We start from the raw sequence: 72,089 nt of genomic DNA, 5'->3' as shown, positions 1-72,089 counted from the left end.
TAGTGATACTGCTTTCCTGGCTTCTAATAATTTTACGAAGTCTTTTGCATCTTGTATATTACAACTTCAGGCTACATGTAACTGTATAATACAAGCTTACATGATATACTGGTTCACCTTAATTGTTGACTTACCTTTAGTGAGGAAGCATGTGCTCTTGATTGATGCAGTGCCAAAGCCTGAAAACTCATGGATATTAATGAACTAATCATGACTATCTAGTGCAGCTTGTTTGCTTTCACCTAAGCCATTTCTAATATTTCTTATACATAGATTTTGTACGACTGCATGAAGCAACACCAGGGGAGGTTCAGGCTGGATGTCACAGGGGAGCTCTTCACTGAGGGAGTGCCTGGGACCTGGAGTGGGCTTCCTGGGGCAGTGGTCACAGTGCCAAGCCTGCTGGAGTTCAAGAACCACTTGGACAGGGCTTTTAGATATTGGGTCTGATTTGGGGCTGAGACAGGAGTTGGACTCGATGATCCTTGTGTGTCTCTTCCAGCTCAGGATATTCTTTGGTTCTATGACTCAATGTTGTGAGTGATGTCTTTGAATCCATCACAGGTTACATGAGATGAACTGCTTGAATTTACACTGGGTACAATATCACCTACTAAAGGAAACTATTTTCAGTTACACAACGAACTGTTAACAGTAATGTTTGGAATAAATACGTTTTTACCAGCATTTACCCAGGCACCCTATTAGGTAGCAAACAGAAGAGTACATTTACTGTGCAGTCCGATTTCATTGTCCTAACAATAGTTTCTTTCTTCCTCTTTCAAATCCAAGATTATTTTTTTTTTTTTTTTTAATATTGTTAGGGACAATATTGTATTTACTTTGACTCTCAGCAGAATTGTAAGACTTTAATGGGATGACATTTTGCAAACAACATGGATCCACCTTTCTTAGAGAAAAAAAAAAAAATATATATATATATAAAACAATACCTTTTGAAAAGGTATTTTTGACATTATGAAAACACCTGTCCTCCTGAATGACCATTGTGTCCCCAGACATAGCCAAACCTCACTTGCTGATGGCAAGTAAATAATTTTTTTCTCACTTCTTGCTTCCACTTGGCCCTTACTCTTTTTTTTTTTTTTTTTTTTTTTTTTCTCTTTCTTTTTCCTATAATTGAATTGCCCTTATCTCAGCCTGTGTGCATTTTCATTCTACCATATTTCCTACTCCTCCTCCTCCTTTGAGGAGAAGTGAGAAAGTGTTGTGGTGGAATTTAGTTGGCTATTGGTGTGAAATAACCATAAGGTATTAGTTGATTTTTTCCACTTCTACTAGGAAAATATGCTATAATCTGGAGTGAATATGTGGTTTGAAGTTACTGTGGAATGGTTCTTAACTATAAGGAAGAGTTACCTGAAAGCTGGGGTGTCAAAACTATCCTAGATTACAAATCCATCCCTTGGATAGTTCAACTGCAGTACAGCCTGCCAGACATTTCATTTTCCAGTGGGTTACTTCCCATAGACATTCCAGTGGTATGGATTCAGGGGATCCTTGATATTAAAAAGAAAGATATATCATTCTGAAAGGCGTAGTTACTAGGCATATATGTGTGCCAATATAGTGACTTTTACTAATTGAAAAGGTAGCATTAATTTAGTTGGGAAATTCTAATCATAGCATTTCTGCATTAATACATATCTAGCAGGAGAAAGCAGGTGCTAATGAACACTGAATAGGAAATGTTTCTCTGGAATATTTGCATTGATATGTACAGAGAAAAAAGGTAAGTATGGGAAAGGATTAGGAGTAGTGAATAAGGGAACAAGTTTGGAATAAATACAGCCTATTCCAGGGATACATGCTTTATCTAAATCAAAATAAATCTATGCTGTTGACACCTAAAATAGACAAACCCCCCAACCTGATCCTATAAGACTTAAACTAAAGACAAGAGAAAACCTAACAAATACAAGATCTATGCAAGAATACAAAGATCTAGATCATTATCTATATAATAGTGTACACAAGTGGTCAGCAACCTGATTCCAAAGAAAATGTATTAAAGGTGAATAAAACTCTGAGAAGGAACAACAGAAAATAGTGCAAGTTCTATGTAAGCATGACATATAAGTATAGATAATTAGACCAAGACCAACTATAAAAAGATATTAATACAGTAACAAAATACAATTGCAAAAATAAGTAAGTAAATAAGTAAATAAATGTTCACTTTTTCAATTGGACTTGAGAAAGAACCTGCAGTGGATAAGCAGTAATATCAATGAGCCCACAGCCTGAGTGGGATGGCAGCAAGGTGTGGTAGCAGTTCCTCTCTCAGTTTTTGCTTTATTCCCATCCTTGTGCATTTGGCTGTCTGTTGTAACTTCTTACTCTCTGCTCTGTTTTCTTTATGCATGTTTGTTTATTTTTAAGCTGAATCCATATACCATTTTTTCCTTTTCAGATGCCTTGAAACAAGTTCCCCCTTAAGGCTGAAATCTGTTAGCAACCAGTTATTGATCATTTGTGATTTATGTTTCTAGCCTTGAGGTATGTTATGTGTCAGTACTTTCAAGACCTCTGATATCAAGTTACATTTATACTCTTGGAGTCCCCTGATTCAGTATTTAGCAGATAAAAATTATGAAGAAATACTGACTGAACATGGTGCTGTATGTGAAAATTTAGATTCAAATAGAGAAATACTAGATAGACTACCTAGACAAAATAATGACCCAGTCTGTGACATATTAAGAGAAATCATAAAGACTGTGAGACCATGAAGCCCTCTTAGACAACTTCTCTTACTCTCATTTTGACTGTTGTGGTTTAACCCGGCTGGCATCTAAACACCACACAGCTGTTTGCTCACCCTTCCCCCTCCCTCTCTGGGATGGGGGAGAGAAATGGGAAAGTGAAGCCTGTGAATTGAGATAAAGACAGTTTATTAGGACGGAAAATAAAATAATAATAATAATAATAATAATAATAATAATAATAATAATAATAATAATAATAATAATAATAATAATAATAATATGTGCAAAACAAGTGATGCACAATACAATTGCTCACCACCTGATGACCAATGCCCGGCCTATCCCTGAGCAGCCAACCCCCCCACCCCAACCAGCCACCCCTTGTTGTCATTGTTTAGCATGACATCAGGTGGTATGGAATACCCCTTTGGCCAGTTTGAGTCAGCTGTCCTGGGTCTGTCCCCTCCCAGCTCCTGCTGCAGCCCCAGCCTGCCCTCTGGCAGGACAAAGCGAGAAGCTGAAAAGTCCTTGGCTTGGTGTAAGCAGTGCTCTGCAACAATTAAAATATCAGCATGTTATCAGCACATCCTAAGCCAAAACATATCACCCCACCAGCTACTATGAGGAAAATTAACTCTATTCTAACTGAAACCAGGACACGACTCATGTCAGAATAGACATAATGCATGACAAACTTTTTTCAGAAATTTCTTCTTAAGGGATCTCATCTTAAAACAAGTAATTGGAAAATATAGAGATTCTAGTCTCAATCATTTTACCTGGAACAAGACATAATTAATAAAAAGCCAACCTGTAAAGGTGCCATCATACATTGAGTATAAATGTAGGAGTAAAAAGTAAATAGTAGAAAAAAGTAAGCCAAAAGGATGAAATTCTTACAAAATAAAGTAATTTTCTTGAGGCTGTTATAACTATATACCAATTTTAGCCCAAAAGTATATTTTTAATTTAAATACAAGAATCTCATTAAGCCTAAAGGTTGGCATAGTTAAATATAAAATGATAAAGTCCTTTAGAAATGAGAAAAATCACATTTAAGAAAGTAAAATAATATACAAATAATGAAATTCTGCAAATTTAAATGTAAATTGAGTTGTACGACAACAGCTGAAAGAAGTCTTTAAGAAACATCATGTTCTAGGAAAATATTTAACCTCATAATATTGTATTCAAACACACCAAAAGCAAGAAACCTTCCAAAGGTTCTGTATGGCCAAAGTTTAATATGACATTAAGGGTGTCTTTAAGTAAAATGAGGCCATAGGACAAAACCAAAATGAATGAACTTATAGCACTGTGCAAGAGCTTAGGTCACCTGTGAAAGCTTTTTGTAATGGAAGGCAATGCCCAGGAACTGTCTAAGATAAAACGTTAGTAAAAAGAGTTTTCAAACAAATTGACAAAATGAATAACAGCAAACTTCCAGGAACAGATGGTATTCACACAGAGTTCTAAGGAAAATGAAATATGAAAGTGCTGAACTGTTAACTATAGTGTGTAATTTATCACTTAAAATGGACTTTGTACCAGAGGAATTGAAAATGGCAAATGTAATACAAATTTTTAAAAGGGCTTTAGAGAACTATAAGATGAAAAGCTTATATCTGCACTCAGCAAACTGTTGAGCCTATGATTAAGAGCATGATGTAGTAGGATGTCAACGTAGTTTTTTTGTGAAGCACAGTTCTCTATAAAGAAGTTGATAAACTAGACAAAAATAATGTCTGAAATTGGTTTGCAAATCTTGCAAAACACTGAGTTTTGCAAAATACTTTTGAGAAAGCCTCCTGTTTAAACAGGACATAGGGTGAGAGGGAAAATCTTCCAGTATCTGTTATTAAATGGTTAAAGAAGAAAAAAAAAAAAAAAAAAAAAAAAAGCAGCTGGAAAAGATGGTTGCTTTTACCACTATGGAGAGCCCACAGGAACCTATGTTATTGAACATATTCATAAGTGATCTGGAAACAGATCTGATGGTTATCAAATTTGTTCACACAGCATTTACCGAGACAATTAGAACAATAATTCATTATGAACAGTTATGAGAGAAATTGAGATAGAGATGAGATGTCTAAAGAATTAAAAGCAGAGAAGCAGAGAAATAAGAATCACAAGATCTACACTAGCTATGGAAACTCAATAAAGGTTTGATCAATTGTGCTTCATTTCAAAAAAAAACAAACAACAACAACAAAAAAAAACACCAAACAACAACAAAAACAAAAACCTATAAATGCTCAAAAAGTAATTGGAAAGAAATTGGGAAGAAAAAAAAAATCAAAATATATCTCCCTGTAAAAATGCATACAGCACATTCCTTTTGCACTTCTTTTACTGGCAGTTTTCATTCCTTTATGTCAGAAAGCATACAATAGAGCTGAAAACAGTACGCAAAAGAGAAGTGTATATGAATTGGCTACAGAGACAAGTAAGAAAAGAGCTCTCATGTTTAGAAAATAAATGAATATCACAAGGTACATAGAAAATCATGGAAAGCAGGGAAAAAGTGATCAAGGTGTGATATGCAGTAGTTCACAGGAAGTACAGTGACATTTCCATACTCTTTTCCTAAACCTCTAATTCCCCTCTGTATAGTTTTAATTGAACATTCAGTCCAATTTAGTACAGCAGTTTTTGAGTTAAGTTGCGTTACAAAGATCTGACAAGATGAAGGTAGTGTTTGGTTTCAGACTGTTTTATAGTGTTTCTAAAAGAGGTTCTGATGTTATTTCTCTAGTAAATATGATTTGAAGAGCCATGACCTTTGGGACATTAGTCTGACTGTACTATGTGTGCGTATAGGACTTCTTCCCCTAAAGCAATCAATATACTACCTACCCTCAGTGAAATTATTATTTTGTTGTTATTTTTGTTGTTGTTGTTGTTTGTTTGTTTGTTTGTTGAAGTGCAATCCCCATGTAAACCTTCTATCAATGAATGGATTGAATTATTAACCAAAAAGATGTTAGACAACAGGAATTAGCTCCTTGCCTTAGTTTTTGCGTATTCAAGTAGAGAAGATGCACACCTATTAAAGAAGATAAAAAGACTTGTTTTTTTCCAGTTTAGTAAAAAATATTTTCTTTTAATTCATGTTGCCCGGCCCTCCAGGTTTAGCAATCTGTGAAACAGAAATATAATTTTTCTTTGAGGTATAATTACAAAAAAGCTGAGTGCTCTAAAGTCTTTAAAATGGTTTCATTTCGTGATGTAATCTAATTACGTCATAATGCCTCTAAAAGGCTTTTGTATTATATGATGATTCCTCTCACTTCTTATTTTCTGTATATGAAATGCTTTAGTTTTTAATTCTTTCTCATATCTACGGGTCTGAGCATGAGCAAAATCAAAATTATACAAATTCTATATCTAAATAAAGATGGGTGAGAGCAAATTTTCATAAAGTTCATTTGTCTAGTTTTCACCTGATGTAAATGAGATCTTCTAAGTAATGTTACTGTTATTCAGGCGATCAAGTAACATCATAATGAGTTACTTTTATAATTTCACTGAAATTTTGGGCCAGTAATTGCAGGCCATATTGTGCACTGTGGTTTCATCAATGATCGTGGACAAACACTCAACCTAAGCTGAGTGAACTGAAGAAGAATACAATACAGAAATGGTTTAACAAATGCCTTTGTATGGTACCTCTTCAAGTCTGGATTATGTTATTTTTTTTTTTTATTTTTTTTTTAGTGCAAGGTGTGTTGCGAAATCTGTCTAGTTCTTACCCAGATATGTTGCTTCAAAAGTATTAGGCAAACTTTTACACTCTTTGCATCTGAGTAGTTCGTTTCTTAAAACTAAAAGTTTTGTCCAAGAATTCTGGAAGCATCAGCTGGAAGCCACTTAGAATGACTGAAAATATCTGAGGGAGAGTTGAAATTTAACCTGTAGTACCTCAAAGAGGAAGTCAAAAGCATTATTTATAACACATTCAGAAAAATGTCCCAGATTATTAGTACAATAAACTTAGATACTCTCTTTAACTCTTTGTGGTGGTTTTACTTGGGTGGGCAGCCAAGCTCCACCTCAGCTGCTCTCTCACTCCCCCTCTCCTCAAAGAGGAAGGGGGAGAAAATACAACACAAAGAGTTTGAGGTTTGAGATGAGAATGGTTTAATTAAAGGGGAAGGGAATGGAAAGAAAAAAAAAAAAAAAAAAAAAAAAAAGAAACAATAAGGCTGCGCAGAAGCACAGAGAGAAGGAAAAAAAATATTCTCTACTTCCCATTAACAAGCCATGTTCGGCCATGTCCTGGGAAGCAGGGCCTCAAAACACGTAGTGATTGTTCAGGACAGGCCCCTCCCCCACTAGAGCGCCCCTTTTTATCGCTGAGCCTGACATCAGGTGTTATGGAATAAACATATGGTGTGATGTCCCCTCCCCATCACTTTCCCACCCCCAAGCCTGCTGGATCTTGGGAGCTTGGAAGGAGTCCTGATGCTGTGCCAGCACTATGCAGCAATAGACACAACACTGAATCGATACCAGTGCTGTTCCAGCTACAATTTCAGATCACAGCACTGTGTGGGCTACTGCAGGGAAAGGTGACTCCATCCCAGACAGACCCAACACACTCTCTGACTTACAATGTTAATTAATTTACATGCACAGCTGATGTGTGCAGGTGCAAGCCAAAGCAAAAACATTTTCTATGTCTATTTTGACCATCCACTTAAAGTTGGGAGAAATTGCCCTGCAGAAAAGAAAGAATATATATGTGTATGCATTTTGTATGCAATTATATCTTTACATGTATAAACTATACATAAGCACAAAACTGCAGTGTTTGTGCAATTTGAAAGACTTCGGATAAAAAGAAATACAGAGGCAGATAAATAAACCTGACTTTATTAATAAAAAAGCTTACATATGTGTAATATTTTGAAATAATAGCTTTGCTATATTTTTCCTATGAATTAAGTAAACAATTATTGGGGCAGTTTCATCAAATTATTAGGGTAGCAATCATTATTTACTAGATTTATGAGATAAGCCTCACTAAATGCTTGGTATTCTTAAAACTTTCATTTTGCATTTTGGAAAACATACCCAAAACATCCTTTATTACAGAAAACAGACTTTCAGAGTAAAAGTGCTTTTCTATCAAACTTAGAAAAGTCAAATTTTGACAAATGTTAAGGTACTGGAGACAACATAATCCTATTTCTCTTAATAGATAAACAGTTGACAGGGACAGCAGTATTCAGCATTTTTTTACTTGTTTAAATCTCAGCCTTGAACTAATCCTATATCAATGTCATAGAGGACTCCTCAGGAGTGCAAGTTATCTGCTTAATTAATACAATATTAGACACTATACATCAGTCACTATCTTTAGTTCGACTTTGATGGAAAGAATACGTAGCTACCTAGTATAAATTTTTATATCATTAACTACATGCTGTTAAAGATGTGTCCAAACTGAACACAATGACAGGGACACTGTGAATTAAACAATTAGCAAGAGCTTCATACTGGTTGCCATTATAGAATTGCTGTGGTCATGTGGTCAGAAGTCATCACAACAATAGAGTCAGACCAGAACTTGCCCTAGAGCTCCCAAAGACTGCGCTTCTCTCTTGGAAAGTATTTCTTTCTGCTTTATAATTTTTCATATCCCTTCATAGTCCTGAGGGACTATGAATTGTCCTCTTGTTCTGTTCTATCCTGGCAGAACATACCTATTACAACAGGGACTGCAATGAGAGAGCTAAGGATACATCCCACAGGCTACCAGGTATAAATTCCTAACCCATGCAGCCACATGAATCTGTCCTTCCTCTTCCTTCTTATACACAGACAATGACATTTGTTACTTTGTGGAATAAATGTGTAGCAACCCACTACCCAGAAGACCTGAGAAAACTGAAATAGTAAATGACTAAGAAATATATTCACAAAAAAATGTAGGCTAAGAATAATTTAGAAAAGCTCTTTATTTGACCACATGTAATAAGGTAGGATCAGCTTAGTTATTTCTGGTTATTCATTTGCTCTTAAAAACATAGAGTGAAGTCTGCAAAAGTATACAGCAGACATAGTAGTACAGTAATACAGGTAATACAGAATGTCATTACTCTTGGAAAATCCCTTCTAAAATAAATTCTCTGTAGAAAAATTAAAACAAACAAACATGTATTTAGAAAGTTAAATAATTTCTACTAGATGCTGCTCAAGATTCTGTTGATTTCTTGTGGCTTTATACCTTTGTAGCTGTAGAAACCATACAAGTCAATTAAATGATGGACTGGTCTAGGCTTGAAGAACTAAATTTTGAAGATTTTGCAGACAGAGAAAGTTGTGAAAATACACACTTTTTCCATCATCACATTCCTTTTCTTTCCATTTATCTCATACAGATCCTTCTTTTCCAAAAGTAAAAAGCTAAGTCCTGTGGAAATAAATAAATAAACATATATATATATATTTTTTTTTTTTTTCCATTTACCAAGTCAAATTCTCTGAAAGAAGTAGTGTTAAGAAAAGAGTGATTTTTAGGAATTTTAACAAAGCTGTGATCAAGGAAGAAGAGGTAGAAAAATCACTGTCTTTTTCAATATTCACAAATTGGACGGAAGGAAAATACATGTTAAGGTAGAAAATACTAAGGAGTTGAATAGGGAGTAGCTGTAGCAAAAGTAATATGTACTCTGCACTTACTATGTAAGAAAAGTAAAAAAAAAAAAAAAAAAAAAAAAAAAGCCCTTCAGCTGCTTTTTTTTTTCAGCTGCTGAGAACAATTATATCTTAGATGAATTCAGTAAAATGTTTTTCATTTTTTTAAATTATAAAAATAAATGTAAACTATTTTAAGTGCTATCTCAACTTAAAACAACTTTACTAGTCAATGATGATATGTTTATATATGTTTATATACCTTCTTGTTGTTTTTTTGCATTGGAAGTCTTGCATTGGAATTAATAGGTTAAAAATTAACTATGCTTGTCCTACCAAGTAGGTAATGAGTTGCAGCAAAAATGGTTTAAGTTTGATATAAGGAAAATTTATCTTTTCTAGATAGTAAAATGACAAAATAGAATATTGTGGAAACTTTTTCCTGCATAACATATTTAAACAAACAAACAAACAACAACAACAACAGCAAAACAGCATGGCACCTGTTCCTTCTGCAGTTGTAATGTCTATATTTTTCAACCAGGTCAAACAAAACAACTAGTTTTTTGTTTGTTTGTTTGTTTTTATGTAATACAGCTAAAACTATACGACCAAACCTCAAGTAAGAACTACTTGAATTGAATGGTCTAGCCTTTGTAAATAATACTTCTCATCACCTGAAGACCCTTTAAAGTCTTTAGGCAAAAACAGAGGCATCTGGGTGATCCTTGGGCTTTGCACCCTCACACACTTACTGTTGACTGTTAGTTGTTGCTCCTCACATAAAGCTGCCTTTCCCACAAAAATTTATCATTCTGAGTCACTGTACATGGACTCCCTTCACAACCAGTGGCTGAAATATTGGGCATCTTCTCCCAACACATTTTGTTTGATCTGCTTATTCTTGATGTAATCTAAAGCAGCAGCCTGTTGATCATGAAATGCTCCACTGAAAACTCAGCAGTGCTGCTCACCAGCTTCCCAGCACCATTTCTCATCCACCCCTTATTCACTACCAGCAGAAATTTCTCCCTCCTTAACACCATGACTGGGTATGTCTTGTGTCTTCCTGCACAAGAGCAGGAAGGAAACTTTCAGGTAGTAAGTCACGGGCTGTGGGAATTCTGTAACTAGGGAGATTTTGTAAAGTGAAGAGTTTGAATGAATTTGAAAACAGAGAAAACAATGTGTCTGAAACTCCTACATCATCTTTAACAAAGGTTTCCTTTGCTGCAGAACTCCAAGTCCCAGCTAGAGGCAGAGTACAAGACGAAACATCTTTATAAGAAATCTCTAAAGTGCATCTCAAAGACATTAAGGGAACTTGTATCTCAAAGTCTGGATTCAGCTTTGGACAGTAGTTTCCTGGTATATCTGTGGCATAATTGAAATATACCACAATTGACAAAACTAGTCCTGAACACTCTCCAAATAAGTTTTCATTTATTTATTTCCTCTTGTTGTCTCCTTGTTGTATAAATGTTGTATAAAACATTAATTAGGCAAAGACTTACTTGGCAGTGGTTTACCAAGTCTCGTTCCTGTTTCAAAAAGTCTGCTCTGAGCATTGTCCATTGTCAGCTCTCAGCCAGTTCCAGCTGGCTCCAAAAGGGTCCTGTCACTGGCCAAAGCTGAAACAATGAACAATGATGGTTGCACCTCTTTGACAGCAGATTTAAGAAGGGAAAAAAAAAAGAAAAAAGAAAAAAAAAAAAAGAAAAAAAAAAAAAGCAGCTGTGCAACAGCAGCTGGGAGAGAGGAATGACAAAATGTAAGAGGAACAACACAGCAGACTGCAAGGTCAATGAAGAAGGAGAGCAGGAGTTGCTACACACACCAGAGAAGAAGTTCACCTGAGGCCCATGGAGAGGACCATGGTGGAGCAGGCTGTCCCCCTGCAGCTCATGAGTTGGTATGGTGGAGCAAATTACAGTGATTGCAAAGATTCTTCCGAACAATATAAAAATATATAATTGTGTAAATAAATCCTTTGAAATTCTATGTATGTTATCAAATCATATTTTCCTGCTGAGTGCTTCAAGGTATTGCTGATGACAGAAAGCATATAGGAAATTAAGCAGAAAATGCTGATTTTTTGAAAGGAATTGGATGGAAATTTTTCTGATACTCATCATTCAATGGCCTTAATTTATGTTAAAACAAGCCTTATAATTCTTCCATTTTAAGTAAATGCCTAATGTAAGAGGAAAAATTATTGGTGTTTTGTCTCCTACAACTGAATTAACAACATTTTTTACCTACCTAAATACATCTAGTTGCTATTAATTTCCTAGGTAAGTATTAGCAGGTTGGCATCCTGCCATTACTGAGAAATAACTTCTTTTCCTGCACATCTCAGCATATGAGCCATTTTGCAGTCCCGTTTCAAATTAAATTGCAAGCTTTTAATATTAATTAATATTAATAATAATTAATATTAACTTGGTAGGTTGGTAGATTTGTAGATTTTAATTTCTATGTATTTATTTCTGTACATCCTTAGTCTTCAGATTACATTGTCATTAATGCTTACAATATATGTGCTTCTAGTATATTGTGTCACAATATTCTAAATGGTAAAATCAAGGAGTATTCTAGAGTCTGGTGAAATTATTCAAAATATATATATATATATATTTTTTTTACACAGACCTTATAAAGTTTGTTTGTATCATCTTAGACTGCATCAGAATTTAATAAAAAATAAATAAATAAACAACAACATCAACAAAAACACTTATTACAAAGATTAGTGAGAGTTCAATATTGAAATTTTTGTTAATATTTCCCTAGGCATTTCAGTCAGCTTCAGTGAAGTCTTATCAAGAACAATATTGTAATTATTATTATGTAAATATGTAACAATTTTGTAATTATTCTCCTAATCCTTTAAAATTTCATCATCTATAAATTGTTGTATTAGAACTTTCATTTTACAAGGGGAAAATAAGTAACTGCTTTAACCAATACAAAGAAACATAAAATACAAGAATGTAAGAGAAGGTATATTTTACTTTTGCTGCAAAATACATGAATCTCAAAACAAACAAACAAAATAAAATAAAATAAAATCCAGATGTTTCTGGTAAGCAATTCTGAGTTACTTATCACATGTCATTTTATCTGGGCTCCTATCCTATTGTAAACCAGCAGCAACAATGAATATCAATTAAGGTTTTGTCACAAATGTTATGATACTAACAGGAAAGAGAAATTAAGATAAATAAGAAAGCATCTGATGAACCTTACAGACATTGTTTGCTTATCTAAAAGGGTTTGGAGGAGATATAAAATACTTCAAGCTTCAGACGTGATAGTAGATGAGTGTCTTGTAGCTGAACTTTTTCAAAGGTGTCACAGAATTCTTTTGTCCAAGTCCCCAATGCAAGTTCATAAAGCTTTATTTCTCTACAGGGAAAATGGGACAAGACCAACATATTTCCCCAGTTTTGTCTGATTTATACTTCAGTGGTCATATTCTAGGTTTTTCCACAAAGCTGGGCAAAGGGATTAACAATAGTTTTACTGCTATCAGTCCTTTTTCCCTCTGCTACTCTGAGAGGGTATTATCTGTGTCAAACAATCACCTGACTTTAGAATATGCCTTCATATTCTAAAGTGTCAGAGTATTCACTGGATATGTGTACAGTTTTGCCTGGTTTTCATTTTTGTTTTCACAGAATCACAGAATTGTAGGGGTTGGAAGGGACCTCAAGAGATCATCGAGTCCAACCCCCCTGCCAAAGCAGGTTCAGATGGGCCTTGAATATCTCCAGAGGAGACTCAGAAACCTCCCTGGGCAATTTTTTATTTGTCTAAATAGTTTATCTCTCTCTCAGTTCTGTCTGGGATGCAGCTGTAAAAAGATGATGTTTTTCACCTCTTAACTCTTTAAATTTTACATTTAGGGACTAAAATATCACCTTCTGTTTGAGAATTATTACTATTCAGTGATGCAGTGTTTCATCCCAGAAGACAGGATCTCAATAAGCTCTCTAAAACATATTGTATAATATATAATGAATAAGAAATCAAGATGCTAATTGTTAAGGGACTTAATCCATTAGAAAATCATTGATTGGTTTATTGATTTATTTTTAAATCTGCTGTCATTTGACTTCATTTTCCCATTTATGCAAAAATGTTTCTTGTTTGGTTTCCTTTTGCTTGTTTGTGTTTCTCCTCATAACTTATCACTATAATGTAGTGCAAATCTTATGATGAAAATGTTTATTTACATCATTGTTTCAACTATTGAGATGTTGGAGAAGATGAACAAATTACTGCCATTCTTACTGAGCCATGTTTCAGAATCATACTCCAATTTAACTCTTCGTTCTTTCCTGAAGGTCTCACACTTTCAGAACAAGTGAAGGAGAAGACAGAAAAAGACAATCAAAACTTCAAAAGTTATTGTAAAAATAATAATTTTCACTTTCTGGCCACCTTCTCTAACAATAAAGTCAGAAAAGTAAGAGAGAAAGTGTGCTGATTTGCCTGGTTTTGCATTACTGACAACAATAATAATATTCCTTATAGAAATATTGATACATGAAATATGAATTATGCCTACAAAATAAAAGTGGTTATCCTATATTTAAACATGTTTCCAAAAATAAAACAAGATACCAATTTTCTAAAAGTATTTTTTTTTCTTTAAAGTCAACATATCAAAATTTCCCAGTTGTTGCTCTTTTTCTTGTGTTCTGTAGTAACTGCACATTGACAAGGACACCAGATTAGTAAACTAATAGTTGCAAATTGTTTGCTTTTTTCTCATAAAAGGAAATGTATTTCATTTTAACAACTCTTATTTTCATTGCCCTATATCTTTACAGTAACATATTAGAGAGAAAAACAAAACAAAACAAAACAGAACAAAACAAAACAACAACAACAACAAAACAACAGGAATTAATTGCAATGAAGATCACTGCGTTCTGACAAATTTCAATAGAAAGGGTATAAAAGTATGGTGTCCTTAGTTATCTCTCATTGTAAAAAAAATAAAGTAATAAAATAAAATAAATAAAAGTAAAGGAAATAAAAGGAAATAAAATAATAAAATAAATAATAAAATAATAGAATAATAGAATAATAGAATAATAGAATAATAGAATAATAAAATAATAAAATAATAAAATAATAAAATAATAAAATAATAAAATAATAAAATAAACCCCCATCTTTGAGGATTCATTAATGGTCGTATTCATTCATTGGATGGTTGGACCATATAGTCTTGGAGGTCTTTTCCAACCATAATGATTCTACAATTTGATGATTCTGTGGTGAAGTAGGACAAAATGATAGAGTGTTAGAGGGGCTACAGAAAAAAATAAATCCACTATTTTTGTCTTGTCTGTTCTGGCCAGTCTATCAGCATACATATAGAGCTGAAACAGCCACATGTGGAAGCCAAACTGATGAATGTGATGCGTAATGACAATATGAAAGTATTACCTAGGGATGTGTGAAAAACCACTGCAGTGTCAGGAGACTGAAGGAGTTAAGGGTATGGGAGGATAATCGAGGTATTGAGGGAACCATTTGGGAATCATCTGGGAAAACAAAAAAACTGAAAAATGGGATGACAGAAGCAAAATGGGACACAAATCTGCAGAAGACAAATTCTATCACCATTACATAACATTTAATTTAATTTGCATTAATTGGGTTCCAACTGCTCAATTACTAAGACAACTACCACAGACTACTTCATGTGAATTCATAAAGATTTAGGGGCACCATTAGAAATTCTCTTTGGACAGATTTAACTGATACACATGATTTATATTTGATTTTGCTGTTTTTTGTTTGTTTGTTTGTTTTTTTTCGTACTATATATATATTTTTTCATTACTATGGAATAGTAAAAAATAAAAATAAAACAAAACAACCCCCCATGCCCAGCTATCATTCTCATATTATAGTATGGTATAACTACATTTTAACTTGTTGACACGCATCCTCCATGAACAATGTTCATAAACCTTATAAAACAGTTATCCAATGTTCATTCTTTCCTAAATATCATATTTTCTTTCCTCTTAAGCCCCTTATAAACACATTCATCAACCCAACAGGAATACAACTGGTCTTATGCAAAATAATATGTATGACTCTAAAATTAAATGCAAAGTTTGCTAGGCTAGTCAGTGGAATCAAATGAAAATTGTCTTTTTATTTATATGTCCATTGGAAACTATATAGAAAATGTTTAGATATATTTTATTTTCAAATTAATTATCAAATAGTCCATGAATTGAGTTACTGGTGAGTGAGACTCAAAAACTTTATAAAAGTAAGTAGATTAATTCCCTTAAGAATTATTTATCTCATAGTCAAAATGTCAAACAGTCCCTATGTGGCAGCAGAGATCTGGTTTGGTCAAACCTATAAAACGGCTGGACCTGCAATGTATAGTGAATCATTCAGATTCATGTCATAACTTTTAAATACTATGTCATGCTGTGCAATGTGTGTCAAGTATGCATATAATGTAACCAAGGCAAAATTCCTTATTCAATGTTCTTGGCAGTTCAAGTAAAGTCAAAGTTCTAGTGGTCTGCATTTTTGGAGTTTAAGGTTAAACAAATAATACATTTCATAAACAAAGTTTTCTAACAGAAATATTAATGTAAATGAAACAATCATTTTGGATAATAAAATACAAATTCCAGAAAAATAAATAAACAAACAGATAGACAGACAGACCAACCTTCCCGGAGGAAACAGTGTAACACATATTTCATTTCAAAGTGTGGATATGGTTAATTTTGACTAGACCTGGACTAAGCCCTAAAATCAAAAAACAAGACAAATCTAAAATAGATGTAGTTACATATGTTGCATGGCTGGATCATTATTATTATTATTATTATTTTTTAATTCCTGTAGCTTATAGGTTGCTTTTATGTTGGACATTTCTCAGTGGATATAACCATGATTGCCATCAAAAACAACAACAAAGTAGACTCCTACAGATTACCCAAAGCTGTACTTATTATTCAAAATAAGCAGCACATTCTGAAGCACTTAGAGAAAAAGAAAATGTCTGGACCCAGGAACAAAAGTAACAGAAAGAATGAAGGAGAGGAGTAGAATGAAGGAAGATTTGAAGGGAATGGAGTCTTTTTTTCTTATTACTTAACTTTATTAATATGAGAAGAAAAGTACATGTACTTTCATGTTCTTGCCTTTACAAAATATTTTGTACATATTCTTTCTCTCTCTCACACACATATATAGAAAAGTTGTTTGTTTGTTTGTTTTTAAGAAAGGAAACATAATGGAACTCATGATTTACTCAGGAGAAAGAAAAAAAAAAAAGGTTTTTGTAAGTAAGTTGTCCTAACTCCAATAGACCAGGCAACTTCAGTGGACAACCTGAATTAATGAAAATGAGAACAGGATGTTATAATGTTCTCAAAGAATTATAAAGAAAAGATTGTTTCAAAGGAATTGAACAAAGAAACTAAAAAAAACAGTTCAGGGCTGAAGTGCATGTCTGGTTTGTTCAGGTCAACCACCTTATCCTCAGGTGACTGTGCCATGAAGGATGTGTTTACAATCAAATTCTGTTACATTTCCTGCTTTGCAGTCACCTCTGAAATTATAGAAACTACTAAACTTACAGGCATTGTCTTTTAAAGAACTCCCAATTACTAGCATGCCCAACAAATGCATAATTGAAAAAAAAAAATAACCAGGAGAGTAAATTACATGAGTGTCAGAATAAATAATTAATTTTTCATCTATTTTTTCTGCTTTGACACAGTGATTTTCTTTTTTTTTTTTAATGGTGACATATCTAAAAAGAAAAAAACACAAAAGATATGTATATATTTAGCTTAAAAAGATACTCTTTAGGTAGAAGAATGACAAGCAGTGCAATAAAATGTTATTTTAGCAAAAAATCAGACTGATTAAAAATACCATTGGAACAGAACATTGTTTCATAAGGCCTTTTTTTTCCATGTGGATTGTTAGTGTGGGAGAAAATCCTTGTAATTCTTTGCACTGCTCCCACACACACACCTACACATATCATCACTTGACTTTCAAACTAACAATAGAAGTGTTAGTAGAACTATCACCATCTGCAGAATGAACTGTGCATTTTTAAGGCTGAAACAGTCTCAGACATTAACAACCATAGTCAAATAGATGTAAAATAATACCTTTTATCCATAGGAGAAAATCCACAGAGGTCAGTTAACATATGTTTCTCAATACCCCCATTAAGTCATTAATGTAAGTTCCTCCACCTAAGTAAGGGCATCTACTTAGTATTGCCTAGTGAGAGCAAGGAAATACAACACTGCAGAGCTCTGTATACTCACACAAGTAAATTGTTTTACTCGGTATTTTAATGACCTTGGAGAAAACCATACAATGACCAAACAGTGATAGTGGCAAAAAATACTGTATGGGGATTGGAATTTCAGTTCTGTACAAGATGCATGTATTTATTACTTTTTATTTATTTATTTGTTTATTTTAATTAGTAATTCTGACCCATCTACTGTGTGCTGTCTCCAGAAATGAAGTCTGATTTTCATTCTTTTCTATAAAGATTTGTGTCCTCTATTTATTTTCAGGAAAATCTTACAGCTTCGCAGTTTTAGTTGTTTAACTGTATGTAAAATTCTTGTTGCAGAAGGATGAAAGTTCTATTGAGCAGATTGCGTGATTACTGGTGTGGTAACATAGGCTGTTTTTTTTTTTCCTTGCTATATTGAAACCATCAAGAAGTCCATAGAGGAAATAAATACTGTCAAAATACTGGAGTCATGCAGGAAAGGAACACTCAGGAGTTTATGGAAATTATTGCATGGGAAAAAAAATAATCAAGAAACAGAGTAACAAAGATAAAAATTTAGACACAGAATACCAGAGCTGGGACATAAACTTAGTGCCGGAATTCTAAAGGTGCCCAAAAGATCAGTAGCAGAACTTAACAGCGGCAGAAGGATGGACGTTTCTAATGCAAAGGAAAAGCAGACCTGTATCTAGGCAATCTGGTCTGTGCTTCCATCTTCTTAGTTCTCTGTGAAGTATTTCTTGTATCACTCTAGATGCATCACTGAAGTGAAACACTCTAGATACATCACATGGACTTGATAAAGAGCTGCACAATTTCTTTTCAGTGACCTCAGGTTTCAGTCTATTTAAGATATGCCTGGAAGAAAAAGAAATGTAGCACAACCTTTTATGACAGTCTAATGTCTAAAGCATTAGCCTAGCATCCTCATTGTGGGTCAATAGTAAATCTGGGGAATAACTGAGGGGTTTCAGATACACATCTGCCAGCTTCCAGATTAATCTCCAGGTATGCCACAGATTGCTCCAAATAGTTTTGCTTTTGTAATTTTGTAATAATTATGTAATAGTTTTTGTAATAGTTTTGTTTTTGTGATTTATAAATTCCATAGCAGGAAACAGTGGGACATAATGATTTGGGCAGTGCAAAATGGTGTGGGTGTGATTTCTGGACTAGGAGCATGTGTGCTCCCTGTTGACTAGAACTGTAGCATGGAAAGTTCCCATGTACTTCATTTGTAGTCTAGCAGGGCAGGATAATGGCTGTGTCTCTCCAATCCTCCAATTTTGAATTGTGCTGCCCTAAACATCTTCGAGATGGGAGTGTTAGTTACAATTTATCAAATCTGACTAACTTAAAAGAAAAACCTTTTGGCGATTGGAAAGTACTAAGGTGGAAAAAAATAATAACAATAATTAAAAAAAAAAAAAAAAAGTGGATTTCAGGACTTCCAGGGCTGGGAGGCAGCTGAAAAGGCATTTTCAAGGCCTTTTTTCAAGGCCAAATTTTCAATTTGGACTCAGTGCCCAGTTCTTGCCACATGTCACTCTAAGTATTCTTCCCCTCTCCCCCTTTCTCTGTTCCTTCCTTCCTTCCTTCCTTCCTTCCTTCCTTCCTTCCTTCCTTCCTTCCTTCCTTCCTTCCTTCCTTCCTTCCTTCCTTCCTTCCTTCCTTCCTTCCTTCCTTCCCTCGTGAATGACAAAAGGCAATACATGTATTTCCAAGGTGTGTGTTAATCTCTACAGTGATTTACTAGAAAAGGAGAGAAAGAGTTTTTTTCCTACCATTTAGTAGCCTGCAAACTAATTAAAATAAAACTGAAACATTTAATCTATTAGCAGTACCAGTTGTATATTTGTAATCAGAATGTTATTACTATTATTTTTAATGTTACTTATGTTTTCAGAATATTATTTATTTATTTTTATTTATTTATTTGTTTGTTTATTGCCATTGCTTACCTAATACTTCTCATAATGTTTCATAAGATTAAATAATTTGCAGGGCAACGTATTCTTTGGTCCTAGGACATGCTAAAAAAAGAGAAGTATATATTAATATGTATACATTAATACGTATAATTGACCTTTTATAAGGTCAATTAGAAATGTAGAAAAATAGAATAAAATACTTGATTATGGACTCCCTCAATGCACAAAACAAGAACAAAACAAACAAACAACAGGAAAATGATCACCAAACTTTTCACACTTGTGTCTTTAAGGATAAAGGGCAGCATTTTCAGAAGAATATCAAGGACCAAGCTTTTAATGTTTGCTCTAGTGCTTAAACCAAATACCCGCTTGTACACATAACGAGTCTTTATTTATTTATTTATTTTATTATTACATTCAGAGATGGACATTCTTTAGTACTTAAAGAAATTTTAACTTGGACTTTGAATACGTCTCTAAGAAAGATTTTACCCAGACAGGTACTACAATATTACAGTCCCCCATTTGTATTGTACCAAGTATGTTAAAAGAGGGGAAAAAAATAATAAATAAATAAATATATATATATATATATCTGTAAAAGTCTGGACATACAAATCACTATTGAAGTAACATAATATCACTGAAGTAATAGAGTATGTCAGTCACAACTGAATAGGAACCTCATATGCAGCTTAATGAATAAACAACAATTAATGAATAACTCCTCATCTGTAAAGGGTGATTGTTTCATTAGATAAAAAATATTTTGCTTCAGTTCCAAAATGGAATTGAAAGAACAGTGATCTGTGGTTTACACAAAATTTTCATTAAAATGCTCCCTTGACTTTCTCACTTGACTTTTTTTTTTTTTTTTTTTTTTTTTTTTGTACTATAAAGTTCATTTATAAATTCATATAATACAGAAGGAATTGCTGTCAGCAGCACTTGCTGTTAATGTTACATATTTGAGCAGACTGCTTTCTCAGTCCTTGTTCTGGTGAATAGGAAGCCAGGATGCTTAGAGAATGCATAATTTTGTACACAAGTTGTGCTTTTATTGCAATACAGCTACACTTCTATGTATAGTGGATACTGATACACAAATGTCAGCATTTTGACAGTGATCAGTCATTAAAATAAGACTAATAAGCCAGAGCTAATTTCAACAATGTTATACTGTCTTACAGCTGAATATTCGGTTCATAAACTATCTAAAGGGAAACAAACAAACAAACAAACAAAAACAAATAGCAAGAACAATGGCAACAAAACCTTTTTATTAGGTGGATTTATGTTAAATGAGATTGTTTCTTCACCTCCTCATAGCTTTATATTTCTACTTATTCTCACTAAGGGTAAAGTTCACAGGTATTAGAGACTGGACAGAAAAATTAAAGCTCGTTATGCTTTCTAGGTTATCAAATTTCCAAAAATCATTTTTGTCTTCAACAAATTAAATTAATCTAATATGATAAATCGGTGGAAGTTTTCTCTGTATTTGGAAAGCCACCCAGCATTTGGAAAAGCATCTGTTGTCATGTAAGACCCTTCATCTGGGTGATTTTGTTTCCTTCCCATAATCCTTTCCCATACAAGAAAACATGTGACTGATTCAACTACAATAGTTATCACAGAATTATCACAGAATTTCTAGGTTGGAAGAGACTTCAAGATCATCGAGTCCAACCTCTGACCTAACGCTAACAGTTCCCACTAAACCATCTCCCTAAGCTCTACATCTAAACGTCTTTTAAAGACCTCCAGGGATGGTGACTCCACCACTTCCCTGGGCAGCCCATTCCAATGCCTAACAACCCTTTTGGTAAAGAAGTTCTTCCTAACATCCAGCCTAAAACTCCCCTGGTGCAACTTAAGCCCATTCCCCCTCGTCCTGTCACCAGGCACGTGGGAGAATAGACCAACCCCCACCTCGATAGAGCCTCCTTTAATGTACCTGTAGAGAGCAATAAGGTCACCCCTGAGCCTCCTTTTCTCTAGGCTGAACAAACCCAGCTCCCTCAGCCGCTCCTCGTAGGACTTGTTCTCCAGGCCCCTCACCAGCTTCGTCACCCTTCTCTGGACCCGCACAAGCACCTCGATGTTCTTCTTGTAGCGAGGGGCCCAAAACTGAACACAGTACTCGAGGTGCGGCCTCACCAGAGCCGAGTACACGGGGACGATCACCTCCCTAGCCCTGCTGGCCACACTGTTTCTTATGCAAGCCAGGATGCTGTTGGCCTTCTTGGCCACCTGAGCACACTGCTGGCTCATATTCAGCCAACTATCAACCATCACTCCCAGGTCCTTCTCCACCAGGCAGCTTTCCAACCACTCCTCTCCCAGCCTGTAGCTCTGCTTGGGGTTATTGCGCCCCAGGTGCAGGACCCGGCACTTGGCCTTGTTAAACTTCATGCAGTTGACCTCAGCCCATCGGTGCAGCCTATCCAGATCCTCCTTCCGAGCCCTCCTACCCTCGAGCAGATCGACACACGCGCATAGCTTGGTGTCATCTGCAAACTTACTGAGGGTGCACTCAATGCCCTCATCCAGATCAGTTATTTGGAAAGTAAGTGTAAGTAAGTATGTAGGCTTCATCATGTATGTTGGCAAATACCTTCGTGTTCGTATGTTTGAAATATTGGAAACTGCTCATGAATGTTGCTCAATTTTTCAAATGAGGTTCACAAAGAATTTATGATCTGTTCTTTCACAAAATAAATAAATAAATTAAAAGTTCATAGGAACAGTATATTTAAACAAGTGTGTGAGAATACACAGGTAGAACTGTACACAGGTAGAACTATTTTAGGAATTCAAATACGCACATTTACCTTGGGAATTTATTCTTATGAAGAACCCAAACCCAAATTCTAATAAATTCCTTCTAAACCTGTTTGTCGTCATTAACAAATCACATCAATGGCCTTATTTTGCTCAGAGTAATATATAAAAATATTTTTTTCTCAGATTTATGTAATATATGAAAAGTTAATCAAGCAATTTTTACTATGAACTATTTGCTTATATAAATGATGAAGCAGATTAAGAGACAGGGAAATTCCGCTGTATTACATATCTCAAGTCTTGAATGCTTGTTTTGAAAGAAGTAATATAATCTTGCTTTAAGAAAGCTGAATATTGCTGAAAACAAAATTCTGAATGTACTTTCAAAATATTTGTCAATAATTTGAAAATGGAGATGCTGAAATTCTTTAGCTTTTATGCAAAATTAACTTGTAATCTTCCCTCTGTTAATTCTGCCCTATGACTATACCTAGTTTCTTAAAATATGGTGTAAAGCAGGGCCAGGAATTAGGACAAGGACATTAGGACATTAATTATTAAGAATAAGGACAAACACTTAAATTACCTGCAGCTATATATAGATTTGCATTTAAAAAAAGAACATGTGAGCATGCAGTATGGGGTGTATGCAATCATATTTACAATTATATTGGTAGGTGTAAAGTGGTTGGATAGCTGGAAGTGACATGCAATTCAATTAATTATTCTACCATACACCTGTTTCTGAATAAAACTCCTTCTGCTTTACCTTGCAAACTGAAACAATCTTAGCTTTTCTCCAAACTTAGAGGCTAAGTGGTAAAATGTACCCATTGGTGCATAATTACATTAATAAGGCCTGAAGCCTTGTTAAGGCCTTCATCTTTGGAGACACTATGAGGTGCCATGAGACTTTGTAAACTGAAGGAAAGACCTTTATGGCAATGTTCAGGTGACTACATCTCTTATTGCAATCCTCCTTGCTAGGGTTACCAGGACACAGAAGCTGTAAGAGCCTTTTGGGATATTCAAGTCTATTCTTCTTGAATTAACATCTAAAAATAACATAACTGAATTTAAGGTATTTGTTTTCTTCTGTGACAAAGGGACTTCAAATACACTGGCTACCTCGTACAAGACCTGCTGCAATTCTGAGACATGGAAATGTTTACTAGACCTGTGAACACCAAATCATTTACATAGTGTTCCAAAATGTGTTTGGTTACAGAACTGTCCACTTGCCGAGGCGCTTGGCTCCAGGGCAGATGCGTTCTGCAGCGGAGCAGGGGGATTGGGCCAGGCAGGGTTAATTTTTCCGGCATCGAGCCTACTTGAGGGAGCCGCCAGTACCCGGCAGCCCTCGTGAGGGAGGCTGACGGGCGCAGGCGGAGCCAGCAGCGCCCCCCCTTGGCCGTTCATAAGCTGCCCCTAGGGAGCGCAAGTGACCAGGAGTGCGGCGAACAGGGCGGGCAAACAGGGCGTGGCACGTCAGAAAGGAGTGGCGTGGCAGTTAGCACAGCAGTTCGCACAGGCAGGGCAGAGCGCTTTCCCCCTCCCATACAAACACCCCCTGTAATGACAGCCTCCTGTTAGCTAGGCTGCAATGGTTTCCACCAGGCACAGTGTGCTCTCCAGAAAGACAGTACACACCCAGACCGACTACCCATTCAAAAATACAGCAGTTCAGGTCACTGGGTGCAGGGAGTGTCTGAGCCTGTTGCTGCCATCGGCGGGAAGCAGAGACACCGTGTGTGCGAGGTGTGAGCAGGTGGATGACCTGGTCCGCATGGTGGCAGAACTCAAGGAGGAGGTGGAGAAGTTGAGGGATATCAGGGAGTGTGAACAGGAGATAGACTGGTGGAGCAACTCCCTGCAGGGCCTCAAGGTGAGGTACTGGGGTGAGACACCCCAAATGGGGGTGCATCCCCTGCCCTGTCGCCATTGGGCAGAGGGAGGGGACCTGGGAGCTGAGGAGGAATGGAGACAGGTCCCTGCTCGACATCGCAGGCAATGCCCTCCCCTTCCGGTCCCACCTTCCCAGGTGCCCTTACGCAACAGGTTTGAGGCCCTGGAGCTCGAGAGACCAGTAGCTGAGGAAAAGGTAGAAAGTGTACCCAGAAGGATGCCTAGGGTGCGGAAGTCGACTCCATGCCTCAGGACTGCCTCCACCAAGAAAGAAAGAAGGGTGATTGTTGTGGGAGACTCCCTTCTCAGGGGAACAGAGGGCCCTATTTGTCGGCCTGACCCCACCCATAGGGAAGTCTGCTGTCTCCCTGGGGCCAGGGTCAGGGACATTGCCAGAAAGCTTCCCAACCTGGTACGCCCCTCTGACTATTATCCTCTTTTAATAGTCCAGGCTGGCAGTGAGGACTTTGAAGAGAGAAGCCTGAAGGCTATTAAACAGGACTTTAGGGGGCTGGGGCGATTAGTGGAGGGAGCAGGAGTACAGGTGGTGTTTTCATCTATCCCTACGGTGGCAGGGAGGGGTACTGACAGGACACAAAAAGCCCATCTGATAAACACATGGCTCAGAGGCTGGTGCCAGCACAGAAATCTTGTTTTTTTTTGACCATGGGGCACTTTACTCAGCACCCGGCCTGATGGCTGCAGACGGGTCCCTATCTCTAAGGGGAAAACGGATCCTGGGCAAGGAGCTGGCAGGGCTCATTGAGAGGGCTTTAAACTAGGTAAGAAGGGGGACGGGGCTGAAACAAGGCTTGTTAGAGCTGTGCTGGGGGAACAATGGCAAGGCTGGGAGAGAAGGCAATGGCCCAGCTGAAGTGCATCTACACCAATGCACACAGCATGGGTAACAAAAAGGAGGAACTGGAAGCCATCGTGCGGCAGGCAGGTTATGACTTGGTTGCCATCACAGAGATGTGGTGGGACCACTCTCATGACTGGAGTGCTGCGATGTCTGGCTATAGGCTCTTCAGAAGGGACAGGCAGCATGGAAGGGATGGTGGTGTGGCTCTCTATATTAGAGAGTCTTTTGATGTCGTGGAACTTGAGGCTGGGAATGACAAGGTCGAGTCCCTTTGGGTTAGGATTGGCAGGGACAACAAGGCTAGCGTCCTGGTCGGGGTCTGTTATGGACCGCCAAACCAGGATGAGGAGATGGATGAGGAGTTCTACAGACAGCTGACAGAAGTTGCGAAATCTTCAGCGCTTGTTCTCGTGGGGGACTTCAACTTCCCTGACATATCCTGGAAGCACAACATAACCCAGAGAAAGCAGTCTAGGAGGTTTCTGAAGAATGTGGAAGATAGCTTCCTGACGCAGCTGGCTAGTGAGCCTACCAGGGGTGGTGCCCCACTAGACCTTTTCTTCACAAACAGAGAAGGACTGGTGGGAGATGTGGTGGTTGGAAGCTGTCTTGGGCAGAGTGACCACAAAATGGTGGAGTTCTCTATTCTTGGCGAGGCCAGGAAGGGAACCAGTAAAACCTCTGTATTGGACTTCCGGAGGGTTGACTTTGAGCTGCTGAGGACACTGGTTGGTAGAGTCCCTTGGGAGGCGGTTCGGAAGGGCAGAGGAGTCCAGGAAAGCTGGGTGCTCTTCAAGAGGGAAATCTTAATGGTGCAGGAACGGTCTGTCCCCACGTGCCCAAAGACGAGCCGGCGGGAAAGAAGACCAGCCTTGCTGAACAGAGAATTGTGGCTTGAGTTTAGGAGAAAAAAGAGGGTTTATAATCTTTGGAAAAAAGGGCGGGCCACTGAAGAGGACTATAAGGATGTTGCGAGGCTGTGCAGGGACAAAATTAGAAAGGCCAAAGCTCATCTGGAGCTCAATCTGGTTACTGCCGTTAAAGATAACAAAAAATGTTTTTATAAATACATCAACACAAAAAGGAGGACTAAGGAGAATCTCCATCCTTTACTGGATGCGGGGGGAAACTTAGTTACAAGAGATGAGGAAAAGGCGGAGGTGCTTAATGCCTTCTTCGCCTCAGTCTTTAGTGGCAATACCGGTTGTTCTCTGGATACCCAGTACCCTGAGCTGGCGGAAGGGGACGTGGAGCAGAATGTGGCCCTCACTATCCACGAAGAAATGGTTGGCGAATGGATGTGCGCAAGTGGATGGGGCCGGATGGGATCCACCCAAGGGTACTGAGAGAACTGGCAGAGGAGCTGGCCAAGCCACTTTACATCATTTATCGGCAGTCCTGGCTATCAGGGGAGGTTCCAGCCAACTGGCAGCTAGCAAACGTGACGCCCATCTACAAGAAGGGCTGGAGGGCAGACACGGGGAACTATAGGCCTGTCAGTTTCACCTCAGTGCCAGGGAAGCTCATGGAGGAGATTCTCTTGAGAGTCATCACGCAGCACTTGCAGGGTAAGCAGGCTATCAGGCCGAGTCAACACGGGTTTATGAAAGGCAGGTCCTGCTTGACAAACCTGATTTCCTTCTATGACAAAGTGACACACTTGGTGGATGAGGGAAAGGCTGTGGATGTGGTCTACCTTGACTTCAGCAAGGCTTTTGACACCGTTTCCCACAGCATTCTCCTCAAGAAACTGGCTGCTCGTGGCTTGGACTGGCGTATGCTTCGTTGGGTTAGAAACTGGCTGGATAGCCGGGCCCAAAGAGTCGTAGTGAATGGAGTCAAATCCAGTTGGAGGCCGGTCACTAGTGGCGTTCCCCAGGGTTCAGTGCTGGGGCCAGTCCTCTTTAATATCTTCATCGATGATCTGGATGAGGGGATCAAGTGCACCCTCAGTAAGTTTGCAGATGACACCAAGCTATGCGCGTGTGTCGATCTGCTTGAAGGTAGGAAGGCTCTGCAGGAGGATCTGGATAGGCTGGACCAATGGGCTGAGGTCAACTGCATGAAGTTTAACAAGGCCAAGTGCCGGGTCCTGCACCTGGGGCGCAATAACCCCAAGCAGAGCTACAGGCTGGGAGAGGAGTGGTTGGAAAGCTGCCTGGTGGAGAAGGACCTGGGAGTGATGGTTGATAGTTGGCTGAATATGAGCCAGCAGTGTGCTCAGGTGGCCAAGAAGGCCAATGGCATCCTGGCTTGTATAAGAAGCAGTGTGGCCAGCAGGGCTAGGGAGGTGATCGTCCCCGTGTACTCGGCTCTGGTGAGGCCGCACCTCGAGTACTGTGTTCAGTTTTGGGCCCCTCGCTACAAGAAGAACATCGAGGTGCTCAGGCAAGTCCAGAGAAGGGCGATGAAGCTGGTGAGGGGCCTGGAGAACAAGTCCTACGAGGAGCGGCTGAGGGAGCTGGGCTTGATCAGCCTTTAGAAAAGGAAGCTCAGGGGCGACCTTATCGCTCTCTATAGGTACCTCAAGGGAGGCTGTAGCGAGGTGGGGGTTGGTCTGTTCTCCCACGTGCCTGGTGACAGGACGAGGGGGAATGGGCTTAAGTTGCGCCGGGGGAGTTTTAGGCTGGATGTTAGGAAGAACTTCTTTACCGAAAGGGTTGTTAGGCATTGGAATGGGCTGCCCAGGGAAGTGGTGGAGTCACCATCCCTGGAGGTCTTTAAAAGACGTTTAGATGTAGAGCTTAGGGAGATGGTTTAGTGGAGGACTGTTAGTGTTAGGTCAGAGGTTGGACTCGATGATCTTGAGGTCTCTTCCAACCTAGAAATTCTGTGATTCTGTGATTCTGTGTGAATTTCAGAGAAACCACATAAAATATCTACAATACTCAGTGTTCATGGATTGCTTTAATTCAGTTACATGTATGTTGCTTAAACATTTAAATGTATATTTAGACAGAGCAGTGATTCAGAGATATTATGCAGCAACTCTGGTGTCCTATTTGTAAATGATTGTAATTTATTATTCAGGCTCCAGTTCAACATGCAGATGAATAGAGACACTAACTTGTCAGGTAGAATAGAGCTGTGTGACATGTACCTGCATTCTCCACATAACAGACAGCTGAAAGCACTCATTTCAAGTCAGTATTGATTATGCATTTTTATGCACGAAAAAATTTGAGCAAACAGAAAAGTACTTTTTAAGATGTCTTTACTATACATACCCTGCCAGAATATTATGTGAAGTAACAAAAAAATACATACAATAATACATATAATACAGCTTTATATGAGGAGTAGAGGGGAGCAATGTATTCTCTCTAAAGATATTTCTGATGAACTACTTACCTCTTACCTACTGACTAACACCAATCTATGAGACATACTGATGAAACAGTAAGTTTTATTACAAAGAAATATGGACAATTTTTGAAAGAAAACTTTTGTTTTTTGCTTTTTGCAGGTAGGAATAATAATAAAAAATTTCACAACAGTTGGTTTTTGGAAATGAAATAACACAGTACTGGGAACACAATATTCTGGGTCTCTCTTGTTTCTATTCTGATGCTGGTCCTTCATTAACATTTGCAGATAAAGCTTCCATCTCATCTTAGCACATCCTCAAACTAGCTAAATAATAATAAATAATGAAAATAAACAAATAATAATAATAATAAATCAGCATTTTTTTTTAGTAATTCATGTTTATTTAAATTTATTTAAACAAATGTGTGGGATATATGCAAAATAGTAATGGTTTTCATGACCATTCATGCACATCCATAAGAGCCAAACTCTTGGGCACTGAGCTCTGAGACATGTACTGGCATGAATTAATTCACCTTGCCCCAGTTTGTGGTCACATATCAGTATGAAAGGGATTCCTAATTACCCCTCATATCTCAGTCTGGGAATACTTTGAATCTTCTGATGGGCACTTGCCCCATTTTTATCTTTTAATTTTTACTTTAGCTATTTATTCTGCATTCTAAGCAAAATTTATAACCTTTCAGTGTCATAGCTGAAGGCATCTTACAGATGACTTTTGAAAGTGGAATTTATAGGAGAATATCTCCTCATAGAGATAATGCCAATAGTATAATGCAGAATTAGGTAATACATTAGGTAATAATGTAATTACATTAGGTAATAATGACATAGGTACTCAAACTTCTCCTTGAATTATATATTTATGTTTGTTTGCAACCACCTTTTGGGTGATTATGTAAGCATATTATAGCTAGTCAGCTCTAAATTCAAATGCACTCATTCTTAAATTTGAGTTTGAAAAATTTCTCCAAAAAAAAGTGTTTGTACTCATGGGGACACTTCCCAAATTATGGGAACTCATGCAACCTATGTGCTGGAATGTGTCCATGGAAACACACATACATACAAGCTTGATTTTACCTATGATCTTATAATAATTATTGTAAGATCATAGGTAATGATCTTACAATAATTCACATTATTTACTTCAGTATCAGTTTCTATCTTAATGCAACCATGTATCTTCATATTATTTTCATAAATAAAAGGAAAATTCTTATGAATAAATGTATTTCTCATGAATAAATATCTAATTTGCATATCTGAAGCCAGTCCTATCTTCCAGCCTTTCTATCTGCTGGTGTGAGGATGTCGATACTGCAGTAACCATTTTAGTGTTGTTCCTATAACACTCTCCTGCCTCATACATGCCTCCTCTATCTAATTCATCCCCCAACCTTTTTATGTGTACTGGAGGCTTCTTCAGGAAGTCAAATTTAACTTTGCCAAAAATAAACTAACAATGGTCTTTACCAAACAATTTCTCCATTTACTTTATTATTTACTTATTTTTGGTCATTATAGGAACTATAATGCTGTTATAGTTCCTGATGATCTATCTCTTTTGTCCCTGCTTTTTATTATTATTATTATTAGTCTTGGATGCTTTGAAGCTGCATACTTGTATGCTCTTACTAACAACAAATAACAACCATCCGAACAATCAACCGCTGCCCACATCTTATCTGTACTTCCCTCTTTTTTAGTCTCTGTACTAACCTTATATACTCATTTTTTACTCTATCCAAATATAGCTTTTTTTTTTTTTTTTTTTTTTTTTTTTAAGGCATTATTGTTTTACTGTTCTATCATTTCATTGTTTGAATTCTTATGCTAAACTTCATTGCGCTCTAAATCAGACTACTAGATTGTATGGAGCATCCATGAAGACAGGCTGAGTTGTTTTTGTTGTAGCTGGCTTGTTTTGTTTTTTAGCTTGAAGACAAGAAGGCTCTGAGGAGACTTTGTAGCAACCCTCAAATATTTGAAATGAGCCTGTGGAAAAGATGGGGAAGGACTTTATTAGGCAGTAGGAAAAGAAGTAACAGTTTTAAGCTAAAAGAGGAATAGATTAGGATCTGTTTAGGTGACATGTTAGGAAGAACTTTCTTCACGGAGTGCTGAAGAAATGGAAAACGTTGCCCAGTGTGGACAGTGGATGCCCTGTCCCTGGAAGCTTTCAAGACCAGATTGGCCAGGCTTTGAGCAACCTGGTCTAGTGGGAGGTGTCCCTGCCCATGAGACGGGGTTGCAATTAGATGATCTCTAAGGTTCCTTCCAACCCAAACCATTCTATGATTCTATGATTCTATGTATTATGTCTGAATGGCTGATGATTTCCTAATGGCATGGGGACTATCAAGGTGTATTTTTAATTAGCCAACACAAATGAACATGATTACATAGACAATTTGATTACCCATTTATAGATCTTTTTTATTCTATTAATTTCTGATCTTCCATTTTGGTACATTGTACCCTCTGAAGCAGGAGTCATATGCTCTTCTCTATTGCTACAGTAGAATCTTCTTTTTTATGTCAGTCTGTGGGTTGTTCCAAAGACATTAATAAGTAAATAGATATGTTATCTAGGGAGAGGAATTCTGCATTAATGTGTTAATTTGGGAATATGAAAGCTTTAACAATATGAGTATTGCAATCAGTTTGCGAGAAAGAATGGTATCAAGCAACTGGTGTAGAAACATTATCATCATTTCACAGAAAAAAAAAAAGGTAATTGTTCTCTAGTGTGTACTGTGTTCTTGCAGGTGACTCAGCAATGAAAAAAAGTCATTTACTCCAATTAACTGCACTTTATGTAGTTCTCTATTTTTTGCATCTCTTAAAAGGTAATAATTGTTTAATTTTATTTACTCTGAGAATTTTTGCTAGAGTTGATTTTTATGTATATTTATTAACAACAAAAAAATTAGCAATAAATGTTAAAATCTTAGAGTTAAATATTTTGAGTTACTGCTGTAATAACAGCATTGAACTACACAGATGGGACCATTGCAATGAAATGATCTGTGTTCCTATTCCTATTTAGTTCTGAAGGAAATTTAACCATTTTTTGTATTTTAGTTTTGAGACTGTTACTCAGCTTTGCTCTACTCTGCTGGTTACTTTGAATAGCTATAGGCTCTGGTTTTCTCTTTCTCTCTCTCTCTCTCTTTTTTTTTTTTTTTTTTTTTGACAACAAAATGATACAATATAGCAATCCAAAGTGATCTAACCCTTATACATAAATGTCATCCATGCATAAAAAGCGTTCCTAAAAAAAAAAAAAAAAAAAGCAGATTAGAGCAGAACAGAGTGAAAATTTTACTTTTCTTTCAATTTTTAAAAAAAGGTTGTGTTTTTTTTTTGTTTGTTTCTTTGTTTCTATGTTTGTTTATTATTATTATTATTATTTTCTTTGTTACACTGCTGTTGTTTTGGTTTTGTTTTGAACAAAACAATAAAACATTTCAGTGTTTTAAGAAAACAGAAAAGATTTTATGTGCACACCTTCTGATTGAAAGAAATCACTGTTTCCACTACAGTTTCTGTGGAGAAACAACACTGGGACTTTACTCTGGGTATCAGACATTTCCTATGAGAAAACTTGCTGAATATTATGGACTTTGAAGGACTTTGGCTCTTTGGACTATGGACTTTGACTCTCTTGGCCTCAGAATATTTAGATGAAAAGGCATTTAATCAAAAATCCTCCCATCTGTGCTAATAATGTACAATTGCTTCTCTTTTACTGATAAGAAAAGCTCATTTTCTGAGATAAGGCAACCAAGAAAGATTTCTCCATCTTTCTATCTTCACAACAAGGATTATGTCTTACTTTACACAGGTTCAAAAAAGGTTTCTGCAGGGTGTCACAGGGGCCGAAATACTCAAAATCTATGAGTTCTATATAGATAGTGTTAGATTACTAAAAAATAGATGTCCACATCTTGCATAAATTAAAGAAGTGTATATTTTGGAAAAGTTAATTATCTTAAGAGTATGCTGCAGACATCACCCTAGGAAAGAATTAAAAACACAATAGTTTAAGAAAGCTAGATTCAGTACTAGAAGATGGATCAATTGTTGTCAATGTTTTTTCTGAAAAGGTGTGAATGATGCCAGGTTTACGCAAAAGTGTGGAATGATTTGTACTCAGAATTGTAAAGACAGCTCTAGTATTTCTTAAAAATAGACATGCCATTTTTTGTAGCAGTGACTAGATCATAACATCAATGGGGAAAAAATGAACAAAAGCAAAATAAAAAGCTAAATAAATGTCAATATACACATTCAACTTTTCATAATTTCTGCCAGTATACAGACATATTTGAGTATTTAATAGAGAAAAGACAATAATTTCTTGTAGGAATAAAAACAACACTGTGTATTTTTATTTGTATTATTTATTTATGTATTTATTTATTTTTCCCTGGGGAATAATGTTATTTTATTGTAAGTCTGTCAGGGAATTAGAGTGAACATGGGGAGTAATTTCACAGTTGCTCTGGCTGTTCAGAGATACAAATTTTGGATAAAGGGAAAGAAAGAACCTGACTGACATTATGCTGATGTGTCACAACCAAAGTTTATGTCTATATTTTTCATATAAAAGGTACAATTACTATTCCATTGAATTTAGGCTGATCCAATAGGGCAATGGGAAAATAAGTTCCAACCAATGGAACAGCATGTGTAGATGTGTAGAAAAAAAAAAAGAAAATAAATAAATAAAAATAATAATAAAAAAGTTGGTGCTGAGGCTTTTATATTCATGTTGTTAGAATTTTACATTTTTTTATTTCTATTTTTTTTACCACCAATTGTCTTTAGTCAAATTTTATTGGTTATTAGCACAGGAATTTGTCTAGATATGCTCCTGGAAAATGTCTGATTTACTCACATCCAAAAGAAATCCATTTAGTGTGCTCTGCTAATGCTCTGTGTGTGATATGTACTAAAATATGATGAGTGTGAAAATCAAGAGGTTTGCTTCAAACAGTACATTTGATACAATATAAAGCACTAATAAGGACACAGCCACATCAAAATTTCCAACGATGTCAGCCCCTATTTAAAAACTAATCCTTTTTAAGGATCTAAGATTTAGTTTCAGAAATATTGAATAAATTGGTAGAAATAGCTTTTAAAAATCATCTGTAAATCAAATCAATGTGATAATCATATGGCAACAAATATGCCAGTCTTCTTTCAGGATAGAGTCAGATTTTAAGGCAATTAAATTCATAGTGATCCCTAAGAAATATCAAGTAATAGCACATCTCCTGGTCTCCATAACTCCAGGCATTATAGAATTCACATTTAATGTCTGACTCTCTCTTTCTTGTTAGTTCCACTATTCTATTTATTCCATTTTGCTTTGTTCTTTTATTTTGTCTTGTTTCCAACGTAATAATTTAGTTTTTCTTTAGGTTTTATGCATAGTTCCAAGGTATATCTTTACCATTGAGATAGAAAATGTGTGGGATTTTTGTATATCAAAAAATTGATAAAAATTGAACTTTAGGACTTTGTTCAAAGTGGGAAGGAATCAAAGCTAAAGCAATTGTTTTCCATTGATGTATTGGGTGAAGAGAATTTCAACATAAGTTCCACAGGTGAAAATGTCAGAAAACTGAAAAGAAAACAGGAAAGAGGAAAAAAATGCCTGCTTAGCTCAGACTACCAATGCATAAACTGAAAAAGATAATTCTGCAGGGAAACCTTTTGTGAAATGTAGTTAAACCAATCTGGACCAACATCTGGTATAAACTAGCTTCATTTTAATTCAAATGCAGTGGTTTATCTTCTATAAAATTGTGTTCCATGTGACTAAGTTAAATTTCTCTATCAGCTCTGGGAGAGTGAAGTATCTCAAATCCCATATACAACACATTGTTGATTTCTCATGCAACTGCAGTGTAAGTAAATTTGTCCAGAGAGGTCATAAAGAGTATTAGACTTCATCGCAGGAACACAATAATAGGACTATATTCAACAGGGAATAGATTAGTTAATGATCTTAAGGATGTGAATGAAATGTCTAGTCTTCTTACAGATTTATGTCAGAATCTAGCAAGATCTGAATGATTCACAGTACTATTTTATGCAATGGTGTATTAAAACCTGCTAGAACATAGTTTGAATTCTTTTTATTGTTGTCATTTGTTTCTAAATTAGATTTCAAGATTAAAAAAAAAAATCATTAAATTCTAGCGTTTAGAAACCAACATTGGGTCTACATTTTCAAATAACTGTCTCATGCACTATGTGCTAAGACTTCCTCAAAACGACACTTTTTTTTTTTTTAATACTTATCTGAAAAGAGCTCTAGTTGGGGCAAGGAGGTGATGAGGTTAAAAATGATAATCCTATATGATGAAAGACACACAGCTCAGGCACTGCCTCAACTGTTAATGTTTTCAAGATGGATTTTAATGTGGATTCAAGTTGGATTCTAATGTGAATTATAGATGGAGCAACAGTACCATTAGCAGCGAAGAATGCACTAGCCTCTTTTATCTGTATGCTGAAATACAATTTCTAGTATTCATTAAACAAGTATATAATTCTATATAACAAGAATACTACCCAGCAGCTTATATTTTGTTGAAACTTTTGCTTATTTTTCTGAGAAAAAAAAAAAATCTAAGAATTTTTATATTTTAAGAATAGGAGTGCTAAGAGTTCATAAACCACGAAACCAGAGATTCTGAGGTTTTATTGCAAAACAAAGACTTGACAAAAGTGAAGTGAAGTGACAAGGTCCTTTAACTGCTCAATGATCTAAAGTTATTTCAGGGAGAAAGAAATTGTGTTGCAAATTGGCCATAGTGAAAATCATAAGTTTGTGTTATCTGTTTATAAGAAAATAAAATATAATAATTTTTCAATACAGAAAAGTGTTTAAGCTTTTACAGTATTACAGACTAAATCTCAAAACGTAACTAAGGGGACATCTAATTGCACGGAACAAAACTAGGAAAAAAAAAAAAACTTACTATTTTTTACAAACTCAAGCTGTCAGATTCCATGCTTGATGAATACGTACAGGCAATATTACTTGGTAGAGGAATTATCATGAAGGGTGATATCTGACCCACCACTCACTGAAATCACTGCTATGTTTCCATTTCTATAATGGATTTTAGATGTGTGACAACTTGAACTCCTTTGGAAATATTTTATGAAATAGTAATCTTCTGGAAAATACAATTTCAAAAATGCTATTATTCATACTGGTGATCTGTAACACTGTCATATAACTTGGTATTATTTTCATCTCTTGGAATTCACTTCTTGATTAGGATGATCCAAAATGTAATTTGGTTTTTCTTCTTCCAACTTTTTACATTTATGGTTGCATTATCAATTTTTTAATAACCACACACATAAATAAGCGTCTTGCTTTCTAGTTGCAGCTGTATGCAACTAGATGTGTTTCCCTAAGCAGGAAAATGGAACCTTTATATGTTGTCTTTAAACACTACCACTTTAGATAAAATAAATTTCCATTAACAAAATAATTGAATAATTTAAAAAAATAAATTCAGTTTCATTCTAAAATTGGTAAAGACAACACAGTATTAATAATAATCTATCTTGGTGGTTTGGGGCTTTGCCAACAGACTAAGGACAAATGAAAAATTATGCAGCAGAGAGAGGCTATAACTCATCAGGCAATACATTAATATTTTGTAATATTTATTATTATGGAAATAGAGAGGAAGTGATAAGAAGTATGACATTTGTTTCAAAATATCTATTCTTTTTTTGTGACGTCATTTTGAAATAGAAAGAGAAAATAAACCACAACTAATGTGTTGTGTGATCCATGTTAAGAGAAAAACAGTTTCAAACTTACTGAGCAATTGCTCCATGACAAAACCAAAACTGTTCTAAATGACTGTAAAAATCTGAATTTTTAAGAATGAATTCTTCCATAATAAAAGCCTGTGTTTTCTATTTGATCTTCCATTCTTGATTTTGACTAGTGTTCATTAGCAAAAAACACTACAGTTTTCACAATAAAAAATTAGGTTAGTGGAGAAATTTTAATTGAGTGAATAATGCAAAAGGAAATGTATAGATGAGCTTTCTTAAGGAATAACAGAGTTTAAAAGGCTGGGAAAGCAATAATGCGTAATAAACTCTTATAAGGGTGTAAGTGTTTTTATTTTTTAGTAAATGAGTATGTTTTATACCTTGTGTGTGTGTTTTTGTTGTTGTTGCTGTCATTTTTGTTGTTGTTTTTTTTTTCAAAGCAAGGAAATTAATTACTGCTAAATGATTTTAGCAGTCTTTCCAAAGGAATTGTCTACAAGTGACCAGAGGCAGTGAATTAAAGGAAATATTTTAACCTTATCTGATGGGAAATGCCTGAAGACAAGAAACAATGTGATTTTTTATTTGAAAATATTTAACCTTTAAATATGAATTCCGTATTTCATTTTCCTTCTATAACTTTCTCTTTTTCTTCCTATCTGAGGAAGAAATATTTCTCCTAACAGTTTGTCTTCCACTAACATTACAAGACAAGACCAAAGACTTGTCTTGTAAAAGACACAAAAGGTGTCAAGGATGAGAGTACTGAAATGTCACTCAGAAGCAAACAAACAATCAAGTCTTTCAAGAAGATATGCCTTATATCATTGGTAAGCATGTAGGGCTTTCAGTTCTTGAAAGTACTGAAAAGAACAAGAATTCTTTTGATCACATCAACATTCACAAATAGAAATGGAGTAGCAAATGGAAGTCTCCATTCCAATTTTCCTGGTCATCAATTTTAACAAATCCCAGTTAAAAAGCTATGATGTATATATATGTGTGTGTGTGTGTGTTATATATAAATGTGTATATATATATAATATTGTTGCTTTATATGCTTTATATATATATATATATATATCTTTATGGCATATTTTAAATTAGTCCTGTTAATCTATGTGAGACAGTCAGATGCTATGGTGGTCAGTGCCACAGAGATACCTGCAGAGATATGGAGCAACAGGGGACAGACAGGAAGAGAAAGAGAAAGACACAAGACACCATCAAAGGAGTGAAAGAGGGAGGTTTCCACTGTACTACTTTACTGCAGTGGAAACCTCAGTCTTATAGGAACCTCACTCTTCAGGAAGAGACTTTTTGGCTCTTGACTATACATGGCTACATCTTCCAGTTCCTAGAGGCATGAACAAACTGTGCTCCAAAGCTCATCACAACAGCAAGTACTGGCACACATTGCAATTCTATTGCAGTCTGAAGGAGGAATTATATTGGAACAGACAGAAGAACAGGTTTTCTCTATCCAAGCTCTATATCTATTGAGATATATTCTACATGAGAAGAACTAAAGAAATGTCATATAGTATCCTATACAGTTCCTGAATATTTCTAAAGGAGCAGTCAACTATAGCAGCTAATTATTTAACACAAATATCACAGGATGGTAAATAAATAATAAATAGCCTGCTGTGCTCTCTTCTGTTTATATCAAACAGAAGACCAAAGAAGGCAGTTATTCTAAAATAATGTCGTTGTTTAAACACTTCTATTTCTAATCACATTTGTAACTATTCAAGGATACATAACATTCAAAAACAAATAAAATTCTTGTTCTTATAACCAAGAAAACAAAGAGTTAACATAGTTATGGTTCTCGTAAAAGAATCAGAGAATAAGAGAATGTATAAGGTTGAAAGGAGATCATTTTAAAGATCATTTAGTTCCAATCCCCTGCAAGGATGCTACCCACTAGATCAGATTGTTCAGGGCTTCATCTAAAGTGGCCTTGAAGGATGGGGCATCCATTACTTTGTGGGGCAACACGTTCCAGTGCCTCACCACCCTCTGAGTGAAAAATTTCCTCCTAACCTCTAATCTAAATCTCCCCACTTTTAGCTTTAAATCATTCCCCCTTGTTCTGTCAGTATCTGATTGAGCAAAGAGTTGCTCTCCATCTTTTCTATAAGTCCCCTTCAAGTACTGGAAAACTGCTACAAGGTTACCCTGGAACCTTCTCTTCTATAGGCTGAAAAGCAACAGCTCTCTCAGTTTTTCTATGTAGGAGAGGTGCTCCAGCCCCTTGATCATATTTGTGTCCCTCCTCTTGAAATGTTCTAACAGCTACACGTCCTTCTTGTGCTGGGGACTGCAGACCTAGATGCAGTACCCTAAGCAGGGCCTCACAAGGGTAGAGCAGAGGGGGACAGTCACCTCCTTCAATCTGCTGTTCGCTTCTCTTTTAACACAGCCCAGTATGCAGTTGGCCTTCTGGGCTGCAAACGCACACTGCTGGCTCATGTTGAGCTTTTTTTTTCCCACCAGAACCTCCAGGGCTGCTCTCAATGAGTTCTTCTTCCAGTCTGTCTGGGATTGTCCCTGCCCAGGTGCAGCACCTTGCACTTTCACTTCTTGAACCTCATTAGTTTTATGTGGGCCCACTTCTCAAACTTTTCAATGTCCCTTTGGATGGCATCCCTTCCTTCTCTTGTATCAACTTTGTCTTTCTCATAACACGTAAATACTCAATGGAAGTAAACGTATGTTGTACGGATAGCCCATGTTTCAAGCTGATGCACAAAGCTGAATTCCATCAGAGGTTTCAGTCACTGTCATTTCACTCAGCTCTACAGAATGACCACCTAGTTAGCTCTATACTAATGGCACAGATGTTAAGTAGAGATGGACATTGCTAGCCTAAACAACATTCCTGTAGGGGTTGATTATTAAAAGTTAAAATGAACATATGTGGCATTAAAGTAATGTGAGAGACATCTATGGATAAAGCCATTTATAGAAAAGTAAAGATACAGATCATCTTTCTAGTGGGAGGAAAAAAAAAAAAAAACACAAAAAAAAAACAAAAACAACTTGGTCTTCCTCACTTCAAGTATATATATATTTTTAATTCCACTGAGATCACTGGTAAACACTTTCCAGTAGAAGACAAGCATTAATTCCAATTGTGCTGTGTGTACACAAGGAAAGAAACAGCTCTGCAGAAAAAGCTGAAGACAAGCAAAAGCATGGTACTTAAAACAGACTTATAAATATTTTATTGATTCACTTTATGCAACATGGTGGAAAATGTACACTTACTTCAACCCAGGAAGAATAAAACAAACAAACAAATAAATAAATAAATAAAAAGTATGTCCTATTTCCAATACATTTTAGATAAATTGACCTTATTGTATTTTTATTTAAGATCTTTTCACTGGAACCTATTTTAGTTCTGCTGATACATATACTATCTGATAAAACTATTACACATGAAAAAAAAAATTAAATCTCATCTATATACTTATAGAAATAAAAGTACTAAAACTAACATGATGAAGAAAGAAAAAACTTCCAGACTTTATCACACTTTAAAATAGATCAGTAACAAACACACATGAAAAGCATACAAATACAGAAAAGCAGGTTCTAAATAAATAATGAATGTTGTGTTGCAATTAACACTGTCAGAATATGGGAAGCACCTCTATAAAAAGAATACACTTTTTACAAAAATAATATATGTATGGCATCTGGTAGTACAAAGGATTGAAGAAATATATAGAACAGGCTGTTCAGATACTGTGGCAGTGTGGGCAAGTGGGATTTCTTATTCATAGTTTGTGAAACTGCCAACTTTTAGCAAACTTCACTGCTGTATATCACAGACTCTGACCCTAAGAAATCCTGTGACCTTGTCCATATGCTCCCCAGAACTGCATCATTGTGTTGGAACACTCAGTCATGTCCACGCAGCAAAAGGCTTTCCCACTGCCATAGTTAAAAACAACAACAACAACAAAACAGGATGTGTGGAAAATGTGTCATTGTGGAGCTCAAGACTTACTACACAGGGGCTTGTGGCAGTGCTAAGGAGTCTGTCTTGCACTCCCTGCTTCTTCTTCATTTATACCTTTGACTCTGATATGCAGTCCATCAAAAAGGGCTCCATCCTACACTGTCCCTGTAAAACCTTACAAGGCTGAGAAAGGATGAACAAGGTAAAAGTGAGCTCTAGATAAGAAAGTAAATTTGACAAATAGCAGCTTCTCACTCTTTTCTGCCATGCTTATCAACATGTTCTCTCACAAGCTATGATTAGTATTGCCATCCTATAAGGCAATACTTTGTTATTGTTCAACTTCTCAGTTGAACAATAATGATTTTTGATAAGTCACTTTGATAAGCCACTGGATGCTGCCATCACACAGGTTAGACCTGATACAGTTCTGACCATGCATCAAAGCTTGTACTTGCTTTTGACACAGGTAAGGCAAGCAAGAGCATGCAACTGATTTCAGGATGTAGAAGACCACAAGATGTCAGGTGTCAGAACTGGAACTGTCTCAGGAACAGCACACTTTTTTTCTGATGCCTCATTGTAGCCTTTGAATGTGTAATCAGTGTCTACTGAAATCCATACTTGTGAGACATTTATAGGTTTGTCAAACAACAGTTTAACCACAATAAAATTGTGGTTAAACATTTTTAACCACAATTTTAAATCCATTTTAAATACATCAATATATCATACACAAACACATATATATGCACATCATATTACAGAAGCAGGTCTGTATTTACTTTACATGGTTTTGAAGATTGGATTCCACTGGACTCCAGTATTTTGTCACTCAGTAGAGGCCATTTATTCTTTCCATTGCTGGCTAAAATGTCTTTGGGCTTGACAGTTGCTTGAAAGATACAGGGTTTATGTTTGAGGACCATATTCTACAAAACTATATTAAAATACAGCCTAAGATGGTGCCTAATCATTTGCATCAACTGTCATAATGCTCTTTCCTTTCACTTTGCTGTGCTTAGCCTTACTATCACTTTAGGCAGTTCTTGTGCTTTCTCAGTTGCTGCAGTTGAAATAATAATTGGTCGTATAAAAGTCAGCTGAAGATTCTCAGTGTTAAGAGCTGTGAATCCATAACCACACATGACTGGAGTCCCCTCAGCTGCCCACATGAGCATTCGTGTTTACAGTGATCAGCCTACACGTATGATCACATAACCTAAAAACTAGGAGTTTTGATATCAACATAAATGTATATTGCCAGCATAGATATCAACAGAATCACACAGTGTGTATGCCATTTGTAAAACACAATGTAAAATACATAATCATGTTTCTCACACCTGTATCTTCATTTCATTCCATAGCTCTCCATGATCTTCTGAAATCCTATTTCCCCTTCACATATATTTTTTTTCATCTCTTTCTTCTTCATAGCAGACAGAGGGCCTTCTGTCTTTTCATCATATTACCAGAAAATTTTCCATCACTCTGTCTGGAACATTCATTTCCCAGAATAATTTGCTTATATCTTTGGTAGAGCTTCCTTATGCAGCACTTCATCAGAAGAGACACACTTGGCTTTGCAAATTTCCCCAGCCATTTTCACATTCAGACAATGTGCCTAGCCTTGTTCTTTCTGGATTTTTGTTATAAGTCTCACTGGTTGTCTTTGCCATGCTTCTTTAGAACATTTCAGGATGTTGACTAAGTTGACGTAGGGAGACCAAAGACCAATTGATGTCATCTACCTGGATTTCTGCATAGCTTTTGACATGGTCCCACATGACATCCTGATCTCCAAATTGGAGAGATATGGATTTGATGGGTGGACCATTCAGTGGATAAAGAATTGGCTTGAAGGTTGCACCCAGAGAATTGTGGTCAATTGCTCTATGTTCAAGTGGAGGCCAGTGAAAAGTGGTGTACGTCAGGGGTCTGTCCTCAGACTGGTACTGTTTAATATCTTTAATATCTATCAGTGACATAGACAGTGGGATTGAGTGCATCCTCAGCAAATTTGAAAATGACAACAAGCTGAGTGGTGTGGTTGATATAATAGAAGGAAGAGATGCCATCCAAATGGCAGGGACAATCCCAGACATGAGTACAGACTGAGAGAAGAAGTCATTGAGAGCAGCCCTGCGGAGAAGTACTTCGGGGTTCTGATGGATGAAAAGCTTGGCATGAGCCTGCAGTGTGCGTTTGCAGCCCAGAAGGCCAATAGAATTCTAGGCTGCATAAACAGAGGCATGGCTAGCAGATTGAGGGAGGTGATTGTCCCCCTCTGCTCTACCCTTGTGAGGCCCTGCTTGGGGTAGTGCATCCAGGTCTGCAGTCCCCAGCACAAGAAGGACGTGTAGCTGTTAGAACATTTCAAAAGGAGGGACACAAATATGATCAAGGGGCTGGAGCACCTCTCCTACATAGAAAAACTGAGAGAGCTGTTGCTTTTCAGCCTATAGAAGAGAAGGTTCCAGGCTGAACTTCAAGTACCTTTTAGTACTTGAAGGAGAAATAAAAAAGATGGAGAGCAACTCTTTGCTTAATCTTTTGATATTGACAAGACAATGGGAAATGGTTTTAAACTAAAAGAGGGGAGATTTATATTAGATGTTAGGAGGAAATTTTTCACTCAGAAGGTGGTGAGGCACTGAAACATGTTTCCCGGAGAGGTTATAGATGCCTCATCGCTGGAGGTGTTCAAGACCAGGTTGGATGAGGCCCTGAACAACCTGATCTAGTGGGTAGCATCCCTGGTTATGGCAGGGGGGTTGGTACAAGATGATCTTTGAGGTTTTTTCCAAGCAAGCCATTCTGTGATTATATGATGTCATTGTCCATGACAGAGAATCAAAAGAAGATAAGGTAATTCTGTAGTCGGAGGAGAAAATATATTGTCACAATCTGTACAGGACATACAGGGATTTCACTGTTCTGGGTTATACAGTCAAAGAAGGAAGGACATGGCAGAACATATGCTGACAGACTCAGACATTTCAGATAGCATGCAGAATGTCTCCCTTTCAGACTTTATGTGACAGGTTTGCTAAGTTTTTCCTGCTAGTGATACTGTTGGGGAACTCTCAAATCAAGGAAGTATGGACAACATGTTCTTGATGCAGTAGGCACATTATAGTGGAGAGAAAACTATACAGTCCATTTTCTTGTAAGAACAGCTTATGCTGTGGCTAAGAAACAGATGTGGTCCACATATAAAAGCTTAAAGTCTTGAAAAATTACTATGATTTCTTGTTTAAAAAAAGAAAAAAGAAAAATTTTCAATACAATATTTTCGAGTTTTCAATACAAGACTGTTTTCAGTACAATATTGTTTTCAAACAATTAATTTTTTTTGTTTGTTTTGGTTTTGTGTTTTCTTTTTTTACTCTTTTTTTTTTTTTAACATAAAAGAGTTCTCATCTAAACCAGTTCTTGATTGACATGGTCTTATTTAATATTTTGCAGTCTTTAAATGTAGACGTAATTGTGATTTATCTATTGGACACGTTGAAACATGTAAGTCAGCTTTTAATCACCTGAGACACAGGAAAAACTTGAACTATTTGCATTAGACAGATCTGAGGGAGCAGGTCCAGAAATTCTATGAAAGCCTTAGGAACAATATCTGCTGATGGCTGGAGAAAGTTGACACTCCTTAAATTTATTAGGTTTTGAAATAAGATCTGCAAGTGAAAGATCTGACTAATAAAGTTCATGCTTTCCTCAGTCTAGAAGATTCATTTCTGTTTAGTTTAATTAATTAAATATATACTGATTGATGTTTTAGGCTGATAAGCACCTGTGATTCACTGTTAATGTAGAGCTCTTAAGCCATGAAAGAAAGTGAAAACCTACAGGTGCAAGATAAATTCATTTTCAGTGCCTTGTCAGTCCTCAATCTCTCATTTGGCAGAAGCAGTCTGCAGACTTGTAATATGGATTAACCATGGCATGTGTTGTCTCTTTTTGTGTGTCATGATAATGGATGGAAAGGGAACAGGTAGAGAAGCAAAGAACACAAGTTCAGAGAAAACAAGTTAGGAAAGTAGACTTAATTAGTGTACTGAATATCGAACAGTTTGCTTAAAATGGCAAATGATGTAGAAATTTAGGAGAGACACAATGACTTTGAACAAACTCTCTGAGATGCTTGGGGAAAAAAAATAAAACAAGAAAAGAGTAGAGAAAAATCTTGACCTAATCATTGTACATATCAATAAGATTTTAAAGAAAGAAGTTGTCCTGCTTCAGGCAAACATTGAGAATACTTGATGAGTGGCTGAGGGAACAAATTCACTACTTTCAAACCACCTCAACGGAGGTTTTATTGAAAAAAAGACCACTTAGGTGGATAAAGTATTAGAAACCAGTTACATGTAGTTCACATTAGGAATTAAAAAAAAAAAAAAGGGACCTATACATATGATTATATATACTAAATCTGTGTGGGGATTTTTTTTTTTTGTTTTCTTTTTCTTGGAGGTGCAATACTGAAGCAAATGCATTGTGAAAGAGACAGAGAAGTTTAAGAAACATGGGTTCAAACAATTTGCAAAGAAGTGCAGATTTAGACATGCAATCAGTAATTACCATCATATTCAATGAGTTAGTAGCAATTATCATGAAAATAATTTTTAAAACCAGAAAAATTCTGGGTAGTCAGGCTCATATTTGTTAGCTTTATTAAAGTACATACTAATACAAATGAAATAAGGCTTGTCATTTTAAATTTTATTTAACAGAAAGTGAAATTGTTTGTAATAGTAATTGCAAAGAAAACAGGTTTTTACAGGAGTCCCATAAAGGCAAATAGAAATTCCACACGAATGGGATCAGCTACCATGTCACAAGTGTAACTGATTTGGCAGTGTTTAGTTAACTAAATATACATTCCAAGTGATGTTTTGGAAGCCGTTAAATATTTGGAATCTATGCATGTAGCTTGTATTTATGACATAAGAGACCTAAAAAAGACTTACTCCGTTCCTTGAATAGAAGATCAGGTGGGATTCCACAGGATATCTGAAATGGTATTAGGTGCCTGTAGTTAGACAAATGAAACAAACTCCTTGTCTCATAGAAATTGATAGTAGCAATACACTGATAGGGGTATTTATTCTTGGTGTACAGTGAAGAGAATTTGTTATCATTCTAGAAAGACACAAAACACAAGAAGACTGGCATAATAGATATAGAACAAAGGAAACCTCCTTGTCTTCACAAACCATCCTACTGATCTATTGATAGGATTTATCGATAGGATTCATCCTATCTATCACTATTGATACTGTCCAGGTTGCAATATTGGTGCTCACATAGGGTAATAGTCAGAAGGTTGGAAAAACTTTGACAGTCTCTCCACAACACCATGGATCAAGGTACATGGCAAAAACCAAACTTCCCTAGATAATAAGTCAAGTTGGTGGATGGTTGCCTTCCGTCCCTCACAGCAGGGAGTCACCCATTGTTATCACTTGATGCTTCCTGCCACTGGTCTTGCATGGGTCAGGGTCAGCCACCCAAGATATTTCACTTGAAAGCATGCCCAGTTCTTCCTCAGTTTTGATGGCAGTGAACCTGTTCCATAGTCTCAATTCTTAGCACTTTTTGTGCTACTTTTCATTTATTTTATTTTCCTGAGTTGCAGAGAGATGATTTAAGTATTATTTAAGTTGTGTAACTTCTCACTGCATCACAGAATCACAGAATCACAGAATTTCTAGGTTGGAAGAGACCTCAAGATCATCGAGTCCAACCTCTGACCTAACACTAACAAGTCCTCCACTAAATCATATCGCTAAGTTCAACATCTAAACATCTTTTAAAGACCTCCAAGGATGGTGACTCCACCACTTCCCTGGGCAGCTCATTCCAACACCTCACATCCCTCTCAGTAAAGAAGTTCTTCCTAAGATCCAGCCTAAAACACCCCTGGTGCAACTTTAGCCCGTTCCCCCTCGTCCTGTCACCAGGCACATGGGAGAACAGACGAATCCCCACCTCACTATAGCCTCCTTTAATGTACTTATAAAGAGTGATAAGGTCGCCCCTGAGTCTCCTTTTCTCCAGGTTGAACAAACCCAGCTCCCTCAGCCACTCCTCGTAGGACTTGTTCTCCAGACCCCTCACCAGGTTCGTCGCCCTTCTCTGGACTCACTCGAGCACTTTGATGTCCTTCTTGTAGGAAGGGGCCCATCATATTGTTATACAATGACATTAAATTTTGCATTGGGTTTATGTGGCAAGTTTTTCGGGGCTGTAAGGAGGGCCTTTGTGAGAAGAGTACAGAAACTGACCCATGTTAGGTAAGGCCAGTTTCAGCCAGCTCTGAAGGGACTTGCTGCTGGCCAGAGTGGAGCCGTGCAGCCAATAAGTGGAGCCAATAAGTGATGTTGTTTGAGCCTCTGTGAGAGTGGATTTAGGAAAAGAAAAAAGAAAAAAAAAAAAGAAAAAAAAAAAAAAGCTGCACCATGGCAGATGGGAGAGGTTAGTGCAGCAGGAGGGCAGGAGGTCCCTATCTCTAAGGGGAAAACGGATCCTGGGCAAGGAGCTGGCAGGGCTCATTGAGAGGGCTTTAAACTAGGTAAGAAGGGGGACGGGGCTGAAACGAGGCTTGTTAGAGCTGTGCTGGGGGAACAATGGCAAGGCTGGGAGAGAAGGCAATGGCCCAGCTGAAGTGCATCTACACCAATGCACACAGCATGGGTAACAAAAAGGAGGAACTGGAAGCCATCGTGCGGCAGGCAGGTTATGACTTGGTTGCCATCACAGAGATGTGGTGGGACCACTCTCATGACTGGAGTGCTGCGATGTCTGGCTATAGGCTCTTCAGAAGGGACAGGCAGCATGGAAGGGATGGTGGTGTGGCTCTCTATATTAGAGAGTCTTTTGATGTTGTAGAACTCGAGGCTGGGAATGACAAGGTCGAGTCCCTTTGGGTTAGTATCGGCAGGACAACAAGGCTAGCGTCCTAGTCGGGGTCTGTTATGGACCGCCAAACCAAGATGAGGAGATGGATGAGGAGTTCTACAGGCAGCTGACAGAAGTTGCGAAATCTTCAGCGCTTGTTCTCGTGGGGGACTTCAACTTCCCTGACATATCCTGGAAGCACAACATAACCCAGAGAAAGCAGTCTAGGAGGTTTCTGGAGAGCGTGGAAGATAGCTTCCTGACGCAGCTGGCTAGTGAGCCTACCAGGGGTGGTGCCCCGCTAGACTTTCTCTTCACAAACAGAGAAGGACTGGTGGAGGATGTGATTGTTGGGAGCTGTCTTGGGCAGAGTGACCACAAAATGGTGGAGTTCTCTATTCTTGGCGAGGCCAGGAAGGGGAACAGTAAAACCTCTGTATTGGACTTCCGGAGGGCTGACTTTGTGCTGCTGAGGACACTGGTTGGTAGAGTCCCTTGGGAGGCGGTTCGGAAGGGCAGAGGAGTCCAGGAAAGCTGGGTGCTCTTCAAGAGGGAAATCTTAATGGTGCAGGAACGGTCTGTCCCCACGTGCCCAAAGACGAGCCGGCGGGAAAGAAGACCAGCCTGGCTGAACAGAGAATTGTGGCTTGAGTTTAGGAGAAAAAAGAGGGTTTATAATCTTTGGAAAAAAGGGCGGGCCACTGAAGAGGACTATAAGGATGTTGCGAGGCTGTGCAGGGACAAAATTAGAAAGGCCAAAGCTCATCTGGAGCTCAATCTGGTTACTGCCGCTAAAGACAACAAAACATGTTTTTATAAATACATCAACACAAAAAGGAGGACTAAGGAGAATCTCCATCCTTTACTGGATGCGGGGGGAAACTTAGTTACAAGAGATGAGGAAAAGGCGGAGGTGCTCAATGCCTTCTTCGCCTCAGTCTTTAGTGGCAATACCGGTTGTTCTCTGGATACCCAGTACCCTGAGCTGGCGGAAGGGGACGTGGAGCAGAATGTGGCCCTTACTATCCATGAAGAACTGGTTGGTGACCTGCTACGGCACTTGGATGTGCACAAGTCGATGGGGCGGATGGGATCCACCCAAGGGTACTGAGAAAACTGGCGGAGGAGCTGGCCAAGCCGTTTACCATCATTTATCAACAGTCCTGGCTATTGGGGGAGGTCCCAGTTGACTGGCGGCTAGCAAACGTGACGCCCATCTACAAGAAGGGCCGGAGGGCTGACCCGGGAATCTATAGGCCTGTCAGTTTGACCTCAGTGCCAGGGAAGCTCATGGAGCAGATTATCTTGAGAGTCATCACGCAGCACTTGCAGGGCAACCAGGCAATCAGGCCCAGTCAGCATGGGTTCATGAAAGGCAGGTCTTGCTTGACGAACCTGATCTCCTTCTATGACAAAGTGACGCGCTGGGTGGATGAGGGAAAGGCTGTGCTTGTGGTCTACCTTGACTTCAGCAAGGCTTTTGACACCGTCTCCCACAGCATTCTCCTCAAGAAACTGGCTGCTCTTGGCTTGGACTGGCGTATGCTTCGTTGGGTTAGAAACTGGCTGGATAGCCGGGCCCAAAGAGTCGTAGTGAATGGAGTAAAATCCAGTTGGAGGCCGGTCACTAGTGGCATTCCCCAGGGCTCAGTGCTGGGGCCAGTCCTCTTTAATATCTTCATCAATGATCTGGATGAGGGGATCAAGTGCACCCTCAGTAAGTTTGCAGATGACACCAAGCTATGCGCGTGTGTCGATCTGCTTGAGGGTAGGAAGGCTCTGCAGGAGGATGTGGATAGGCTGGACCGATGGGCTGAGGTCAACTGCATGAAGTTCAACAAGGCCAAGTGCTGGGTCCTGCATCTGAGGAGCAATAACCCCAAGCAGAGCTACAGGCTGGGAGATGAGTGGTTGGAGAGCTGCCAGGCAGAGAAGGACCTGGGAGTGGTGGTTGCTAGTCGGCTGAATATGAGACAGCAGCATGCTCAGGTGGCCAAGAAGGCCAACGGCATCCTGGCTTGTATCAGGAACAGTGTGACCAGCAGGGCTAGGGAGGTGATCGTCCCCCTGTACTCGGCCCTGTACACAGTACTGTGTTCAGTTTTGGGCCCCTCGCTACAAGAAGAACATTGAGGTGCTTCGAAGGGCAACGAAGCTGGTGAGGGGTCTGGAGAACAAGTCCTACGAGGAGCGGCTGAGGGAGCTGGGCTTGTTCAGCCTGGAGAAAAGGAGGCTGTAGTGGGTTTACGTGGCAAGGTTTTGGTAGCAGGGGCCATAGGGGTGGTTTCTGTGAGAAAGATCTAGAAGCTGCCCCATGTTTGGGAAGGGCCCGATTGTTTTCTAGAGCTGAGCCAATAAGCGATGTTGTTTTGTGCCTATGTGAGAGCATATTTAAGACAGGGAAAAAAACGCTGCTCCACACAGCAGCTGGGGGAGTGAAGGGAGTGAGGAACAGCCTTGCAGGTGCCAAGGTCAGTGTAGAGAGAGGGGGAGAGGTGCTCCAGGCGCCGGAGCAGAAGTCCCCTGCGGCCTGTGGTGAGGACCATGGTGAAGCAGGATGTCTCCCTGCAGCCCATGGAGTGCCACGGTGGAGCAGGGTTCCACGCTGCAGCCCGTGGAGGAGACCACGGTGGAGCAGGTGACCTGGCAGGAGCTGCTGCCCTTGGGGGAGCCAGGTTGGAGCAGTTTGCTCCTGAGGGATGGACCCCGTGGTACGGACCCATATCTGGAGCAGCTCTGGAAGAGCTGCTGCCTTTGGGAAGCCCACGCTGGATCAGTTCATCAAGGACTGCATCCCATGGGTGGGACCCCACAGCACAGGGGATGAGAGTGACCGAGAAGGAGCGGCAGAGAAGAAGCGCTGTAGACTGACCATAACCCCATTCCCCCGTTCCCCTGCGCCGCTTGGGGGGAGGAAGTGGAAGAGGGTGGATGGGGGGGGAAGGTGCTTTTGGTTTCTTTCCTTTGTTTCTCACTTCTCTAGCTTGTTAGTAATGAGCAATAAATCTTACTATCTTCTTATGCTGAGTCTGTTTTGCCCGTTACAATAATTATTGCGTGATTTTCTCATCCTTATCTCAACCCTTGAGCCCTTTTCACATATTTTCTCCCCATTCCTCTTTAAGGAGGGGGAGTGAGAGAGTGGCTGTGGTGGAGCTTGGCTGCCCACTCGAGCAGAACCACGACAGGGGTGACCTTATTGCTCTCTATAGGTACCTTACAGGAGGTTGTAGAGAGGTGGGGGTTGGTCTGTTCTCCCACGTGCCTGGTGACAGGACGAGGGGGATTGGGCTTAAGTTGCGCCAGGGGAGTTTTAGGTTGGATGTTAGGAAGAACTTCTTTACCGAAAGGGTTGTTAGACATTGGAACAGGCTGCCCAGGGAAGTGGTGGAGCCACCATCCCTCGAAGTCTTTAAAAGACATTTAGATATAGAGCTTAGGGATATGGTTTAGTGGGGACTGTTAGTGTTAGGTCAGAGGTTGGACTCGATGATCTTGAGGTCTCCTCCAACCTAGAAATTCTGTGATTCTGTTATTAATGGGCAATAAATTGCACTAATCTGCCTATCCTCCCAAACAACCGATACTCATGTTGGGGCCCTGCTTCCTGTGATTTACCAAACATTGCTCGTTGATGGGAAATAAAGATTTTTTTTCTCCCTGTGTTTGAGTGTGGCTCTTGCTTGATTTGTTGGTGTTGCTGTTTGTTTTTTCTCTCTTCCCTCTAATGAAGTTATCTTTATCTCAACACGAGCCTTTTTTTTTTTTTTCCCAGCTTACTTCTTTTGAGGAGGGAGAGTGAGAGAATGATTGTGGTGGAGCTTATCTACTCAGCAGGGTAGAAGCACCACTGTTGTTTGCAAACAGAGAGGGTTCTGTAGATAAAGTGGCAATTGGTGGCTGTCTTGGTCACCGTAATCATGAAGAAGTCAAGTCTTAAATCATTAGCAATAGGAGAAAAACTGCCTGCAAAACTTAAACCCTGGATACGGGGAAAGCACAGTTCAGGATGCTCAGGGAACTAGTTAGTAGGGTCCCCTGAGATTCTGCTTTCAAAGGTATTGGGGTATGTCAGTGCTGGCCACTTTTAAAATATCACATCTTAAGAGCACAGGAGCTGCCAATTCCAAAGTGTCTGAGGTCAAGCAAGTCAGGCAGAAGGTTGGCTTGGCTGAGCAGAGATCTCTTCTAGAGCTTAGGTGGAAAAGAAAAGCATATGGATGCTAGAAAAAAGGTCAGGCTACACAGGAGGACTACTGAGATGCTGTTCACTGTTGTAGGGAGAAAACTAACGTGGCCACAGTTCAGTTGGAATTGAAGCTGGTCAGAACTGTGGGGCAAAACAATATATATATATTTACATATCTATATATTAACATGTTGGCAGCAAAAGGAAGACCAGAGATAATAATGGTCCACTGCTTGGTGGATGATACTAAATTAGAAGGAGCTGTTGACTCCTTCAAGGAAACAGAGGCCTAGAAGAAAGATCTTGACAAGTTAGAGGGCTGGGCAATCACCAATTCAATGAAATTTAACAAGAGCAAGGCAAGAGCAAGGGCTAGATTCTGCATTTTTGGATGGGACAAACCTGGATGTGTATACAGGCTGGTGGACAGGAGGCTGGAGTGAATCCCCATGGAAAGGAATCTGGAGGTCTTGGTCAACGGCAAGCTGAATATGAGTTGGCAATATGCCCTGACAGACAAAAGGGTCAACTGTATCCTGGGGTGCATCAAGCACAGAGTTGCTAGCCATTCAAGGGAAGTGATTGTCCTACTCTACTCTGCAGTGGTGCAGCCTATCCTTGAGCATTGTGCCCAGTTTTGGGCTCCTAAGTGTAAGAAGGAAATAAAACCATTAGAGTGTGTCCAAAGGAGAGCAATGAAGATGGTGAAGGGTCTATAAGTTAAGATGCTTCATATGCAGCATCTCATATACCTCATATGCAGCAGCTGAGATAGGTCCCTTGGTTTGTTCAGCCTAGAGAAGAGTGGTTGTTTCATGGCCTACAGCTTCCTCACAAGGGGGAGAAGAGTGGGAAGCTCTGATCTCTTCCCTTTGGTGATCAGCGATAGGACCTGATGGAAAAGTATGAAGCTGCAACAGGGGACATTCAGGTTGGATATCAGTAAAACATTCTTCATTGGGACAGGCACTGGAACAGGCTCCCCAGGGAAGTGTTTTACCACATCCTCCATTAAATTTCATAACTTGCATTCTTACCTTGCATATTTCAAGGTAGTTGAACATCAAGAACATAAACAAAACTATCCCTCTAATCTTTCTGCATTTATTTTCCTTGCATTTCATACTTCCCCTGCATCTTTTACTTTTCCTAATTCTCAGGAGTTTTCTGGTAGTTTTCAGGTTTCAGAATCAGACCTTTTCTAATGCTCTGACAATGCTTTCACTTCTATCCTTGGAATAATCTCCTTTTTAATGAAGAAGTATTTTCACATATTCACAAGAATTTTTCTTCACACAGATGAATAGCTGTACGCTATGTTCTCTTCTTCTGATGTGTCCTTCTATTTTAGATTAAGGTGATAAAGATTCAATCTATATATTATGGAAATGTACGACATGAGTAATAAATCAATCATACAAAAAATCATCTCAGTGCTTTCTAACCTTCTGAATATTATCCACTTCAGTGAATAATTTGCCATATTTTCAATAGGTATGGAATATATTATCTGAAAACATAGGTGTACTGCTTTGTTAAAGTCTGTAACAGTTGAATGAAGTTTATGCATTTCATAGTGATACAGTATACAACATAACTAAAAAGAATGTAAGTTAATTACACAGCAAAGGTAGAAAATTTTGTTCTTATTTGTTGTCTTTATTTTTTTTCCCTTCAGAGAGAATTATGAAAAAATATGTTATAGCCACACATAACTAAGATGAAGAGAAAAAAGTTGTTCCATTTACTGTTGTTTTTCACTATTTTTATGAAATAATGCTTTTTCTACATGATTGACAAGTGAGAAATAGGAGAATTTATGTTAAAATTTCTGCTAAAATAAGAGGTATTAAGAAGGTCAGATTTGTATTCCCACATCTGAGTCAAATAATGTAGCTTTGCATTGATGGCAGTATCCAAAGCAGAAAGAACTTATTTTTTGTTTCTATATCAGAACTGGGTATAAAATGCAACACAGTTAAAATATAATTAGAATACGTTTCTCACATGATAACTTAAACTACATTAAATATCATCAGAAGAAAACTGTGAAAAGAATTTTGAAAGATTCCTTTTCTTAGAAGCAAAGTGGTAGATTAATTATTTTTTGCATTGGGTTTTATCTTCAGTACTTTTATATTGAATGATACATTCAATCAGTCATAACACAGAAAAATCTCAATTGTAGACCAGACTTACTCTATATCCTTTTTTGTTCTCTTTCAATGATATATCTTATTCCACTACTATTTGCACCATAAATTGTAATATATGTATTTCAGTCTCAACAACATCAGAGTATTGGTAAGGCTTTCTGTGTTCTCATACTTGATTAAATAAATCAATACAAGGAAAGGAATTGTGTTGTTTTTGGGGTGGAGGGGGTTGTTTTGTTTTTCTTTTTTCCAGATTTTTTTTTTTTTGTCTTCACAGCATACTTATTTGACACCAGATTCTGACAGAAGTGTACTTCTGTGTACTTTGGAAAATAAACATCCCCACGCTTTATTAAAGAGTTGTTCAAACTCTTTCCTTTTGGCCATGACCACACATAACATTTATCAACCACTAAAGAATAACAAGACATTTGGGGACATAAACTTTCTCATGATACTGGTAAACCAGGTTTATAGAACTCATTCCTAGACCACAAGAAAAGGAAAACATAATATGTAGTAGTGCTATCATTCAGAGATACTGTAGCTCTCTCTTAGTCCAGGGAGATATAGCTATTCCCTGGATATAGAATGCTGCAGGCCAATAAGAAGCTATGCAGAAGAGCAGAAAGTAAAGGTTTTAGTTGTATTTAAGTAAAAAACAAAAAAACAAAAAACCAAAAAAACCAACAACCAACCAACCAAAAAAAAACGAGACATTTTTTGTTATCTCATCACCTCCAATATGGGTACCCCATGTCAAGTCATTGAATTTCATAATAAGCAATACTTTAAAGATAGAACATAGTAGTCATGCTTAATTACCATGAAGATTGTTATAAATTCCAAGTCAATTTAGCTTTATAAGATTTATTTATGGGTTAAAAAAGGCAAGTAAACAGTGCTGGGTGCGTGGGAAGTCTGGGCTCCTCCAACACGCACACAAGTTACATCAGGAGGCTGTTTTTTATTGTCCTAGGCATAGGACATATTCATTACTACTTCTAGAAAAGGCAGGGTTATTATAATTAGTTCCCAGAATCTGAACCCTCTCACTGGTGCATGTATATCAGTCTCCAGTGGTCCCTCTGGGGTCCTTTGTCCATCTTGGCTGGATCTCACAGACTTGTGTAGTGTCCCATGCAAGCTTTGTGTTTTAGTCATCCTTCAGCTTTCCCCTTCTCCTTAATCTCTTGGCTAGGTATCAGAGACTTGCATAGAGTCCCATGCAATAATCACAGTAGTTAGAAGTTATTCTGAACCCCCCCCCCCCAGATATCAGAGACTCAAGGTTTACCCTTCAAGCCCTCTATTGACAAGAATTGCTGAACCATTCCTTACATTATGATAATTATGATCATGTCATATGATCCATGAATATTCCTTGTTCATACTTGTAGCATCTGAAGATAGACATTTTAAATACTTTCATATTACGTACTGTCAGGCTAGTCTTATTGAAATTCTAATAATCTATCTAACAAAAATATCTGTGCATTTAGTCCTGTCCAAAAGTGTCTGTTTTAAACTGATAAACATGCTTCTAAATTCTGTATTTGGAACACAGAAATATGTTGACCATATGCCTATACACCAAGTAGTATTTGGGTAAAATTTCTCCTGAAATGTATGCATTCAAAATCATTCTTCAGCTTGTGTGGTGGTTTTACCTTGCTGGACAGCTGAACTCCACCACAACTGCTCTCTCATTCCCCCTCCTCAGAAGAAGAGGAAAAGAAAGTATGCTGGAAAGAAAAAACAATGGTTTGAGATAAGAATAAAGGAAGATAAGGAAAAAAGGAAGAAGGGGAAAACAAGAAACAACAAACAACAGCAACAAAAACAAGCAAAGGCTGTGTGGAAACACAGAGAAAGAAAAAAATACATTACTCTCTAATTCCCATCAACAAACGATTTTCAGCCATGCCTTGGGAAGCAGAGCCTCACTACACGTAGTGTTTCTTTGGGAGGACAGACATCTTCACAGAAAAAGCACCCCCTTATCCTTCCCCTTTCTTGCTTTCTACTGCTGAGTGTGATGCCATATTGTATGGAATATCCCTTTGGTTGGTTTAAGTCAGCTGCCCTGGTGATGTCCCCTCCCCATTTCTTGCCCACTCCAAGCCTACAGGCTTTGGAGGGTTTGGAGAGAGTATTGATGCTGTGCCAGAACTGCTCAGCAATAGATTGTTGTGATACTGTGGAAGGTGAAATGCTTGGTCTCAAATATTATTTTCAGAGTTTCTTGCCTAGCAACATAGATCTACCTGTTCCTATGGCTTGCAGATCTTTTCTTGATTGGCTGGTGCCTAAACAGAACAGAATGCGTGGGCAGGAGAAAAATGCCAGTATGGCATGGCACATGTTAGGTGCCTGGTACTGGAGGTCTCCCTGCCCAGTGACAGCAGTCTCAACCAATTGGAAGGAGAACATGAGTAGTGATGAACTGGCTATGTGCCATTACCTTGGAAAAAGACCATGAGGGGATGCTATAAAAGAACAGTGCCTTTTCAAGACACAATGGACCCTCCCCACCACATCTTTAAAAAACAATGGACCAATGGGATGCCACTGGATCTGTGGTGGTGACTATCTCTTGCAATCTGTAAGACACCTTCACTTATGTTTTGATACTTTTTCTTTCACTCCTCCTTTCTTAACTCTCACTTCTCCTTTGATATTTTTCTACAAAAGTAATGAACTGGTGGACAATATTTGACTTTGTTTGTGTCTTAATCTCTCTGTGGGTGACTCATGAATGATCCTCCATGCAATCAGAATGGGACAGATGCCAGTGCTGTTCTAGTTACAAGTACAGTGCACAGCACTGTATGGGCTGTTGCAGGGAAAGTTAACTTTATTTCAGATAAACTCAGTGATACTAAATTTGTATTCTCCAATTATAAGTATCTCTGAATGTTTACTGGCAACTATCTGATGTTTCTCTCTGTTTTTTACTTTGCATTCTTATTTTGGGGGTTGTTAAAAACCTAAAATTTTGAGAGATTTAAAAATCAGGTGTATGTTTTGATTTTCAGTAAAGTTATTGGAATAGTCTTTAAAGTTATGAAATAACAGATTTCCATTTAAGTTATTTTTTTTAGTAGATTTGTAGGTACTGAGTAGTTTACATTGATTTGGAAATGGTAAACAGGTGGTCATTACTGTTTACAGTAAGAACATATATGTTGGAGGGAAAATATAGGCACAAAATAACCATCACACTATAATGATTAAACAAAGTGATTGGTATTTTCATGTTATCAACTTGTTATCAACTTAAAACATACATTACATATTCACTGCACTTACACTGGGACAAAGACTGACTGAACGTCTACAACATCAACAACAACAAAAAAAAAGTACTGGATTTTATGCACTAACATTGTGTATGATGCATAAGATGCTCACTGCAAGAATCTCCTTCCGCTACATGGGTGTTAGGAGAGTACTTAGTGCTTACTTTAAAGTGGGTCTTCATATAGATGACTGACAAGTAGCTATAGATATGACAGGTAACATATGATAATACAATGAATATCATTGACGAAGTATTTTGAGATGCTAGCACATGAATGAATTTAATCCCATAGAAAAAGTTTTAAAATGACACAGGCAATTAAGAATAATGCTTATTCAAGCTTTGAATACTTTGAAAATCTTTGTCAAGGAAGATAAATTCATCATCAGAACATTAGATATTATCCTTTGAAAATGAATAGGTTCAAGTGTGCGAGCAATGCAGTGGTCACATTAGAAACGTTCTTGAGAACATCCTCTGACCAATTTAAATAAAATAAAATAAAATAAAATTTAAAAAGCTCTGGTTTAAGGAAGTGCTGAAACCAAAAAGTAATAATGAAAATAATACAATTTCTGTAATAATTAAAAATAAAAGTAAAAATTAAGCATATAAAAATGTGTTTTTTCTTCAGAATCTGACTGGTTAGTTTTTTTTATATGGGGTTTCCAAAAGGAAAATCACGAAGGTATCCCAGCTGTAATCACTCATACAGAAATTAAAAAAAAAAAAAAAGGTGCCTGAAACACAGTGTGTTTGTATCTAGATCCATGGTCTGACTCATCTTTTTTTTGGACCGGTCTCATTACACTAGAGTTGCCTGGTAGTTTTGACTCTAAGCTGCACACTATTACCTAGCTGCTCTGCTCTCCTTGCAAGAATATCTTGAGACTGCAAGGTTTTAGTGCTTACTGTGTAACATTACTTGTTGTTACACTTGGCATCCAGTTCCTCTTTCACGTGGGACAGCCAGCCCTCACTGCTCCCTGATTTGGTGCACATGGCTGAGATTCCACTGAAAAAATCATAATGCTCCACTTGGAAGAAATTGAAATATCCCAATATAAAAAAAGATTAAGTGGGTTGTGGCATAGAGTAATTACATGGTTTCCTGGTCTCATGTTTGTGAAACTAGTGTTTTTTGCTTCAAACAACATGAGAAATGCTGTTCTAATAATCACCATACATGCACAAATCCTAGTCTCAGAATCAAAAAGCATGAAAAAATATCAAGTAAGGCATATGTAATTTGTCATTCTTCACTGATGTCTCTACCTAAGGTACACACATGGGTGGGATTTCAAAATTTTGAAATGCTGATTGGATTATTGTATCCGCAGTAAATATTAGTTACTACAGGAAGTATGAAGACAGGTCTAGTCTGTTGCTATCCAAAGAGATAAAAAATTATGGAAGGCTTTATATTTTTCTGCTGTTTCCTTCTGAGATTTGGAATGGCATTCCTCTGGGGTTAGTTTTATATCAGTTTTTAACAGCTCTAATTGCCTAATTATCTGCTCCACTGAAAAGGGAAAATGTTTCTCAATATTCACTAATATATATATATATTTAATATAAAATAATATAAAATATCATAATTTCATAATTACATTGGATTCCCAGAACTCTCCTGAAAACGTATCCCTGCTTTGTCTTTTTTTTTTCTTTATGCAAGGACTAAAAATTCCTTTACACCTCTAGTGACATCAAGCTCATCTGCCATTAATTTGTGCACAACCCCTTAATGATTATATATTAATAGAACAAGTTGTTCTATTTGAGTACATGCAACATTTCTGATGACAGTTCAAGCCAAAATGTATTTTTATGTGTCAAACAGAGAAAAGAATAATAACTGTCCTTTTACAGAATATCCTAGAATCCACCAGGAAACTTTTCCAAAAGAAATATTCTTTCAAAATAGTAATTAGTGTTCTACATAGTCAAGATACCATAAAGCAAGAAAAGCACAATAATATCCAAAAAACATCCAAAATCCATAAGACAGAAGTCCGGAAGGATGTAGAAATGAAACTAATAAACTAATAAGAAACTTCTCCAATAATTTGTCTTCTGCAACTTTTTAGGAAGTCTTTTTCATGCTCCAGGTTATGCTTTTTTTTTTTTTTTTTTTTTTTTTTTTTTTTTTTCCCTCTTTTAAAGAAGCTGAAGAACATAACTATTTGTGGTCAAGAAGGAAAACTATGAGTAAATACTCACAACTCATAAGTAGTGGAATTATAAGAAATACATATATTTTTGACATTATAATTTCCATTCCTTTTTCAAAATGCCACAGATAATCACATATGAGCCTTACAAAACTAAAACTTGGTTTCAGATAAACAAATAAACAAAAATATAAACCTTATTCAAAACAAAACCCTACCAGATAGAGTTGTCTACTACAGCTTCAGTAAGTTCTCCATATAATCCTTGCTATCTTCCCACTAACATGTTCTTTCCTTAAAAAGCAGCTTAACCTTCTCCCCCTTCTTTCCTTTTCACGGAGACCTCCTTAATTGGCTTATTATGATTACAGAACACATTTGAGAACACTAACAGAATCATAAATCAACCTTAGTTGCCTATTTCAGACCTAGATTCACCAGACAGAAATGACGCTCACATAGACTCTCAGACAGACACTCACTTACTCAAGAGTGAGGAATTCAGCTCTGTGGGATATCTAGACCCAAGAGGGTTGGGTCTAGATTGATCATTGATCCTGTCATTTACATTATAACACATGAAAACTGTCCAAAGTGTTTTTAACAGCATAATCTGTTTGTAGGTAATAAAGAAGCATTACCTGAACAACGTATAAAGTACCACAGAATTTAATGTTGCACTGAGGGCCATGAAAACTGAAAGCTTATTTTTTCACTGTGAATTACAGGTAATGTTTATTAAAATCAGTGGAAGTTCTTTTATCCCCCCAAAATATGCCTCTGTTATAATCTCAAAAGCATTGTGTAGCTTTTGATTGCTATTTGTTTCAGATTGTCTTCTGTAAAATGGGGATAATAAACCTAATTACATTCTGCCTACAGCCGTTGAGGTCAACACCTTCCATAAAATATCATAGAAGTGCTGAATATAAAGTTATTTCAAGATTTTTCCCAATGTTCAAAAAAAAAAAAAAATGACATTTATGTAATCATCTTTATTTTTACTTTAAAATTTAAGAAGGATCAGTTGCAGACTCCACTATCTTTAATTCTTATTCAGCAACTAATTTTACCCTGGCTGTTAGATACTGTCAGACTGAATAGTGAGAAGACTTACACATACACTGGATATGATGACTGACATTCCTAGTGAACAACAGTGATTCCAAACAGACTCTTATTAATGTGTTTCTCCTCATTTTGGTTTGGTTTGGTCTGGTTGTTTATTTTTGTTTTGTTTTCTGATCCAGGGAGCACAAAATCCCATTGAAACTTCTTCCAAATAAGGGATCTTTCATACTTTATGTTACTGTAATGTAATCTCTGTTCTGCTAATGTCACTGATACTCACAATATCCGATTCACTCATAATCATTATGAACATTTTAAATTAAATAATCTGTTGATTGCTTGAACTGTATTTACTTTTTGTTATCATATATTAATTAGAATGAGCAAATGGCTTCTCATTTCAAGTGGCATACTATTAATTAACTTAAAACAAAGCTGAAATGGTGCAATCACTTGAACAGAATTAAAAGATGGAAAAATTTCCTTTAATTTTAAAGGTGTGTTTCTTACAGTTAAAAAATTTCAGATTGCCAGAGACCACAGGAATGACTTTGACTTGTTTTGCTTAAGTTCTTATTTTATAAAGTCAAAAGCCCTTCATAGAAGAGCGTAGCTGTTTGGGTGACAGATCTTGAGTCTTGTCATGTTTATATGCTTCCTTATCTTTCTTAGCTTATCAAAGAGTTGCCAGGGAGCAGTGAAAGTTGGATTCTCCCTAATGAATGGAGATCCAAAAGCTGAACATAACCCCAGCCTGGACAATGTCCTCACCAATGGGACTCTGTCCCACTGTGTCTGAATACAACGAGCTAAATTGGTAGTGGAGAACATTGACAAACTCAGAAACAGCAAATGATGATCCAGATCCAGAGTCTGTCCTGGAGATTTCATTCAGGAGATAGGAGACAGGCCCATAGAAAGAACTTGAAGCAAGGCAACAACATGGTCCAGAGTCCATTCAGGAGATGGAACCAGATATAGGATTCAAGACAAGCTACAGTGTAAATAAAAGGGGTCCACATAGGAAAGCAGAGAGAAGAAGGAAGTCAGATAAAAACTCCTACTTTAAGTGCATAAATGTAGGTCCCAGTACATGCCCAGAACTACCGGGTGATTATTAGAATGATGGAGGTGTCTTTCCAAAGGTTCAGCAGTGGCTGTAAGATATCTCCTTTTAAAGAAGCCTAGTGTTGGGATCTTGTTGCAATCAAGCTGTGAAGGCAAGAATGCATAGAAAGCATTCTTCTCTATGCCCATGGAGAATGGATCAAAAGAACACTGGCATTTTTAGGAAGAAGAACATTTTAATATCAATCAGGGACAAGACTCTGGCTTAACTGAATTTTGATTCACTTGTATTTATTCACTTGTACTATTACTAAGATATTCATAGACAAAGGAATGGTTTCTTCAGAGAAACATGCTTTTCTGATTCTTCTTTATGAGAGCATAAAGAAATAATCCCCTTTTCTGAAGTGACTGAAGATGGTACATTTTTTGCCTAACAGCTGAAATAATCTAAAGTGTTTGAAAATCTTAGAAAACTTTGGTGTAGAACTGAGGAGGTAAAACCCGTATGTTGCTCTGAAGTTGTTCCAACCATCAGATCTGTGGCTTGATTTTCAGTGGTGTGAGGATTATTTTGGCACACATTGTGTCACAGAGTTGTACCACATCTCTCTGTGATTCTCCAGCACAGAGCTGGCTGCATCTCTGTACATCCAAGAAGAGTCTTATACACTTTATTCCAATATTTGCAGAGCAGATGGCAAGACTTTATAGCGAACAGCAGGGCTCAAACCTGAAGTTCTCCAGTTTTATCCAATTCCACATTCATAGTTAGACTGACACTTGGGTGCATTATGGGTTTGTAAGGTGCCTATAATTTTGATATATATATATATTTTTTTAACTTACAATCAATTCTTTTGATCCAAATGCCATATTCTTTGAGAAAACAGGATTATTCACTTCTGTGAAAGAAGTGTAAATGTATTTCAGTAAATTCAGAATATTTTCACTGCATAAACAGCTAAATTCATGTTTTACTCTATTTATTTTTTATTATTTACATTCAAGAGAGAAAGTTGCACAGAAAAGTTTTGGAGTGGAAAAATGAAGATAATAGAACAGAAATAATAAAACATCAGTGTGAACATTTCTAGTTAAGAACTTGAAATCGATACAATGTATAGGAACACACACACACACACACACAAAAAAAAAAAAAAAAAAAAAACATTTTAGCTGGGTATTAAATTTAAAGTATATTTCTAAAAATAAAAACTTTAAAAAAGACACTTCAGAACAAAATAAATGATGAACTGTATTTTGGCATAAGATTATTCCACAATCTTTGGTAAAATCTTAGGTTTAAAAAAATAAATCTTTTCATGTAAACCAAGTTAAACAAATCTGAAGAAATAAACATAATAAATTAAGGATATCATTGATCACACAACCCAGTTTTTGAAAGCTGTAGTCTCTTCTTTAGATAAAGGCATGATCTTTATTTCCTTCTAGCTTTAAAGTTTCTTGTGAACACATATAACAAAAAAAAAGAAAGCTTGCTTTCCTTGCCACAAATAAAAAATGACTGAAATGCTGAGACATGAGATTTGCAGAATCGTGATAACAAAGCCCTTCAAAAATCTCTTTCAAAAATATTTGAATTCATTAATATATTCTCATAAGTATTCCAGCTCATATTGAAAGCAAATCATATTCTGCATTTGTTTTGTATCCATTGTTTAAATTTTTCTTAAAAACAGCAAACTAATTTTAGATTATTTTTCTCCATTTTTATTAAAATGCAATTTCATTTCAGAAAATAATGATAAAAATCACTATAAAAAGACATCTTAAAAATAGTATTTTAATTCACCCTTTTCAACATTTAAAACAGGTAATTATTATTTTTTTTTTTACTTTTATTTTTTTACTTTTTTTTTTTTGAAGGAAAGCATTGTTTTTTATTAATCTTTACCACCTGTAGTACAAATGAATTATTAATAGTGGAAGAGGAGATAGATAACATTAAAAATCCTAATTCTGAACGCTAAACTAATTTCAATTGGAGCAAAACTTGTTGATGGATAAAAAAAGTCACGGAATTTCTGTGTCAATATAGTCAAAGGGGAAAAAAAGTCAAGAAAATCTAAAAATCTGCCTCTTATTTCAATTATTTCTGTTTCAATTTAAACATACTCAAATTGCAGTTTTATTTAAAATGTGCTTATAGTATGGAGAATGTAATGTTTTGCACAGTTTTTGTTGTTTCCACTGTTTTATCTGATTTATATTTCAAATACGAGGACAATACGAGATCTGCTTCTGGGTGGAGACAGCATGGGCAGCAGAAAGCTTATTTCTGTGCTTCACTTGTTCAGTGACACACTTTTCTGATATTATTTAAGTGGTCAAAAATGTAATCCTTTCCAATAACTATTGTATTTTTTTAAAAATGTTTCTCATCCTAAATTGATGATTTTTTATTATTTTTTTTTTTCCACAAAACAAGTATTTTCCTTGAAAGATTTCAGTTTTGCAAGCAAGACACTTTCTACTGGAGAAATGTCAGATACCCATTTTCTATCCATTGTTACTGCCTAAAAAGCAGCTGACACTCATTTACATATAGAATTTATTTTGAAGCTGAAAGCAAATAACTTTACAGGATGTGTTCCCATGAGTATATCCCATACCTAGAAATTAAAGTAATTCATAGAGCATATAAAATATTTTTACATACATATGTATATCTTTTTACTGATCTTCACACACTGTGTAAATTTTAGAATCACAGAATATTGTGATTAAGGAAGGGACCTTAAAGATCATCTAATTCCACACATTCCCATGCCATGGACAGGGACACCTTCCATAAGACCAAATTGCTCAAAGCTCCATCCTTGCAAGCAATAATGAAATAATGTAATAACAAAAAGCATGCAGTGATAATAAAAAAATTAAAAATAAAATAATATAATAATAAAAACATGCAAGATATTAGTTATTACAACTTTTCATTGATTCTTGAAGAAGAATGTGGAACACTTAAACTAGAAACCAGTTACTGAATAACAAACATATACTGGAAAAATGAAATGCCATGTTATTTACTTTTCCTTACTCTTTTACAAACAGATGCTGTAGACCTTGAATTCCTATTCTGTACATAAAACAAACAAACAAAAAGAGATAATTTTCATCTCCCTCACCTACCATCCTTCCCCCTCACATACACCCGAAAATGCTTCATTCAGTTGAAAATTTGAGACGTTAATTTACATTAATTTTCTAGAAGTGCATTTCTATGTATCTAATTTGATGTAAAAACAACTCCAGGAGATCTTTTCTTACTTTAAATCAACAGTACAGGAATGTCAGTAGATGCTGATTATGAATCTTTTTTTTTTTTTTTCAAAATTATAATTAATATTTATTTATTGAAATTAAAATCAAATAGCAGTCAAACAATGTTTCACAAAGTGAGATTTATTTATTTTTAAAATATTAATATAAATATATATATATTTTTCACTAAAAGGATACATGGTTCACTGAGCAGTATACAAAGACCAATATGTGGTCTATTAGCTATCACAGCTAAGCTAGAAGGCAACTTTTTTATTATTATTATTTTTTATTTTTCATAAAATAGCTTGTGCATTACTGTATATTTCACTTTGATCCACTAATTCTCACCTGTTACACTGTGATTACCTGATGAATTTCAAAGAAGCCATCAGATAAATTGCCACATTAAGGATGCTGCCTTTTTGTGAAAACAAATACAAGAACAATACTTATAAAATTCATGGGACACTGATTATGACTATGATTTGACTACATGTAAAAATACACCTCATAGGTGTATTTTTGTGTATGTAAACATAGGTATTTACATGTATATTTTTAGCCAAAAGGCTAAAGATGGGCCATTTGAAAGTTATTTTGCTGTCACACATGCCCAACTCCCCTTCCTACTCATTCTGACACCACCTTCCCCCTCCTCATGCCCTTTCCACCAAACTGTTAACTAACTACAAGTGTCTCAAGTGGTAGCTTAGTTCTTTTTCCTGGAGCATTACCAAATTGCTTTGTGTTACCCTACCTCTGTATAAGGTTTTCTAGATCTAAGCTTTTCTCCTTTTGTAATTTCACTGGCACAGATTCTAGTCATTGATTTGTCTCTTAATTTCCCTTAGTGGTAGAGGGACACCAAACCAACTCCACTAGGTCTGCAAAGATCACCACTGACATCTCTGTAGTATCTTCAGCCAAATCTTGGAGTTCCAAACATTATTTGCAGTCTATTTATACAAACCCATAGTTGCTATCAGAAGAAAGGAAATGGATTTTTTAAAAAAATTTGGAAAACAACAACGAAAGTCAGTGCAAATTGGATAATAAAAACATTGTGTTTTTGGCAAAGTAAGAAGCATCTTTATACAAAACCTTATCTAAGCTTTTTATTTTCTTAACACCAATTTTGTCTTTGTGAAGTACCAAAACTTTTATTTGGGACTCACTACTCCAACTCAAGCTTTCCCTGAGCTTTGCAGAGGGTTTCTCCTTCAGTTACTCTTCCCCACCACTATAGGGAAAGATATCTGTAGTCATGAAGAGAAAACAATTTCCATGATTCTAATTATAATACTTTGTTGTTGTTGTTGTTCTTGTTCCCCTTGTGGTTAAATTCTATTTAATGAGTTTGCTCCCCGACATTGGCTGAAACTTGCTTTCTCTACCTCTTAATCTTTAAAATGATGATAAAGTGTTCCTACTTGATGGAAAACTGTAAATGTTTTAATTGTTGATCATGCATTCACAAGTCCATGGTTCACAGCAAAGTATTCTTTATCTGTAGACCAGATTGTACCTCTTCAAAGTCTCCAGTGTTTTCTGCCACCCTGATGGTCAAAACCTATGAATCTATCCTACTTCTGCCACCCATAGGTCAAAACCTATGAATCTATCCTACTGATTCATGCTTTTATATTCAGTTAACTCATGCTCTGTGCTGTCCCCAGTTTCTGTATGTTCTACTGTTTTATTTTTTGGTCTTGAAAAGTTTTAAATCCCCAACAGACATATCATGTTAAAATCCTGTCTGGAAATTATATGAAAATAAAAGTTTGAGAAAAAAGAGGAAGATCTGATGGATTTTGTAATCAGTGAAAATTAAAAGTTATTAATAGTTGCTAATATAAGAAAAGGGTATATATTTTGAGTGCATACACTTGAATGCAGCAATTGTTTCTTCTACAATTTGTAATAAAAAGACAAAGACAAAAAAGAAAAAGAAAAAGAAAAAGTAAAAGAAAAAGAAAAAGAAAAAGAAAAAGAAAAAGAAAAAGAAAAAGAAAAAGAAAAAGAAAAAGAAAAAGAAAAAGAAAAAGAAAAAGAAAAAGAAAAAGAAAAAGAAAGAAGAGAAAAAGAAAAAGAAAAAGAAAAAGAAAAAGAAAAAGAAAAAGAAAAAGAAAAAGAAAAAGAAAAAGAAAAAGAAAAAGAAAAAGAAAAAAAAAGAAAAAGAAAAAGAAAAAGAAAAAGAAAAAGAAAAAGAAAAAGAAAAAGAAAAAGAAAAAGAAAAAGAAAAAGAAAAAGAAAAAGAAAAAGAAAAAGAAAAAGAAAAAGAAGGAAGAGGAAGAGGAAGAGGAAGAGGAAGAGGAAGAGGAAGAGGAAGAGGAAGAGGAAGAGGAAGAGGAAGAGGAAGAGGAAGAGGAAGAGGAAGAGGAAGGAAGATAGTGAAGACATACTAGCCAAGTAATCAGGGAAATCACATTTGACTGGAATTCTGGGTTAGTTTAGCATTTATTATCCCAAGAATTACCTATCTGTATTAAGACCTAGCAGGGAAACATTAGTCTATAACTGTATCCAACTGTAAATGACACTGTTGTACACTAGAGCACCATAGCAAAATAATGTTTTGGAAGGTATGTAAAAAGGGGTGCCACATTATTCACAGTTGATCCAAGAGCCTTTCTGTGCTGTTACTTCAGTTTGTCCTATTTCTATATTTCTATTTCTATTTCTGCAAAGCTTAGAATATCCAATGATTTTTATTATATATAAATTATGAATTTGTATTTAATGCACCAAAAATAGTGTGACATATCCTTGTTAAAGTAAGAAAATTTGAAACTTAGCTTTGATTAGATTTTAGAAACCCATCTTTGTACTTCCTAATAACCTGACAGAACTTCATTTTCTGTTATAACATTGACTAATTCTTGAATATCCTTTAACTACCAAAACAGTAAAGTAAAACAGCATAGATTAAAATATTTCTGAGGCAAAATTGGTTAACTGCTTTTTTTTTTTTTTTTTTTTTTTTTCTTTAATATCAGAAAGATTTAAAATTGAATTTAAATGCTTAAATATTATATTCCTGTTCAGGATATAAAAAATCACAGAATCACAGAATCACAGAATTTCTAGGTTGGAAGAGACCTCAAGATCATCAAGTCCAACCTCTGACATAACGCTAACAGTCCCCACTAAACCATATCCCTAAGCTCTACATCTAAACGTCTTTTAAATAATATAGCTTCTTTTTGATAAGATCATGAAACTCATCAGTTTTGGTTTTCTTGACTGTAAAAAAAAATGTATTTTTTTTTAGTTATTTTTTTATTTAGTTATTTTTAAAGTCATAGAACAGGGGACTACTAATATCAAAATCATATCTAAAAGCCATCCCAGGTAGATTCGGATGTCTTAGATGTTCTCAGATGCCTCATGGTGTTTGATTGAATCATGCTTTTAGATGATAACTCATAAATCTATTTTGACCTCTGACAAGGAGTCCATGAAAAACATATTTTCCTCGAATATCAAGAAAATTAAAAATTGTGGTCAGAAAAAGTACTTACAGACAAAATAGTGAGAAGTCTTTAGGTATGTAGTTAACATCTGTCAAATAAAACCAGAGAAGCTTATATGTGTGTGTATGTATGTGTGTGTATGTTTGCAGTTCTACTTTTCCTTTTTGACACCGCACAACAAAAATTGTATATAAATTTCTCCAATTTATTTAGAACATTTTTTTTCTCTCTGAAAACTTTTTTCTTACTGTTGACGTGTCAACACTTCCTAATCCTTCCTCTTCCTCTTCCTAATCAAAATCAAAGTTCTTTTCAAGCAATGCTAAATGGCAGTTATTCCACTGTTTACTAGTGCAAGGTTAAAGTATATAAGTATATATATCAGTATATATAAGTATAAGTTACAAGGTTAAAGTATATAAGTATATGAGCTCATTGATCAGAGATTTAGTCTGAGATGAGAATGGTTTAAATAAAGGGAAAGGGAATGGGGAGGAAAAAAAAAAAAAGAAACAAAAGAAACAGTCCGCGCGGAAGCACAGAGAGAGAGGGAAAAAAAATTATTCTCTACTTCCCATCAATGAACGGTGTTCAGCCACATCCTGGGAAGCAGGGCCTCAAAACACGTAGTTGTTGTTCAAGAGGACAGCCCTCCCCCCCACTCCCGCACACTACAGCCCCCCTTTTTATTGCTGAGTGTGACATCAAGTGTTATGGAATATCCCTTTAGTTGGTTTAGGTCAGCTGCACTGGCGATGTCTCCCCCATCACTTGCCCATCCCCAGCCTGCTGGCTCTTGGGTGCTTGGAGGGAGTCCTGATGCTGTGCCAGAACTATGCAGCAATAGACACAACACTGGAACAATACCAGTGCTGTTCCAGCTACGACTGCAGGTCACAGCACTATGTGGGCTGCTGCAGAGAAAGGTGACTCCATCCCAAACAGACTAAACGCAGTACCCCAGGATGCTGTTGGCCTTCTTGACCACAAGGGTGCAATACTTGCTCATTGGCAACCTGTTGTTCACCAGGACCAATACATCCTTTTCTGGAGAGCTCCTCTCCAGCAGGTCAGCCCCTAACCTGTATTGACGAATGTGGTTATTCTTACCCAGATGCAAGACTGTAAACTTGCTCTTGCTGAACCTCATCAGTTTCCTCTCTGCCCAGCTCTCCAGCCTGTCCAGGTCTTGCTCATGAATGTCAGCTCAGCTTTCTGGTGTGTCAGCCACTTCTCACGGTTTTGTATCATCAGCAAACTTGTTGAGCGTGCGCCTTGTCCCTTTGTCCAGATGACTGATTAATAAATTTAACAAGACCAGTTCCAGTAGTGACCCCTGGGGAACCCTGCTTACAGGCCTCCATCTAGACTCTGGGCTGCTGATCACAATCCTCTAAGCTCTGCCAGTCAGCCATTTCTCAGCCCACCTCAGTGTCCTTTCATCTATCCCACACACTTTCTCAGCTTCATTACAAGGATGTTTGTGGGACACAGTGTCAAAAGTTTTGCTGAAATCAAGGTACATAACATGTACTGCTCTCCCCTCATCTACCCAGCCAGTGATGACATCACAGAAGGCTACCAGGTTGGTAGAGCATTCGACAATCACATATGCCAGCTCCCTCAGCACATGTAGTTGTATCCATTAGGGCCTGTGGATTTGTGTGCATTGATTTTGGCTAGACGCTCTCTGATGAGATCCTCCTCAACCAAGTGGAAGTCTTCCTTTCTCCAGACTCTCTCTCTTCTCTCTGGGGTTTGGGATTCTTGAGGGGTAGTCTTGGCAGTAATGACAGAAGAAAAGAAAGTGTTCGATATCTTTGCCTTCTCAGCTTCCCCTATTACAAGAGTACTCACCTCATTCAGTTGTGGACCCATATTTTCCCAAGTCTTTCTTTTACTACTGACATGCTTAAAAAAACCTTTCTTGTTATCCTTGACCTCTTTTACCAGATTTAATTCCAAATGAGACTTAGCCTTCCTTGTCACATCCCTGCAGGCCCTGACAGTGATCCTGTATTCCTCTCATGTGGCCAGGCCCTTTTTCCACATTTCATAGACTTTCTTCTTGCATTTACATTTAAAAGATTATTTTTAAAATATACTTCCTAGTTGAAACTAAAGCTAAGGAGTTTCTGAGGAGTTTCCTCTCATCTCCCCCTTTATTTTTCCCCAAAGAGTAACAATTCATCTTTCAGTAAAAGACTTTAAAATCATCTTAAATGTTAACATATAGTACCTCTTATAAATAGAGAATCTGTTCAATGATTAAATATTTCTTATTTTACAAAATAAATTACATAAAGTAAGAAGGAAATAAAGGAAAGAAAATCAGATCTTGCCAGGATATGCTAATTCCCTCAACTAGCATTTATTGCAACATTTTTTCAGTATTTATGAAATAGTTTAAGTTTAATTATTATTATTATTGTAGTTGTTGTAAACTGTTCACCAGCATTTTGATCTCTTGGTTGCTAAGTCATTCATAGGTGATATGGTCGAACAGAAAAAAAAAAAAAAGAAAAAAGAAAAAGGAAAAAAAAAAGAATACCTATATTGTACAAATACAAGTTAAACCAGAATATGAGCACCAGGTTGAAACAGTTGCAGAGTCATAAGAAGGCAATTTTAACAATGCAAAATGGTCTATCACATAATTGTTATTACCACTTTATGTTAGTATTACTGCACAATTCCAATAAGAGAATATAGCATATACATAACAAGTTATTTGGAAAGAAAAGAAGAAAATCAGCCAAGAGATTAGCAAATAAATTCAGTTATATGGGGCAAAATAATTATACTGAACAGCTATGACAGCCTGCTACAACAATAGAAAAAAATGGGATGTGTGTTGAGTAAGCAATTAGCATCCTCAAACATCTTATGCTCTGAAGTGCACTTGCAAACATCCATTGATCAGAAGGCCTGTTTGGGTCTGTGTCGTGCCCTTCCAGTAAAATTCCTTGTCATTCTGAGAACTCTTTCCTCCATTCAGGGGTCCTATGCAGGTCTGGGAATCCATGCAGATGAGGCGATGGACTGTCTGTAGTCCCTGTTTTTCCTCCTATTTGGTAGAAGTTTTGGACAGAGATCCAGGAGATGGGGTTCTTTTTGTCTACCAACTGATTGATTTCTGGCAGCTGAGAGTGTCTGGATACAGAAGCGCGATCATTTTTCTGATCCAAAGCACTACTGCCCAGCTCACATGTAACAAGTATAGTAGTCTGCTTCAGGATCCAGTCTAAAGCTAATCACATGATTTATTTGACAAGCAAAAATGATATCGATATCTGTGCCAGTAGGTACAGACTGTGTGCAGTTTTGAGTGCCATGGTATAAGAAAGATATAACTGTAAGAGAGTGTCCAAAGGAAGGCTACAAAGATGGTGAAGGTTCTGAAGGGAAAGATGTATGAGGAGCAGATTAAGTCATTTGGTTTGTTCAGCCTGGACAAGAAAAGACTGAGGGGAGACCACACTGAAGTCTACTGCTTCCTCACAAGGGGAGAGGAGGGGCAGGTGCTGGTTTCTTATTTCTTATTTCTGCTGACCAGTGACAGGACCTGAGGAAATGCTTTGAAGCTGTGACAGAGGTGTTTAAGTCTGGATATTAGGAAAAGGTTCTTCACCAAGAGGGTGGTTGAACACTGGAGCTGGATCCCTATGGAAGTGGTCATGGCACCAGCCCTGCCAGAGTTCAAGAAGCATTTGGGCAATGCTCTCAGAAACATGATCTGATGTTGTGAGTGGTCCTTTGGGCACCGAGGAGATGGACTCGATGATCCTTGTGGGTCCATTCCAAATTGGGATATTCTATTATTATATGATTCTAGGGTTTACTAGGGTGCCTACTGGGTTTGGAGCACGGTGAGTAAGAAATGTGATGTAGACATTTACTTTCCCTCCTTAGTTTAGTCAGTTATTCTCTCATTTATTTTAGATAGCCATTGAATGACTTTTGTCCACATCAGCCCAAGCAGATATCAAACTGTCTTATTCAGCTACAGATGATTTTTAAGAAAAGTAATTAAGTTGAAGTGGAATTGACTATTAATTCTTGAATTTCAAGTAGCAGCACCTACTCTATACATTACAAAAAAAAAAAAAAAATGCAATCATCTGTTTGTT

The sequence above is a fragment of the Netta rufina genome, assembly GCF_964035555.1.
Source record: "Netta rufina genome assembly, chromosome: 1".
In the NCBI taxonomy this organism is placed as follows: domain Eukaryota; kingdom Metazoa; phylum Chordata; class Aves; order Anseriformes; family Anatidae; genus Netta; species Netta rufina.
This window is presented reverse-complemented; position numbering follows the sequence as displayed.